At 43.6% G+C, this 72,089-nt stretch overlaps 2 protein-coding genes and 3 pseudogenes across 3 annotated transcripts in view; 1 reads left to right on the top strand and 4 right to left on the bottom strand.

Annotated features, from left to right (window-relative positions):
• Positions 1 to 10,718: 10,718 nt before the first annotated feature.
• Positions 10,719 to 12,856, bottom strand: LOC100283745 (uncharacterized). Its single transcript, NM_001371962.1, has 4 exons — positions 12,523 to 12,856; positions 12,356 to 12,418; positions 11,753 to 12,269; positions 10,719 to 11,432 (listed from the first exon to the last, which is right to left on the bottom strand). The coding sequence occupies exons 1-4, from the start codon at positions 12,732 to 12,734 to the stop codon at positions 11,043 to 11,045; spliced, it is 1,182 nt and encodes a 393-aa protein (NP_001358891.1). The 5' UTR covers positions 12,735 to 12,856; the 3' UTR covers positions 10,719 to 11,042.
• Positions 12,857 to 22,519: 9,663 nt separating this feature from the next.
• On the top strand, positions 22,520 to 33,559 carry LOC103645225 (osmotin-like protein; annotated as a pseudogene).
• A 694-nt stretch (positions 33,560 to 34,253) lies between these two features.
• On the bottom strand, positions 34,254 to 36,502 carry LOC103645226 (uncharacterized). Its single transcript, XM_020543316.1, has 8 exons — positions 36,158 to 36,502; positions 35,935 to 36,057; positions 35,771 to 35,859; positions 35,610 to 35,684; positions 35,110 to 35,171; positions 34,937 to 35,024; positions 34,679 to 34,872; positions 34,254 to 34,475 (listed from the first exon to the last, which is right to left on the bottom strand). Exons 1-8 carry the CDS (start codon positions 36,500 to 36,502, stop codon positions 34,459 to 34,461), a joined length of 993 nt encoding a protein of 330 aa, XP_020398905.1. The 3' UTR covers positions 34,254 to 34,458.
• Positions 36,503 to 37,823: 1,321 nt separating this feature from the next.
• Positions 37,824 to 38,164, bottom strand: LOC103643183 (uncharacterized; annotated as a pseudogene).
• A 31,360-nt stretch (positions 38,165 to 69,524) lies between these two features.
• LOC118476110 (photosystem I assembly protein Ycf3-like) overlaps positions 69,525 to 72,089 on the bottom strand; it is a 9,196-nt pseudogene continuing 6,631 nt past the window's right edge. The window contains exons 1-3 of the transcript XR_004855468.1: positions 71,865 to 72,089; positions 70,904 to 71,131; positions 69,525 to 70,171 (exon numbers count right to left, since the gene is read on the bottom strand). The exon at positions 71,865 to 72,089 is cut by the window's right edge and continues 6,631 nt beyond it. The product of XR_004855468.1 is annotated as a photosystem I assembly protein Ycf3-like (transcript). The remainder of the gene's footprint in view (positions 70,172 to 70,903; positions 71,132 to 71,864) is intronic.

The following is a 72,089-nucleotide window of genomic DNA, read 5'->3' on the forward strand; positions in this document are numbered from 1 at the left end:
CATATCCTAAGCAAAATCAATCAAATGCTCCGCAAGGATCTGGGAGATCAGCTCAGCCCAAAGGAAATGCTGTGGGGAAAAATACAAAGAAGACGGGGCGTGTATATTACACCCAAGTGGCCACTACACCGGAAGGAGAGCCGGTGATGATGGGTACGTTTCTCGTGGCCAGTCACCCTGCAATTATTCTTTTTGATTCTGGTGCTTCACATACATTCATTAGCAAGAAATTTGTGGAGCAACATCACATTGCATGCCATGAATCAAAAGAGGGATTTAAAATTCATTCACCTGGGGGACACATTTTTACTAGAGAAGTGGCCTATGAAGTGCCAGTAACAATGGCCGGACGGAACTTTCCTGCTAACATGATTGTTCTGAAAGGCCAGGATATAGATGTAATTTTGGGTATGAATTGGTTAACCCAACACAAGGCAATTCTCAACACTGAACTCAGAACCGTCAGGTTGAGCTATAATCAAGAAGAGATTCTTTTGTCTCTCCCCGTAACCAATCCAGCCAAAGCTTCTGGTAGAATATATGAAGCCATTGTGCCGGAGATCAAGAACATTCCGGTAGTATGTGAGTTTCCAGATGTATTTCCGGAAGATTTGCCTGGACTGCCCCCTGAAAGAGATGTAGAATTCGTAATTGAGCTAAAGCCCGGTATGACCCCCATCTCCCGAAGATCATACTGTATGCCCCCTAATGAGTTGGCCGAATTGAAGATTCAATTACAAGATCTACTGAATAAGGGATTCATCCGGCCAAGCTCGTCTTCATGGGGTTGCCCCGCCATTTTTGTTAAGAAGAAGGATCAAACCTTGCGAATGTGCGTCGATTATCGACCCCTGAATGAGGTCACCATCAAGAATAAGTACCCTCTTCCAAGGATCGACATCTTATTTGATCAACTGACTGGGGCGAGGGTATTTTCTAAAATTGATCTCAGGTCGGGCTATCACCAAATCCGTATTCGGCCCGAGGATATACCGAAGACCGCGTTTACTACGCGATACGGATTGTTTGAATACCTGGTAATGTCTTTCGGGCTCACAAATGCTCCTGCCCACTTCACCTATTTGATGAACTCGGTGTTCATGCCCGAGTTAGACAAGTTTGTGGTGGTCTTCATCGACGATATCTTGATATATTCTAAAAATGAAGTGGACCATGCTCAGCATCTACGGATTGTATTGACGCGCCTGAGGGAACATCAGCTGTATGCCAAGTTCAGCAAGTGCGCGTTCTGGCTGGAGGAAATTCAATTTTTGGGGCACGTGTTATCAGCTAAAGGAATTGCGGTAGATCCTAGCAAAGTCAAAGATATTCTGGAGTGGAAACCCCCAACCACTGTTCACCAAGTCCGGAGTTTTCTTGGACTAGCTGGATATTATCGCAGATTCATACCAGATTTTTCTAAGCTTGTGAAGCCAATCACAAGTTTACTGAAGAATGACATTAAGTTCAATTGGTCTTCTAAGTGTAATGAAGCCTTTGAGCAATTGAAGACATTATTAACCGCTGCTCCGGTATTGGCTCAACCAGACATCACTAAGCCTTTTGATGTATATTGTGATGCATCTGGCAGTGGGCTCGGCTGTGTACTAATGCAAGAGGGCCGAGTAATTGCGTATGCTTCAAGGCAGTTGTGCCGACATGAGGAGCATTACCCAACTCATGATCTGGAGCTAGCTGCTGTAGTTCATGCCCTGAAGATTTGGCGTCACTATCTGCTAGGGAAATATCTGTCACATATATACAGATCATAAAAGTTTGAAGTACATTTTCACCCAGTCAGAATTAAATATGAGGCAAAGACGATGGCTTGAGCTTATCAAGGACTATGAACTGGAAATCCATTATCACCCAGGCAAAGCCAATGTGGTGGCAGATGCACTGAGCCGTAAGGCTTCCTGCCACTGTCTTATGGTGAAGACCTCTGACAACACTTTGTGTCAAGAAATGGAAAAGCTAAACCTGGGGATAATCCAACAAGGGACTCTAAATCAGCTAAAGCTTGAGTCAATCATTTTGCAAAGGATAATTGATGCTCAAAAGGATAATCTGGGTATGAAGCACATACGAGAGAAGATAAGGGCTGGAGTAGTCAAATGTTTCAAGGAAGACGATCAAGGTGTGCTATGGTTTAATAACCGCATAATAGTGCCAAAGAATGAAGAACTCCGCCAGCAAATCTTAGATGAAGCGCATCTTAGACGCTATTCTATTCATCCGGGAAGCACTAAGATGTATCATGATCTAAAGCAGCACTACTGGTGGACGAAAATGAAAATTGAAATTGCACGTTATGTGGCTAAGTGTGACACTTGTAGACGTGTCAAAGCCATACACATGAAAACTGCCGGTTCATTACAGTCGCTACCAATACCAACATGGAAATGGGAAGACATAAGTATGGACTTTATTGTGGGATTGCCCAGGACGGCCAAAGGGTATGACTCTATTTGGGTTATCATTGATCGACTTACCAAGATCGCCCACTTCCTCCCTGTCAAGGTAAAATACCCCGTCATTACCTATGCGGAGTTGTACATCGCCCGTATTCTCAGTTTGCATGGTGTTCCAAAGACTATAGTGTCGGATCGTGGACCACAATTTGTATCCAAATTCAGGGAAGAACTTCATAAATTCCTGGGTACTAAGTTACTCCACAGTTCGTCCTATCATCCTCAAACCAGTGGACAGACTGAGAGAGTGAACCAAATACTTGAAGATATGCTGCGGGCATGTGTTCTGGACTTCTCACAGAAATGGGATGAATGTTTGCCTTTGGCGGAGTTTTCATATAATAATAGCTATCAAGAAAGTATCAAGATGGCACCCTTTGAAGCTTTATATGGACGTCGATGTCGTACTCCGCTAAATTGGTCTGAACCTGGTGAAAGGTGTTTCTTTAGGCCTGATATGGTGAAAGAGGCCGAGGATAAGGTTCAGAAAATTATCCATAATATGAAGAAAGCACAAGCTCGTCAGAAGAGTTATGCAGACACACGGCGAATGCCCTTATATTTCCTGGAAGGAGACTATGTTTACCTGAAAGTGTCACCAATGAAGGGTGTATCGCGTTTCGGGGTTAAAGGGAAGCTTGCACCCAGGTACATTGGTCCATTCTTGGTGCTTGAGCAATGTGGACCAGTGGCATACCGACTCCAACTACCCGAAACCTTGTCTGCTGTGCATAATGTGTTCCATGTGTCACAATTGAAGAAGTGTCTTCGGATTCCCGACCGAACTATTGAAGTAACTGATGTTGTCCTTGAGCCGGACTTGACATATTCTGAGCATCCTATTCGAGTCTTGGATCAAAAGGACAGGGTTACCCGGAGAAAAACTCTCAAGTTTTATAAGATACAGTGGAACCAGCATTCTGAAGATGAGGCTACTTGGGAAACTCAAGACTTCTTGAATAAGAATTTCCCAGGCTTTCTAGCCTCATGTAATTTGTAAAGTGTATATAGTTATTGCAATAAAGAAATGAACCCCCACATCACCCCTGCCTTGTACCAGAAATAAGGAAATAAAAGTATTCCGCGTTTCCTTTTCCATTACTTACCCTAGGACTTTTAATCTCGGGACGAGATTCTTTTATGGGGGGGAGGATGTAACACTCCTGGTGTTAATGTAACTAAAACTTGAGCATGACATCATAGCATTGGCATTGCATATGTTTGACACACCTAGAGTGCATTCACTAGGCAAAAATTTCAAACAAGTTGTATTGTTTTAAGTGTTTTTGCAAATAGAACCCTGGATAGGAAACTTAACCCTAAATAGGGAGTAAAGGGGTAAAACTTAACCCAAATTGAGAAAACCTAAAGGCTTTAGGGAAATAGTTGTAAAATATCCCCAAAAACAAAGTTGAATCTCATTTATACCCCTGGGATACTAAAAACCCTAATTGGAACCCTGGAAAACCCCAAAACCAAACCCTAGGGGCTTATGTGCAAAATTAGTCCACTTTTGGGCTAAAGTGCAAAAACCAAGTCAAATAAGTATTTTAAGTCATTTGGTTCACAAATATGTGGACTTGAAAGCCAAACCCTAAGTTTTGGACTTAAATGCAAAATGGACCTCATTTGAGTTCTATACTAAGTCTGAAATTCAGTGTTGAAGGCTCAACTTTGGGGCTTTGTAACTTTCAAAGCATAGGGTTTTTGCCCTAGGTCACCACATCAAAATTGTAACCTGATTATAGAAGAACAACTTTGCTTAAGGTGGTAAGCTCACTTGTTAAGAAAAATTCAGAGATAATTGAGCCTGAAGTTGGACTGTCAGACTGCTTGAGGTTTGAAATTCAGAATAACAATGTTATGAGATGAACTTTGAGCTCGATTTTGAATGGGATCCAGTGACTTTTTGTGAGAGCACATTGTAGCAAAGTTATAGAGGGATTATAGTTCTACAACTTTACTACAGAAAGTTGGCTTAGGTTTCACATGAAAATTTGAGAAAACTGGACTCCAACTTGGTCAGTCAGTCGAGCTTTTTACGGAATCCAGTGCACTGTTCACCGTCTTCAGAAAATATCGCGCGGTGGATAATGATTTGGACCTCGTCGGCGATAAGGACGCCACGGCGGTCGGGATGGACTGGAGGCTACGGTAAATATCCTTGGTCACATGGCAGTAACTCTCTGTGGTGGCGGACTCCGGTTAAACGGCGGTCGCCGTGCCATCACCGGGTTCTGCCGCGCGGCGAGCTCACCTGCACCGTCTAAAATCCGCGATCCTCATCCGTCGCCGGCCAGCCGCCTATAAATTGAGTGCGGGCACTGCGTCGTCACCGCATTCCGCAACATCCGCAGCTAAGCACTTGACTCGAGCTCACCAGAAATACCCGCGCAGCCCCAATTCCCTCTCTTCTTCGTTCTTGCTCCGCCGTGAAGAACTTCTTCGTAGCCAGCGTTCCTCTGGTCAGTAACTCTCAAATTGCTCCCTGTTTTAGTTAATCCTTGATCTCCTATTGCCCTTAGATGTGGCAATTTAGAGTTTGGCCGAAGCTCCTTACCGGAACGCACCTATGCGCTGTCAAACACCGCCGTAACCCCCCCCCCCACCGTCGACCCGTTCTTCGGGTCTTGTTCTACCCAAATCAAAGAATGTCCGTAGACTCTAGTGCACCCATGAACCTTTCCCCAGCCTTAATTCGGTCGTCCTCGCCGTCGTTTGCTCGGAATGCGTTCAACCTCTTAACCATCCGCTCGGTCACCGTGGACCGATTGAGTCGTAGTCCCAACAATAAAATTGATTTGGGGGAAATGATCCGTAGGAGTTCAATTGTGTTTCTGTCGCTCGAGAGCTCCAGCCGTCGCGTCATCCGGCCGGTCTAGCTCGCCGGAGCTCAGCTCCCAGCGCGGTTCGCCGCTGTGGACTGAGACTGAGAAAGGTTAGAAGCACGGGGATGTTTCTGCAAACTGTCAGTGAAACGTTAAACAGTCGCCTGGGGTTCTTAACGGATAACCGAAACTGCAAGGGCCTCTGTGCAAGTCTACCAACGCGGGCGCGGGCGCGCGCACTTCTGCTGCTAGTGGGCCGTCCTGGGCTGAAATCAGTCCAATACTATTCATCTGTTTTCCTTTTTCTTTTATTTCCAGAGCCAAAACAATTATAAAAAATGTAGAAAAATGGTAAAATTATGAAACCAATTTTCCTAGGCTTGTTATTTTCCCTAGAATTTAATAAAAATAATTTTGTGATTTTTATTGGAAATAAGAAATTTTAGGGTATTTAAAGTGGTTAAAAGTAATAGTTATGGATTTTTAGAAAATAATTGGTAAGTCCAAAAATGCCCAAACTTTTTATGGGAACTTAAAGAAATATTTAGAAGCCTTGGGTAGGGTTTGAGTTGATTTGGATCATGTTTGATAACTAGAACCCAAAACCACCCCCCCTGCCCTATGAACTCCTTTACCGACTCCGGAAACCCTAAGTTCTCGGAGTTCCGTGAAGGAAAGTTGTATTCAAGACATAGATAATAAGTTTATATTATCTTTGCATCCTCATGAGCATCCCATGGCATCCATTCTTATACATATGTATGGTTATGATTAGAACGTGAAGAAGAAATAGAAGTCACCGAAGAAAGGACACCACCACCCTCGGATTCTCAAGCAGGCAACTGCTTCTACTTCGATATTTGTGGATCCGAACCCGACTCACCTGTGAACGAAGGCAAGCCCCGGTGCATTTGCCACCTCCCTTGATGTTTTTAAAATCTTTCTCACTTGCTTGCTGCATTAGGTGATAGGAGTTGATTGATTAAACAATTCCTGCATTACCTTCCTTGATCTTGATTACCCTCCTAGAAACCCTGTTTTTACAAAAAAGTTTTACTATTCTTAGTATTGCTTTAGAAAAGCAAAAGGATTTGTTTTACAAAAGATGATTGGCAAAGTGGGAGGGATGTTTTCAAAAATAAAACTTGATGGTGAATCCATCACGGCCGTGATGGATTCAACATCGGAAAAGATGTACCTCTGCCAGGTACCAAGTTTTTTGGGTTAAAAGATTAAGCTGAGACCGGGCGGGTGACTTGCACGAGAAGAGAGTCTCGGTGTAGTGTCTCCGTCTGAGTCGATTAAGGACCTTGTCGATGTAGGCTTGATGATCGGGGACCCTTTAACTGGTCACATGCCTCGTCATGGGTAAGCCTTGCCTCAGGCAGACTAAGGCCAGAATAAGATAACACAAAATGGGCGTGGAGCGGTGGCGAGAGTAGCGTGTACCCTCCGTGGCAAGAGGCTGGACGGTGGTGTATCTGTGCTCTCGGTTTGCGTGAACCTGATCTGGTCTTAAGAACCCCGGTGGCGGGTTGACATATGCAAGGGTTAAGTGCTACATATGTCGTGTGATTGGAGATCCTCAGCTGAGTATAATCGATTCGGATCGCCGTACCTTCACGGTTATGAAGACTTGGTCACTGCCCTACACGTAGCATTCCACTAAAGATGATGGGTTTTTGTTAAGAAATTGGCTAGTACAGGACCAGTGATTGAACTAGGATAGAAAGAACTCTAGTTGCAGGTAATTGTACATAACCTGACAAATAAAATTAGATTTTTAAGGATCCACTTTAGTAAGCATTTCTGCAAAACAGAGTCTTTGATTATTGGAAAGCCTTACCTTGACTCCCATATAACCAGCATACCCTTGAGAGTCTTTTCTTTAGTCGGGTAAGACTTGCTGAGTAATTCCATACTCAGGGTTTATCCCTTCGTTGTTTTTAGGTGAGGAAGTAGCAGATTTCTGCTGCTTCTGTGCCAAGGTGGTTCCCAAGGAAGAAAAACAAGACTGAAGTGCGGGAGGACTTGGTCCTCCATATAGAACTTTTACTTAAAACTTATCGGGAGGAGTTTTTGCCTCCCTTGGTTTGTATAATGTTACTACTCAGCACTCGCCTTTTTAGTTCTGGTCTGTAATAAAACAACTTGAGCTTGCTTTTAAATAAATGTAAGTTATGTAATCGCTTCCGCAATTCTTTATCTCTGATGTTCTATAATGTCTGCAAGACGGGTGAATCGTTCCTGGTAAGGTAAGGAAAGATACCGAACTTGTCAAGTAGTTCAGGGGCACCTACAGGGTTGTCTGAAGTCCGTTGGACAAGGACAACTGTAGGTGGGCCTAATTACTTGGGAGGTTCCGTCACACGAACGATCGAAGAACGACCGAACGATCCTTGTGCTAGTGTGCTTGTGTGGAACATGGAGTGGGTGTGGGGGGGAGAGAGTTGCCATGAAATGGCTTGGGGTGGGATGAGAGGAGGCCCTTGCCCCTCTATTTATAGCCATGGTGGGGGATTAGGGGGAGGGATGAGAGGATTAGTGGGAGGATGAGAGGATTAGTGGGAGATTAGCATGTATTTGTCTTGTATAAGTGAGATTAGCTTGTAGAGCTCACCGTATGACACTGGAGGCATACGTATACGTATGAGCATGAGAAAAGTTATGAAGAAAATATTTATAGGGACTTGAAAAATGATTTTGAAGGTATTTCTCAAGAGGAAAATACTTGGAGATATATTGGTGGAATATTTGGGCAATATTTCTGGAAAGAACTTGAAGGGGATTACTCGGGAAATATCTGGGCAGTGTTTCTTGAAAGAATTTGAGGGGGATCACTGGAGAAACATTTGTAGGATATTTGAGGAGGATTTTGGAGAGAATATAGACCACTATATTTTATTTGCTGATATCAACTCGCAAACAAACATTTTGAAATGAAATTTGAAATTCATTTTGAATTTAGAGCGAGTTTGAGAAAATTCCAAGATTTGAATTTTTGGGATGCTACAATCACCGAGCTCCCAACGCCACCAAGCCGTCTAGGTGATGCCAATCACCAAGAGTAACAAGCCGTAGACTTTCGCTTGACCAAGAGAAGCTTAATGCAAGTGGTGTGTGCTCTAGGTGGCTCTCGCTAGCGCTAATGAGGTCCAAATGCGAGATTAAGATTCTCTAATCACCTCACTAGGCTTTTGGTGCTTGCAATGCTCTACCAATGTGTAGGAATTAATGTGGGTAGCAAGACATTGAATATGGTCAGTGGAGGGGGTATAAATAGCCCTCACCCACCAACTAGCCGTTGCAAGCACTGTTATGCGCCTGGGTGCACCGGACAGTCCGGTGCGCCACCGGTGCGCCAACGGTCGACTCCAATGGCTAGTTCTGACAACTAGCCGTTGGGCAGATGGCACACCGGACAATGAACAGTGCACACCGGACGGTCCGGTGCGCTGTACGGTGCGCCACTAAAATTCATCTCGTGAACCTTGCGCTCTCGGGTTTCTGCGCGCAGGGAAACCCTTCCCTAGGCCATCTGGCCCCACCTGGCAGAGGGTGCACCGGACAGTCTGGTGCCCCAAGGTCAGAAACCCTATCTTCTATTTTCTGCTGATTTTCAAATCGGTTTTCGTTCTAGCTTGTGAGAATGTTCTAGAGTGTCACCTAGCACTATATGTGAGTGTGAATATGCACCAACACTACACTAGAACTCTCTTGGTCAAACTACTCATCGACAAGCCCTCTTTATAGTACGACTGAAACAAAATAAAAGACCTAACTAAATCACGAGTGTCCGCAACTCCTTGACACTCGGACTACGTAGACCTTCACTTTGTGTTTCATCGCTTTAGCCGTCGTTTCAAGTTCTTATCTTCGGGATTGTTTTCACCTGTGTAGTACATCTACCTGTAATGCGACCTAACTTAACATTTGTCTCTGCAAAACACACATTAGTCACATATAACATTACGTTGTCATTAATCACTAAAACCAACCAGGGGCCTAGATGCTTTCAATCCTGACTCATTGGGGGTAAGCGGGTATAGGTATGAGAAGCAATCATCCAAATCCGATTACCCATGGGTAATATTCACCCAGTAAAATTAGGTGTGTGGCCTAACAGGCAATAAGTACAACAACTAACACTACCTCTCCCAACCCCTTTAAGAACCCATCCACCTAAACCTAGGCGGCGATCCACCCGCCGCCCGATCTGTCACTTTGTTTTTGCTATTTTATATGTTTAAACAATGTTTTTTGTTATATGTTAGATTTATTGGTGATGTATTGTTGTTGGATGTCATGTGGATGTTAATGTCATATAAAATATAATGTGACAATGTTTTTCTTGGAGGATAGGGATTCATTGGGGACCCGATAAACGTACGAGTATGAGTATGGGTATGAGATGATTTTTATACCCATGATGGGTATGAGGATAGGGATGTGAAGGAATATAGCTTCACGGAGATATGTATAGGGTGTCCAAACCCGGTGGGGAATTCCCCGTTAGGGCTAGTTTGGGAGTCACAAAACCGGTGGGGATTGGAGGGGCTAAGATCCTCTCCTTATTCAATTTTGAATAAGAAGGGAATTTTATCCCCTCTAATCCCCTCCGGGTTTGGAACTCCCAAACTAGCCCTTAACGCCTCTAATATCACAAAGTACTTTGTAACCTTCCTGATGTGTGAGGTGACGGAAGGAGCATGGGATCTGGAGTAGTGGAGGGAAATGATGATAGAAACGAAACCAGCAAGGCCTAGGCAAAGTCTTGGCCACATCATCAGCAAATTAGTGACATGGCCCGCAGCATATTAAATTCTATAGAAACCAGATGACCTGGACGGTTGGGGGTGGCCTTAGTGAAGCTGAATTCTCACGTTGGAAGCCACGGATGGCGGAACCAGGATCTATTAAAACACTAGACCAACTTATGACAAAAGCATGTTAAGAACCGGAGAAAATATAGTCGTAAAATAATATCTTTATTCTTCTCCATCAATCACTTAAAGTCCAGAAAAAGCTACTATAAAAATTTAAAATACACACTAAATATTTAAAACATGTAAAATATAATATAAATCGAAAATTTGAATATAAATACTATTAGAACGAGATAGATTAATCGTTTTTTATTATCTTAAGAAGGACTAAAGTTTGGGCTACAACCTGGGCTATGGCCCATGGCCTGTCTCCGTTCTGATAGATTAAAGGCCGGCAGCTATATACTGTATCATTCATTCATATATGGATGTGCAGAATTATTTGCAGTGTGTGCGTGGAAGCAAGTGGACAGACACTGGACACTCGGAAGTCGGAAGTAAAGGCTTGTGCCTTGTTGGGACTTGGGAGGGTATTTCCTGCAGTTTCCTCTCACAGATTACTGTATCGAGGTAGCACAGATATATGGACGATCTTAATAAAACGCATAATTATACCTGCAAACTAATATTATTACACACCTCCTGTGATGAGGCATTGCGCATGCACATACCAAACGTCGTCAACACACTCCGACGATCCTAGCTACGTAGTTGTCTTGTGATCAAAGGCGTAACAACCATAGTGATGCATGCATATACGTACGTACGTACACGTAGGTAGCAGCATACATACATGCGTGAAAATCAACAAGGAAAACCTCAAAGAAATGACTAATAACTGGTAATTCTGCATGCTGCCTCAGATCTCCACGCACCAAAGGCAAGCATGGATGACGATTCATCCATCCATGGATCGGTCAGACGTTGTCAGTGGGGGTGGAGGACGGCAGCAGGAGAGGCTGCGTCGCGGCCGACGCCGCCTTATTGCCGGCGCTCCTGACGATGCCGCCGCCACCACCTCCGGCGGCGGCCGCGACAAGGAGCCCCTCGCGGTCGCCGCCGGAGACGGCGTCCCTGGCGACGCGCGCCCTCTCCTCGCTCTTGCCCCAGAGCACGAGGTAGAGGCCGGCGACGATGAGCACGGCGCCGATGATGCCCCCCAGGTAGAACTTCTCGCCCAGGGTGAGCGACGCCATGATGGCCACCACCAGCGTCTGCACCGGCTGGTACACCGCCACGAACACCGGGCCCCCACGGTCGATGCACCAGATCTGCACCGCGAACGCCACCCCGGACGCGATGAACCCCTGCAGGCATGCACAAGAACATCATCAGTCTAGCTTCCAAAAGGTTGTTGCTTCAGGGATCTGATGATCGATAAACAACTAATAATAATTAACCCAGCCACCAGCTTTTCAGTTCATAATAATACACTGAATGGAAAAAGGCCGGGCGTCATTTGCACACAGCTAGCTATAGCTATTAGCTTAGTGTTGTTGCGTGGTGCACCAGCACCACCACTTTTGCCGCGCGCGTCAGGAGGGCATGTGTGTCTCCCATTCTCTCTCTCTCTCTCTATATATATATTATTGTAATTAAGCTAATCAGTAGAGAGATATATACTGACGGCGTATAGGATGGTGAAGAGCTCGGATCCGGAGTGGAACTTCCAGGCCTCCGCGTCCCTCTCCATGAAGGCGGCGATGACGAGGAACTGGATGACACCGAAGAAGCAGGTGTAGGAGGTGACGGACAGCCGCGCCGGGTACTTCTTCAGCACGGGAGCCTGCAGCACCAGCCAGCCCGACCACGACAGGCAGTGCCCGATCAGGTACACGCACCCCAGCGTCCAGTTCTTGTCGCCGCCCACCGCCGCCAGCTCGAGGCCGCCGCCGCCGCCGCTGCCGCTGGGACCGAAGATGGTGGGGCCCTTGTAGAGCGTGATGACGGACGCACCCGCCACGCACGCCAGCGTGCCCGCCACCTTGGCCACGCCGTCGCGGCGGTCCAGCCGGACCTTCTCGATCCGCAGCGCCGCGGCCATGGCGAAGGTGATGGCCGGGACCGAGTTCTGGATGGCGGACGCGAACGTCGGCGACGTGTTGTCCAGGCCCAGAAGGTAGAACCCTTGGTTCGCCGTGATGCTGTGGGATGTGACAACTATATTAATATTGTAGACTAGGCTAGGATTTATCAGTCATGCATGGTCATGTGGTGCATGCATTCTTACCCGCAGAGCGCGAGAAGGAAGAACTGGACGACGAAGTTGAGGGTCAGCTGCGGCCTGTCCTTCCTGCAGCAGGCAGTTCATGCATTGCATACACATCATCATCATCAGCGAACACAACACAACACAACACAACGCATGCATGCATCATTCCAGCTAGCCTAGCATACTTCTCCAGAAAGTAGGCGAAGGGCACGAGCAGGCAGAGCGCGATGATGTTGCGGTAGACGGGGAAGACGAGCTTGCTGATGCCCATGTTGAGCGCCAGCCGCGACACCACGTGGAAGCCCGCGTAGCCGAACTGCAGCAGCAGCATCGCCACGTGCAGCTGCGCCTTCTCCGGCATGCCGCACACCCGACGCCCCTCCCCTGAATCTGCCATTGTTGCTTGCCTGGCAGGCCGGCCAGCGCGCGACGCCCGGTTGGCCGAGGCACCGAGCTAGCTAGCTAGACCGAGAAGCAGAAGAATCAGAGAGAGGAGAGGGAACTACTCGACCAAGAGCACGGAGAGTGGGGAGTCACTGAGCTCGGAGGGGTCGCTATATAAGGATTAAGGGCAGCCGGGCGGAGTGCCAGCCAGCACAGCGTGAGAGTGGAGTAGCGACCGAGCGAGAGCGAGTGATGTTGTACTGTGGGCTAGTACATTCTACTGCATACTGCATCTAGGCCCCACGGTTGGAGCGACAAAAGAGAGAGAAAAGAGAGGGACGTGGCACTCCAACTGTCACTGTTTTTCTCCGATCCATCAGGGTCCATGAGTTGGGTGAAAACTAGTTAATTTTACACATCACTTCACCTCTCTCTCTCTCTCTCTCTGTATATAATAACATGAATTAGTGAATACGATTGCAATCAAAGAAAACTAAATAGACATAAATCACTACCGAAAACAGCTTCTTTGTCGAGTGTCTGAAGCATTCGGCAAAGACTGAAAAACGCTCGTTGAAGGCTTTGCTGATTGTGACACTCGACACCCGAAGTCTCGGTGAACTGTACATCGGCAACGGCTTCTTTGCCGTATACTTTTTGTCGGGCACTCGGCAAAAAAAGTCGTCGTCACAGCGCCAGGTGACGGCGACAGAGACTGTGACGAGTGCCACGGTGACACTCATCAAAGGCTCACTCTTTGCCGAGTTTCTACTGTACTGATACTCGGCAAAGAAGCTCCCCATGAACCCCTTTGCTAGTCACTTTGCCGAGCGTATTAGGTGGCACTCGGCAAAGACTGCCTCTTTGTCGAGTGCCCGCCGGACTAGCACTCGGCAAAGGGATCTCCAGCAGGCCACCCGCTCCGCCATCATCCTCGCCTCCATCTCCTGTTGTTCCCTCCTCTCTTCTTCTAGCTGGACTTGTAATATTTCACCCCAATGTTATAATAACTCAAAGAGAAGGTGTATAACTCAAGGAATGACCAATTACAGAAGCACTAACCTAGAGCTTCCGTGATTCCGAGATCTGCCACTGTTTATAGCCCAACCAGCCCACATAGCTGTTGGAAAGAAGTGTGGAAAATTGCACTTTACTGCGTTGCACCGGACCTTGCACACTAGTGGTCCAGTGCGCCACCGAACTGTTGTCAAACTGTGCTGACAGGGAGCTGTTCTAATGGACAAGTCATGTCAGGGGCACTGGACTGGGCCGGCGTGCCGCCGAACCTCGGCCACGTCAGCAGAGCCATTATAGTTGGAGATGACTATTGAACTATCAGACGGCCCGGTGCGCTAGCACCTCTTTGTCTCAAAAACATCCCATCTATAAAACTGGTCCGATGATACATTGGACAGGACCGGTGCGCTAGCTGCTCAAAACTAGTTTCCAACCCTACTACACACTCGGTCTGGTGCACCACCGGATTGGTCCGGTGCGCCTCTACATATTGTAACTTTGGCAAACTTGGGCACTTCTTCTTTAATTGAGTTTAGTTGTACTTGAGGTTGTTCCTATTTCTTAAACTACCATATTTAGAGACTAGCCAATTAGTCTAAGTTATAAAACATGGTTGTTTTATTTCCTTCTACTCATATTCCTTCTCTAGCTCAAAGTGGCTCCAAATGAGTGATATTTTGAAACTGAGTTTTCGATCCTTTCTAGATGTACCAAATAGGTTCCTAGGGGTGTTTAGAACTTGTCCAAAGTGTTGAATTATTTCTAGTTTCTCTTTTCTAAGTTTACCCCTAGTAGGTTGGATTTGAGTTGTTTTCTGACTTAGAAGCATATTGGTTGATCTTATCAACCTGTGAATATAACTTGGCAAGCTAGTTAGTCCAAATGATTGTGATGGTCATCAAGCACCAAAACAAGTGTAGAAATGGATTAGGACCCCATTTCCCTTTCAATTCCCACCAAATATTTTAAAATCACATACAAAATATTGTCAAATGTTTGTTGTTTTGATGTACTAGTGTTTCGATAGAGACTTATTAAGTTAAACATCCATCTAGAGCTAAGGCTACATTTATTCTCAACTGTACAATGGATTATGCCTTGAATTGATAGTTTCATGCAAATTAGCTTGACCAAAAGCTCATAACTGATACTATACTGTAAAAGCATCCCCGTAGTTTGAAACATATAAGCCTTACTTCAAAGCCTTTCATGAGCATCTAAAGTTTACCTGTATGTCATAGACTGTGACTAGCAATCGATCTCATATAGATGTGTTCCTTTTAGGATGTTCTGTAGGACAACATCCCTACTTAATTAAGCCACTCATATCAATATTAAAATTTTAATCAATCCACCACATTGAAAAGGAGAGACTTGCACCTCTAATGATCTGGACTTTATTTTAATGGGTCTCTCCCACGATCATCCACTAATTTGTTTCACCATTCTACTTAACGGGACCTCCGATCACATATAATAGGTTATCACTATGGAGTGACCTCAAGTGGGTGTCATGCCTATTTTCCTTTGATGTACCTTCTATCATATTATGTGACAGACCCTTTGTAAACTAATCTGTCAAATTCTTTGACATATGGACATAGTACAACACAATCATTCTAAAAAAATCTCAGTTTTTGATATATTTAAACCGCCTTTTAACATGCCTTGTGAATTTCATGTTATCCTTAAAACTGTTCACTTTGATTATCACCTTTTGTTGAGTTACATATTGGCAGCCTAGCTATATCACCTGGGCCCGTGAAAGCCTGCCTAGCTAGCCGGGTTTGGAGGCCAACCACGTTGGGTTTGCCTTGATTTGAAATGGATTTGTTTCCAAATCAGTTTCTGACGTGGGAAACTTAGAAAAAAAACGAATTATATTTTAAGACAGAGGGAGTACTTTGACATGTGGTTCAGATCTCTTTTCAACGTTAACACTACACACAATACGTAGTCTAGCAGACATATACAGTCCCTAGATAGTGTTATCTATCGAAGTGTGGTATTTGGACGCTAGTATGTGCGAAGTGACATATTAGAATGTTGATTAATTATTGGCGATTGCGAGGTCGTTTCAATACTGTGGCGTCGCCTTTTGAAATGAAGGGGACAGCGGAGGCAGCAGCAAAGCCTCTCCAGTGGACTGGTATGTTTGATGGCATCTCCATGGATGGATCCATCGTTTGGCGCCACACTACTCCACTAGTACCGGCCGATCGGGACCGGATTAATTGATAGAAAGAAAGCGATCAGCTAGCTAATAGCGTGATGAAAAGCAATCGCCGAATAATTATTAATTAATTCCCGGCCGTGAAAAGTATTAACCAGCCAGACCATCATTTAATTTCTAGATTTGGAGTCAAAGAAATCGATATCGTTGAGAATTTTGTATATTTACATTATTAGTTCAGCCAGACCATCATTATTACTACCAGAATGTCAGAATGTGCATATATACTTTGTAGTGCAGATAAGGTCTACCTGATATATATATATATATATATATATATATATATATATATATATATATATATATATATATATATATATATATATATATATATATATATATATATATATATATATATATATATATATATATATATATATATATATATATATAAAACCTAGTTGCAGGAATGTACCTAGTTAGCAGCTAAATATATACCATAATTCGTACACATATTCTAATATTAATAGATATGGATTGCATGCATATGGTTTTATATATCTCTCCTGTTTGAATATATATATATACTATAATTATCAGTGATTTGCACTGCAAGTCTGCAATGATCAAGCTAGAGGGATATGCTTGATGTGCTAGCTGTTGTAATCCATGAACATGTGCGTGGAACAACTCACCTTTAATTAATTTCCGAGTGCCTGATGATTCGTCGTTACAAATAATAGAGATCTGATGGTGTCATCTCTCATGCATGCAACCCCAAAATAATTAATTCCAACTTCTAGTAGTATACCCGAAAGGAAACGATATATAGAAGCCACTGAATTTGATTAATTCCCTTTATATACATGCTGAAAACTAATTAATATAAACAAGGCGAAGGGGGGGGGGGGGGGGGGAACAAACAAAAGAACTGAAGCAAAAATAAATTACTAAAGGGCAGCTAGCGAACCAACAACATGTGCTTCTCATCTCATCTCTCTCTACAACATGGACCTGAAAAGCAGGTGAAAAGAAATCAAAAGAAAAGAATATATAATGCAAAAGCGTGGAGAAGAAAAAAAAGTTGCAGATCAAAGAGGGAGGCCGGCGCCGCGCCGGATCGGAAGAAAAGGCACGGACCACATAGCACAGCATGCATCAGCCCGAGAGCGATCCATGCCAAAGCTAGCTAGTGATCGAGCAGCAGGCTGGCCTTTCCAGAAAACATCGCCGAACAATGCAGTGTCCTTTGTTTATATGCCCGCTATACGACCGATCGATCGAGTTGGAGCACTAGCTGCAAGCAAGCTAATGCATGAGTCATCTCATCTGCAAGTCTCACATGGAATCATGATACAGAGCAGATAGCTTTAGTTTGCACCCACGGCCGCCGTGTATTCCATCGATGCTGCCTGCATGCATGAGACTTGAGATGTATCAGGAATATATGGCTAGCTAGCTTTTCCCTGCTGCTTTCCAGGGACATGCATGCTGCTCGCCGCAGCCGCGACATACCATCCTTCCCTCTCCTCTTTTTCAAGTGTTTTTCCTTCTTCCCATGGAGTGTGAAAGCCAGGCTCCAAGCTAGCTGCAAGGCGCACTCACACGAGTGGCCCGGCCATCAAGTGTAAATTCATCTCCGTCTATATTTCCTTTTTTTAGTCATGAGACTCCAATGGAATCTTCCTCATGCTGTTCTGTCCCAGTTTTGTTGTTGTTTGGTTACAAAGTAATTAGAACGGAGTGACTCTAATTAGAGGATATTCTCCTCAGATCTGGAACCATCTCAGTCCAAAAAATCAACCGGACAGCCTGCTCGCACAGTCACGCGACTCAGGTACCTCTCTTCTCACGCGACTCAGTGACTCTTCAACCAAACAAAGGATGGAATCGCTCTGTTCCAGTTCACTCTGCAACCAAACAAAAAACAGAGCCGCTCCGTTCCAGCTTACCAAACACAGAACAGAGCGGCTTCGTTACTAGAATCAGGGATGGAACAGCTCCGTTCTACTTGGCTCCTCAACCAAACACTACTTTAATTCTCAGGAGGTACACTAGAAATGAATGAAGTTAGATTGAAACAGAAGAATTACAGTGTAGACTAATAACCATTCACCTGCTTAATTTCACCTACTTGGCTCCTTAATTATTATTTTTTTGTAAAATGTTGCGCCTATACACTTATCACTACGAAATAAATCAACATCTAAACTATGCTCTTATATCATTATTATGAAAGATTGTTGTAATCTAAAACAACTCCTTAATTCTGCACCTAATAATAAATTATCCATCTTTTAATTTGCATGCAACTATGATGAATCAAAGGGCACTAATAACTCCTAAATTTGCATTCAAATTACCCGACAAAGGTGGGCATATATCATATTATCAACTACTGTTTGCAAAAATTGACATAACACCGACATGTGTTGGCAAAACAGATGTTTGTGACAATGACCATGTTGACGTTAATTGCCAAACCAAATGAAGTAGCTAGATGCTTTCAACATGGACACACATGCACCATGGTAGTTAGCTGACATGGACAGTCGGAGATGACCCTGCTTAGTCATATATGTGTATACACTTGCATATACGCACCCTGAAAACTATAGCTAACCGAACCGAATCTTATTGGAGTGCACTGTGCATACTGCTTGGCTACTATAGGCTAGATATGTATATATGTCTACTAGACTATATATATGGGCCTACGTATAGTTCTGCAAGCTTAACGACGACAACACGGAGCCAAGCCTGACGACCCTCGATCGGAAGCTTAGCCACATCGATCCATCTTTTCCCATCTACGTACATCGCGAGCAAGTTTCTTAATTAATTTGCACCGATGGATGGACGGTCTCCGATCCATTTCAGCATGTTCTTCCATATATATAGATCGTCCCACTACTGTATAAACTGTACGTACGTAGCAGATGGTTGTCGTAATGGTTATGGCACATGAGGCATGCGGCTATATGAAACAGAAGTGTTGGCGCCGATCCGGGCGCCAAACACTAGAAAGGACCGTCTGGCGGTCCTCTCTGTGCAGGCGCGGACGGTTCGTGACTTAGCGCAGGAGCGACTCCTCCTCTGCGTACGTCCGGACGGTCCGCGCCTGGGGCTCCGATGGTCCGCGATGGCGCAGAGAGTCTTCTTCTTCTTCGCAGCAGACCTAGATCTCGCCTCCCGAGAGGGACCTTGTTGGGGAGGAGAGAATGTAGGGTGTGTCTTGACGTCGGTAGGCCACCCAAGACGCCTCTAGTCGACGTAGAGCTGAAGAAAGGTGAAGATTTGATGTAGAAAGAGGCTAAACTAGAACTATACTCCTAATGCATAAGGTAAAAACGAGAAATAGACTTGATTTGATCGATTGTGTGGGGGTTCAATCGGTCGTAGCCCTTCATCTATATAAAGGAGAAGGTCTGGATCAGCTACAAGTCATTTCCCGAGCTAATCTCGTGGTTCTAGATAACAAATCACGCGAGAAACTCGGAACCCTAACCGATTCTGCGCACGTGCGGAGCGTCTGCGCTACCATCGCGGACCGTCAGGACTGCAGACTGTCCGGCCTCTGAGCCGGACCATCCGCGCGGTCATTTCCTGCACTCAACAAGCAGCACAGATTAATGAACTGTATTACTAAAATAGCGACATGTGTCAAATTAATAAAATAGGTGTTGGGTTCTGTATATACCAACGTCATCATGGGCACTCAAATTGGAGCGGAGAGAAGACGACGGTGGCGGCGCTCAGGATCGATGATGCCCGCCGCTCCTCCTCCCACCCTCTCGTCGGTCTCCTCGCGCTCTCGTCTTTCTTCCCCACACACCGACCCGTGACCCTATGGCTAGCTAGCTAGTGCGCCATCGAGGAAAAAGGCGAATCGGCTTCACCTAGCATTCCCTGTGCCCTCCCTTGACCAAAGAAAACCCTAAATCCGTCCCCTCCCTCAATCCCTTTCCTCTGCTCAGCAAGATCGTGGGCCACTACTGGGGAAAACCACACAAGTTCTTTGCAAGTGTGGTCAAGTCCTACCGTGCTCCGATTGTCTTATTAAAGATACAACCAAGGGGTGCTGGCAGGCGTGGTGGTGTGGGAGTTCATGGATATGGGTGTAGGACGGCGAGAGATAATGTTTGGCGAAGGGTCGTTGAAGACTCCACAAGCGCTCAGAAGAAAGAAACTGAACATCCTGAAGATGGAGATCAGAAGGATGAAGATGAGTCACATCAACATGATCCTTGGGAGCAACAAAAGAAGAGCCCGGAGCCAAAAGGAGATAGTGGATGGAGAGCTCCCAGTCAAGAAGTGGCCGATGATGATCGTCCCGAGGTTGCTATTAAAAAAGAGCTATCTCGAATCCCTACTGTTGATAGGCTCTCTTATGACTTCTATCATCTAAAGAATCACCTGACTAAGGACTGTCACCATTGATTTCCATGCGAATAATGTGGATTTGATGACCATGTTGTTTTTATTGTAAAAAATGTCTACCATGGAACTTTGGTCCTAAGTTATGCACTGCTCAAGTTGAAGATCAGATATTTTTATTTATTGAAGAAGTCATAGATAACAGGATGATTAGAGAAAGATCCAACATTGTTGTAATTTCTATGGTGCAAGGATAAGTTGGGGAAAAGCAAATAGAACAAGAATTTGGGAATCTTCTTGGTAGAAATTTGTGGAGATGGTCAGCTAGATCTATTGGTGATAATAAGTTCCTAATGAGATTCCTAGACCTAAGATGATTAATGACCTTGGGTACTTTAGACCCTTGGGGATGATGATTAAAGAGCTGATGAAGGTCTGAGCATATTATCTAAAAGATAGGGTGATTGTTAATAAATTTGGTGACAAAACTAATTTTGGACTGATATTGGTAGGGTGGGGAACCTTTGAATATTAGCTACCTAGAATTGTTTGATATATGTGATGAAAAAGAAATCTTAGTTAAAGATGCCAATGAAAAGAATTAGCAGTTGCAGTTCAGTAGATGGCTAGATGTCGAGAACAAAATCAATTCGGATAACCTTTGCAGGGATCTCAATTATTTTGATTTTCATGACCTCCCTGATAATGTGATGTGGAAATGGGGTGAACATAAGTGTTTTCAATTAAATCTTTGTATAATAAGATGTCTAGTATCACTCAGGGACCTAACAAGAAACACATTTGGAAATGCAAAATTCCTCCATAAATTATTTTTTGTGTGGCTCCTAGAGAATAAAACTTTGTTGACTAAACATAATATGATTAGGAGGAAATGGATTGGGGATCCTTCGTGTTGTTTTTATTCTCACATTGAAACCACCAATCATCTTTTTTTCACTTGTTCCATTGCTATAGTGATTTGGAGGAATGTGGCCAAGTGCCTTAATACTCATTATATTCCTAGCAAAGTGGAGTTATCTTTTCTATGGTTACGGAAACACCTTAAGTGTGATAATGTTGTTCATATTGTGTTGGTGTCAGCAATCTGTTGGGCTATCTAGAAAGCTAGAAATAAAATGTGTTCTGAGCAAGTGCTAGTTAATTCACCTAATAAGATTATCTGCCATGCTTGTGCTTTGATTTCATCTTGGGTAGGGTTGAAGAAAAAAATAACTTCAAGACCTCCGTCAAGAGGGCGCCAAGTTGCTATTCTGAGCTGCAAATGCAACATGAAAAAATTAGGTCTTGGGTTCGAGTGATGATGTGGAAGAGGTGTCGTAGATCATTTGAATCCGAAATGACAAAGTCAGTGACTTGATGACTCGTTTCTATTATGCGTCATTTGTTTGTTGCTGTTTGTGTGACTATATCATTTCCTTTCCATTAGCTCCATGCCGCGCCTTAAGACGGGTTAAAACAATTTGGTGTGTCTGTAGATTATCTCGACAGAGCTTCTGTGTGAGTTGCCTTAGGCACTCCACTTCTACTTGGTTACCTTAAATGGTATATCTGGATCTACTGTATTTCTTTTATGCTAATAATATAAATGGGTTATCCTCACTTACAAAAATACCAACGTCATCATGAATCGAACCGGCTAGTTCGATTGAGCAATATATAATATATCTTTACTATTATAAAGCACCAATTTCGATGGTCGTCCTGTGTCATTCTTTTGCAAAAAGGTCCTTATACTTATTTATAATCTAGCCTGCAATCCTACATATGTCATGACCTCTGATGCTAAACCCTAAGCCCCCTATGAGTGAAACGTAGTTGGTACAGTACCCACGTGTAGCGCCGCAATCCGAAGAATCAAAGCAACCAACCCCCAGAATCTTCAACGCCATCGCCACTCCGCCATGCTCATCCTGCACCTCCTCTCGCCACTTCCCCTACCCTTGCCGCCACCACTCCGCCACAACAGAGTGCCATGGTGGTGCCCAACGCAAATCTGTGCCACACTATGGCTCCTGCCTCCGCTTCACCTAGGCTCTCCGCGGCCAGTGGCGATGGCGTGAGGCAATTTGTCAGGACGCTGGGCTCAAAGAGAGCATGATGGTTATTATCCACCCCTGGATAAGTCTCTACTTATTTGAAGTTTCTTCAGAGATGGGCCTTGGCGTAGACCTCCTCTTGGGATGTGACAATGGCGCGGTGATGTGATGGACATGGACTATCGCCACCACGACGAGTACGAGGGTGCCGACGAGGAGGAGGATGAGTAAGTGGGGCCAGTAGCATGGATGGTGATGTGGATGGGGACAACGTGTTGGTGGCTAGTGAGGGCGAATATAGCTTCAGCGACAATCTCGATGGCGACACCTAGAAGATCTAGGTAGGGAGGCTAGTGCGATTCATCGGGGAGAAGGTTTGGGGCGCCTGGAACTAATCCGCGGTGGCCCACATATGAGTCATCGCTCGTCGGTTCTTGTAGATTAGAAGAGGGAGGGAGGGAAGGTGGAGACCACCAACAAGGAGGCAGAGGTCTCATATGGTTAGAAGCACTCGGTACCAGTAGTAGCTGTTTTAGTCAGGGAGCACCTCTGCGCCATGCCCTTTTCCTCTTCTTGCTTGTTTTTGTTCAATGATGATGGATTTATTGCACTCTGATGATGAACATGTGAGCATTTGAGGGTGTAGGTGCAAAAAACTGGGACTTCTTTTCTCCATCCCTCCATCCTCCTCTATGCTATATTTTACTCCTTCGCTTTGATTCAGTTCAATTCAACAATGAACTTATTGCAACACTATAGCTTATGTTGAATTTAGTTTTGATCCATGGTTTGGGATTTGAATCGATCGGGGTGATCTGGTCTGAGATATGCTGTTGCAGGTTTGTGTTCTGAGACATTCATGTAGCTTTGATCTTCATATGGCTTTAAACTTCATAATTTCTTCACTAGTTATATGACTTTTCATTTTTGAGATACTACATGTCTTTTAAACGACATAACTTATTTTCATCTCTTGTCCCAGTTATCGGTCTACACAACTATTTTTTTTGCATTTTCTTCTATTACTAAACTTAAATTTCACACTCAACCTTATGTTGACTAGCTTGAGATATTATGATTTATTTCTCGTATTAGGTATTCTTCTGAGTATAATAAGGTCTAATTTTAATTTTTTCCATTAGGAACTTCCTAAGAGGCTTCTTCTTATGTACAGACCTGAAGAATCAGAAGACATTCCTAAGCCTGCTCCTGTTGAAGAGGAAAAGGCACCGGTTGAAGAGCATGTTCTGGTACCACCTGTTACTGAAGTTGTTTCACCTCCCAAGACCAAGGTGGCTGATACTGGTGACTTACTAGTGGGTAAACTTAAAATAATATTATGGTCTAAACTTTATGTGCTTGTTTCTACAATCTGAAATTTAATTTGTTCGTAGGGCTTAGATGATCCAAATCCTATTGTATCGGCTATAGAGGAAAGAAATGCTCTTGCCTTGGCTATTGTTCCAATATGTAGTATGTTACCACTGAATTCCTAGCACATGTGAAGTGCCTGTCAAAAATCTTTCATTATGCAGTCAGTTCCTTTTTCATCTTCATTAGAAAGGGCATCAACAACTGGTAACACCGCACTTCAAGATAAGGGGTTTGATCCTACAAGATGGGAACTCACCCTTGTTACCGCACTGAGCAACACGACTTCATCCGAATATGTCGGTTGATTGGTTTATTTCTTTAACCTTCATTTCATTTTTTCTGATATATTTATGTTTCCATTGCATGGTCAAATGTTGTGGCATTTGAATATGTCAAATTTGCATATTCACACATCTCTCAAGTCATTAGAACTATTTAGTTTGATGTTCTAGTTGTACTATTAATAAATCCATACATTTTAGTCAAAACTTTGTCACAACATTTCTGTAGCCATATGTTCTGGAGACAACTTATGACATATGCCATGTTGTTCCATGGATCAAGGTCATGTCGCTTGATGTACTTAGTATTGTTATGGCCCATAGATCATATGCATCCTTGCATATCTTATCTTACATATGACCATCATAAAGCATTTATAGTCTTATTTTCCTTTTCCCCTTATAGCTTGCATATCTTATCTTCATTCAAATGATTTGGCAGAGTCATTCGTCAAATACGATTCTTTGCCATCACAATGCACGAGATTGTACTAATAGGAGTATATATACTTGTACAAAGAGAAGTCAATATTTTTTATTGGGGAACTCTATTAGTACCAATTTTTTAAACTAGGATTGTAGCTTCCATATCTTATCTTCGTTCAGAATTATAGCTTGCATATCTTATCTTCATTCAGAATTAAAGATATTGTTCTTTAGCCTCGATTCATTAAATCAAGAGTGAAGGAAACCTTTAGGATCAGTTAGTAACACTAATTGGAACTAAAGGGTAGGACGTGCACGTTTAATCTATGTTGGTGTTACCAATCAATATTAAAGGTATATTTTTTATTTCTATTTATCTTTATTTTTAATTCAATTTATTTTTTCATTTCATTTATACTTCTATGTTACTGACATACGTCTATACATATAAGTATATACATAAACAAAATATATGAAAGTATATACACACTTTACATATATTTTGAAAGCTTATATATGAAATTATACCTAATCTTATAAGTATATACATAACCCTAAAAGGTGACTAACAATGGTATTTTCATATCACCGTCCATTTCGATAGTGGATTGATCCAACAAATTAGTGAATTTCTCATACATTTTTGATTAATTTATCTCCTACCTAGCCTTGCATAGCTTCTTCAGCATGTTCTTTTTCTTAGCAAGGGACTTAGTGCTACTTGATGCTGGCCCCTTACCCTTGTGTTGTGCTCTTGCTCTATCGCTACCAATACGGCATGTGGTTCGACACTATCTAGCTATGTGGAGCTATAATTACCCTCCACGTTGAGGTAGGATCATTTGCTCTCATTACCGGAGTCAGAGTCATCGTAGCATGTGTACCACTTGGGTTGATGATGAAGATCTCACCACATGTGCTCCATCTTGAAGTCTTTTTCATTGAACCTATTGTAGAAGCTCTCTTTTGCTACTTAGAGCAGCATAACATCATATGCTTCGCTCGTCCGAGCCACAAACAAGTGGTTGTAGATGTCATTGAAGAGGGTGACCTTTTGCTTGCCCGTGGGCCATCGATCCTTGAACTGCTTAGCGGTACAGTGGTGAGAAGGTTCGATGGTGGAGTTGTATGTGACTACTTGAAAGTCGCCTATAGGGGGGTGAATAGGCGAAACCTGAAATTTATAAACTTAAACACACACTAAGGTCAAGGGTTAGCGTTAGAATTAAATTCAAGTCCAAAAGAATATCTCTCTTGCTAGGAGTTGCTCGAGGATTGCGGATGACGTATGGAGCCAACTCAAATTCACACTAGCTAGAAAACGTTAGAGAGGGGAAAACAAATCAAACAAGAATCAAGGCGAGTGAACACGATGATTTGATTTCCCGAGGTTCGGTTCCAAAGAACCTAGTCCCCGTTGAGAAGGTCACAAAGACCGGGTCTATTTCAACCCTTTCCCTCTCTCAAATGGTCACTTAGACCGAGTGAGCCTTTTCCTTAATCTCACGTGTCACTTAGACCCCGCAAGGACCACCACACACTTAGGTGTCTCTTGCTTTGATTACAAGTATCTTGAGAGTAAGAAGGGAAAAGAAAAAAGCCAATCCAAGCGACAAGAGCAACAAAAGAACACAAAACACCCTCTCTCAAGTCCCTAATGGAATTGAGTTGATTTGGAGGCTTAGAGAGGATTTGATCTATTGAATGTGTCTTGGAGTGTTGAACCTTGCTCTTGCAATGAATTAGAACTCAGAAATGATTGGATTGAAGTGAATGAGGTGGTTGGGGGGTATTTATAGCCTCCCAACCACTTCTAGCCGTTGGCTGAATTCTGTTGGCGATGGGCGCATCGGAAAGTCCGGTGCGCCACTGGACAGTCATTGTGCACTGTCCGGTGTGCGCCACATTAGCGCAACCGTTATGGTTCGGAGCAGTTGACCGTTGGAGACACTTGTCTTCTAGCCACACCGGACAGTCCGGTGTCCTCTGACTTCTGCGCTTCTGACTCTGCGTGACATTGTTCATCATTGTTCCTTCTGACGAAACGACCGTTGGTGCGCAGGGAGCCGTTGCTCCGGTGGCACACCGGATAGTCCGGTGGCACACCGGACAATCCGGCGAATTATAGCGGAGCGCGCCTCTATTTTCCCGAGAGTGGCTAGTTCAACTCTGTATGGCCCTGGTGCACACCGGACACTGTCCGGTGCGCCATTTTTTAGCACACTCTAGGTCTTGCTCCATTTTTAATTGTGTCCCTAACTTGATTTCTTTCTTGGTTTGTGTTGAACCTTATGCACCTGTAATACATGAATTCTAGACAAACTAGTTAGTCCACGTGTTTGCATTGGTCATTAACCACCAAAATAAATTATAGGAAATGGTTAACCCTATTTCCCTTTCACTACTATTTGGTCCCAAAAGGCCAACACTTGTTTGTCATTGTCCCAATAGGGTTAATGGAGTGCATTAACCACACATGCACCTATAAATTTATGAATTCACAATCTGTTATCGACTTAAAAAAGGTGTTAAACTCACCAAGGTATATGTGTACTTACAAGCCTTTCATCTTCCATCTAAGTCTAGTACTGTCATCGTTGGAACTATGATGCACTAGAGTATGCAGACTAGTTAGAGGTTGTATCGTTGTGGCTGCTTAGTGGCACTACTGTGGCGAGGGGAGGGTGAAATGGAGCATGAACACCATATGTGGGAGGACTACCACAGGTGAAGGGAACACAGGAGGAGCACTATATGATCCATAAGGAGGAGGGCCATATGGTTCGAGTACGAAGGAGGATACTTATAAGTGAAAAGTTGTGGCTTCATCCACGGTAGGAGGCAGAGCATCGGTCGTTGGAGGATCGATAGTAGAAGGATGAACATTGACACTTGGTCGGTATGGATATGGAGGAGGAACATATGGATAAGGAAAGGGGATGAGCAAAAACATTATCTCATTTACGATGGATGGAGAAATATTGATGAATAATACTTACTCCACACTGGCAGGTGTCTTGGGATGTTGCGGAGATTGCTAGTTGAGCAAGTTCATGGACATATCAAAGTTGTGACTCCACCTGCGATCTATATTGAAATGGAGATTGAGAAGCTACTAAATTAAAGCGGGGAGTGAAAAGCTACAAATGGAGAAGAGGACTTGTGAATTGGAGATAAATGCGTGTGAATGAACCCAAGCACCCCTCTATTTATAGTGTGGAATTGTGTGTGTTTTTGAACATTTTCAAATTCAAACAAATAAAATTGCTGAACAATCAGATGGCGCCATATCAGCAACCGCCAGCCCTACCGTCCATTTTTGGTCGATAATGGTGTTTGTACTAATGAGCCAGTTGGTAAGATCTGGCCCCACCGAAGCTATTATCGCCCGCCACGACTAGTCGATAGCACAACTGATCGACCAAGTCTACCGCCCGCCGTTACCACCGTTTTGGTTGGTATCGACTGTCGCCCGCGCCATTCCAGCGGTCGGTACTTACCGCCATTAAAACTCGTCTTACTATCTTTGAGATGAATTATTGAATTAGGAGGAGATGGGATACGTCTACCCTAGAGCCGCCCGCCCCCTGACGAATCGAAGGGAAACCACTCGAGTGGACCACTCGTCTGGCCCAAGACTGACCCACCATAAGTGACCGACCACATTAACTTTACGCCTAGCGAACCCCTCAGACTCATGGTCTGTGAGCTCCTCAAGCTGCAACACACTTATGACCTACGAAACCCTTGGACTACGACACATTTATGGCCCGTGCGCCCCTTGGCTTGTGGCACACTCATGACCTATCAGGGCTAAGCCTGAGTGCGCAGGCCGCCTGCAGGGCACAACGAGACAAGCCACGTCGAAACCCATACTAGATAGGCCAGGGATCAGCGTAGCTCGAATAAGGGCGCCCGGGCCCCATGCTGCATGCGTCTTCCGCTATGAAGAATACAAGACGACTCGGTGACCCCAAGGCTCATGGACGCACGTGGCTTCACCGGGGTAGAACGCTTAGTTTTAGCTTCACCCGATGACTCCTTCTCGAGGAAGCCAGGAGGTCGGCCACCAAACAAAATAGAGACGCACAGACGACTGACGGACGGACCGACGAAAGGAGGAGGGGGACATCGACGAAGACCCGGAGACCAGAGGTCCATCGCCAAGCCAAGACTTAGTTAGGACTCTAGCTCTGTAGCCCTTAGCTCCACCTCCTCCATATAAGAGACTTGTGAGCCTCTCCTCCCTCTCTCTCCCCCGCTTGTAACCCTACTATGAGCATTGATCAACAAAGGTGATGGTAGCGCAAGTCGCCGAAGACTCGATGTAGAAACATTCTGCTTGAAGTAGTATAAATCTTGCGCCCTCCACGCACACCGTCCAGAGCTTAGAACGCGCACACAAATTTACTTGTCTGAGCTAGGTTCGGAACACCGACAAGACTCCACCTGGGATCTATATCTCGAAACAGAGGTTGGAAAGCTACTAAATCAAAACAAAGAGTGAAAAGCTACAATTGCAAGAGAGGGCTTGTGAATTGGAGATAAATGTGTGTGAATGAATCTAAGGACCCTCTCTATTTATAGTGTGTATTTATTATTATTTTTTGAAAATTTTCAAATTCAAACAAATGAAACAGTGTTGATCAATCAGACGACGTCGTATCAGCAACCGCCGACCCTATCGACTATGTCCAGTCGATAACGACATCTCTCCTAATGACATCTTGCCCCACCTTAGCCATTGTCGTCCGCCACGATCGGTCGACAACCCAACCGACGGGTCGGATTTATCGCCCGCCATTACCATCGTTTGGGTTGGTATCGAATATCGACCACACCACACCAGCGATTGGTACCAGACACCATTAAAACTCGTCTTACAAGCTTAGCATTGAGACGAATTATTGAATTAGGGTCTGTTTGGAACCCTTAGAGCTAATAGTTAGTCAGCCAATAAATTGTTAGCTAGAATGAGCCAACTGACTATTAGCTGAGAGCTATTTGGAACCTCCAGCAAATAGGTTGGTTGAACTACTAGTTTCCTATAGTGCCCCTGCGTTGAGTATAGACCGAGGCCTACGTTAAAAGGATATGGAGCAATGTTGTATTTTGCCAAAGTTTAGCTCGTTTTAGCTACTCCAACCTAACTAATGAATTAGTAATTGTTAGTTGGAGCTCCATATCTAACAATTAGATGAGGGTTTAGCTAGGGTGTTTGAATCTTTACAGCTAATTTTATCAGCTAACAATTATGTCTATAGGTTCTAAACAGACCCTTAATAACTTGATACGGAAATAATGGACTATTGTACTAGATGCATGTTCCATTGTTGGTCATGTAAAGCAAATGGTGAGGGAGACAGAAAGCCATGACGATCAGAGGCTGTATGCAAGATACATGGCGAACAGGGGTCTCCCTGTGCAGCATGCCAATATGCCATTCATCCAGAAGAGTCCAAGTGAGAGAGATCAACGAGGCAGAGGCGGCATCGATCCCCTCCAACTCCGACAGCTTGGATCCATATGCTTGCAGTATTGACCGGCGACACACTGCACTGGACGCCAACAGCAACAGATCCCGGCAGACAGCTGAGCGGGCAATACACGTACTTGCTATTGCTAGCTATTGTCAAGCTGGAGCACGACAGCAAGCATCAGCGCAAGGCATGCGGACCGACGGCCGACGAACTGCGTGCTGTCGTCTGCGTCCCGACAAACGGAACAGGGTTAAGTGATGAACTGCTGGATCCGTAGCCGGCAGCAGGCAACGCACGCACAAAAGCAAGAGAAAGCATACAGGGGACATTGCAGATGTTCCACGCATGCGCGCGCGCCCACACGCAGGTACGCTCAACGACAGTTCCTGTATGGCGATTTGGTAGCTAAGATGATTATCCATGCCTACGATCCAAGCTGCTCCCTTCGTCCAGCAAAGAATACAAGCATCAACAGTTCAAATTTATAGTAAATAATACTCATATTTATATCCGTTGATCAGTTCATTATCACAGTGTATTTTATAATTAATCTAATTGATATTTATTTTATATGTATTTTATTTGTCAAATGCCCAAAATCAGGGGATGGAATAGTTGGTCTCGCCCGCTCCGCACAGTACCGGAGTACCGGAGAATAGAAGATCAGCACCGGTTGATAATCGGATACAGTACATAGATTTCCAATTGGTAATGGGCAACCGGAACTAAAGGCGTTAACCCTTGGTCTCGGTTGTATGGTGATCTGGTACTAAAGAATGTCACTCTTTAGTATTGGTTCTAGGCTTAAACTGAATTATAGATGAACTTTAGTACTAAATCTAGGCTTGAACCGGTATTAAAGTAGGGCATTTAGTATTGGTTCTTGGCTAGAATAGGTTCTAAAAGTCCAAAGTCATTTTATTCTATATATCTACAAATGAATATATACATGTGTACATTAACTAATATATATATATATATATATATATATATATATATATATATATATATATATATATATATATACACACACACACACACACATGTGTATATTGATAAACTAACACATATATGTACATATGTACATTAACTAATGTGTACATTAATATATACAAATGAATAGCAATAGTAATATGTGTACACATTAAAATGAATATGAATTACAAATGTACAAGCAAGTACTTTGGAGCCTCCAAACTACTAAATATATCCTTTTTCTATATTCTCAATATGCATCGACTTCATCTTCTAATGGGGCCTAGAGGAGATTTTGTCTATGAACTCTTCGTCTGTAAATATAATCTCATTACTAGGTGTATGCCCGTGCGTTGCTACGGAGTCAACATGTACTTGTAAGATGCAATGAGATGTAGAAGCACTATGATAAAATACATTGATGTGCAAAACAATTATTGTTATTCTATACTTTTGTTAGTTACATACCTAAAAATATAGTACAATGACTGTGTGTTGCAATTACACACAAATTCGATAAAATGTTAATGTACAACGACTGCAAAAAAAAAAACGAATAGCATACATTATTATAGATCTCAAATTTTCACATCCTAGTTTTATATCATACTCCCATCTTATTATTATTTTTAGGCGAGAAACAAACATGTTAAGAAAACTTGGTCCAAAACCTCTATAAAAGCCCCTCCAGCCATCTTCATCAAACAACAATCTGGTAATTTTCATGACTGAAGGCCTACCCTTACCATAGTTGTCCATAACCTGAAATCACATGAAAATAATAAAACACCCTGTGATGCAATTCTCACAATTACCATGCATGATAATAGTTCCTTCTATGACCGTAGTTAGCTACTTAGTTGTACTAACTTTAAGTTCGGGTACATAGCCTATGTAACAAAGGTGATATGATAAACAGCCAACTCAAAGGTAACCTGCATACCTAAGGTATAACATGATCATCACAATATTGACCACCACAATATTGTAGACATCATTCGCTTGCACATGCCATAACTAAAATGTTGCAGTGCCAGCCTTGAAATGTCATTTGAAATTGAATAATAGGTGTGGTTGTGAAACTGAGGCACCTAACATAGAGGAACAATAAGCTTGAGACCAAACCTGTGTCACCCAGGTTAAGTGCTAAAACATGATTTCACAAGCTACCTAGCATAGTGGACATGTTGTCCTTCTCCATCGTATATTGAGGAGCTTTGGGCCCAGTTGAAATCATGTATATTAAAGCTACCGATATTTCACATGTCAGAAAGTATATCCTAGGCATGTCAACTTCTAAATTTCAGGAAGAACTACCTAAGAAAACCCCTGTGATCTTCTAACACTCACAATGATTCATCGTCCTAGTCCAAAAATCTTGTCAAATAAATAAGCTAGTAGCAAAAATATGGGACGCTAGATTCCTTATACCAGAAATAAGGTGCTAGCAAAAAGAAAACATGACGATTGACGAATACCACAGAAACTGTTTCTGCAAATATACATAATCACACCTTCAGAAGAACAATTAAATTTACCTGAAGCCGAGTCTTGATGGTATCTATCGGAGTGGTGATAATCGACCAGCAAGCACCAGCAGTTGTTCTTCCTCCCGCTGCTCTCCCACAAGTCCTTCCCGGCGTCGGCCCACCCCTGGTCTGGCAGCATCTGGGCATGCACGGGCCGCGCGGGAGCCGGCGCAGCTCCACTGCGCCACGGGCGATTGCGGCGGGCGGCTCCAGTGTGGCGGGCTCGGCGGCGTGGTGCCCGCAACGCTGGCATGGGTGAACATCCACCACGGAAACGACCAGACCTCGTACGACGTGAGCGTGGTGGACGACTTCAACGTGGGCCTGTCCGTGACCCCGCACGAGGGCCGCGTCAACTGCCCCGTCCTCGCCTGCCGCAAGAACCTCACCGAGACCTGCCCCGGCGAGCTGCAGTTGCGCTCCCCGGCCGGCAGCATCCTTGCGTGCAAGAGCAGCTGCGAGGCCTTCCGCATCGACGAGCTATGATGCCGCAACATGTACAACAGCCCGCGCACCTATCGCGCCTCCAAGTACTTGGAGTTCTTCAAGCGTGAGTGCCCGCAGGCCTTCACCTACGCGCACGACAGCCCCTCGCTCACCCACGAAGCAATAGCGAGAGCAAGCGATGAGGGGTCAGCTGTGGCTCGCACAGAGGGGGAGACCGAGGGGGAACTGGGGGCGACGCACGAGGGCGGGGTAGGGGCCATAGGATGGACGGTCCAGCAGAAGGTAGAACAAGGGGAGGCAGACTACCCTCTTGCAGCCTTAATATAGTAGTATAGATAGTCAACTAAAAAATAATTATATAACAACTTTCATAATACAGTATGTGCATTTAATAATTGATCTACTTCTTTCTTTCACAAATTATCTAGGGTAAGTGAGCAGTCCATTTTTACTGGGTGCTCATGAGCAATCTGTTTTTCTTCTCTCTATGTTTCCATAAATAATTCTAACGTGGCATCCCTTACTATCTATCTATGTCATCTTATTATACTCGCTCTTGGGGACCTCAATCGTGCGCATTTTAAGCTCGGTAGGCTCTTGTCGCACTGAGCCATATTGCAATCGTTGCAATCGATTAGAGAATGGTTCCACGAGTCCTCCGCTCCACGTAAAATTAAGCATGAGTGCTCTGTGTCGACATGATCCTGCGTTTGAGTTGAGAACGTCGTCCCCCGTTGGCAGAGGGTGACGTGCTAGTCTCTATGAAAAAACACAAATACTGGATGGGAATTTGACCTGGCATACTTTAAATCCGACCAGTCTGGCTCGTAGGCTTTTGTATCTGGCGCTCGTCCACCCATGCCTCATCACGGGCCTCGTTTTCGATCAGCATGTGATACGCTTATTGAGCCCGGGAAAAAATCCCAAGTGCCAAGCCCAAAAAAACATCTTGTATAATTCTCGTGAGAGTTTAAAACAGGACATATATAGTACGTCGGAACTGCTTGTGCAATCGCTTTGGTAAGAACACTCTTTCTCTCCGGTTGACAAAGCTTGCTCCATCCATCCCTAAACCCTTTTCCAGACTCTATCTCAACATCCATCGGAGAACACTAAAACATTTTTAATCTCTTCAGGACTACTGGCAGCACTTCCCAGAATAGGTAGAGGACATGTCCATATTTATCTGTTGCTTTGAAAAAACCGAAGGCTACCATTCCTAAAGAAAGAGTACGTAGAGTAGGTGACTGTCTGACTAACCATCGGTGCCCAATTCGATTGGATGAGGAGCAAACACTTCCAGTTCCAGTTTGCATTGCCAGCACAAGAAATGCATTGCCAGCACAAGAAATGAGTGCTGGAATAGCAGCACATGGAACATGCTGAATGACATTTGAACTTTGAAGCATTTCTATAACTTTCAAGGAAGATGTCATTCGTACTGGTTCAATGTGGACAAAATTTGAGGTACCCAGGACCTTCATATACATTATATTAAGCGAAACTTAGCATCTTTCATCAGCATACCACTGGATAAACCATGTAAATGTTTACGACTAAAAAAAGGTTTCCACTTCGATGAGAGGCTGGTTTCAGTTCCATTACAAATGGTGAAAATCTGTTGTTGAAAAAAATAAAAGCATCAGGAATCAGGATCGACAATGATCAATGAACCCTTTGACATATCATTTCCCTTGTGAGAAGAAAATCGCATGTACAAAGCTCTTCAGATTATCTTCAGGCCTTGCTTAATTTTGTTGACATGTAATTTTGTTTGAAAATATTTTGTACACTTCATTTGTGTCCTGTGAGGTTACCCACCTAAAGCTGGAGCATGAACAGGTGCCTCCTCGTAATAACCTCCGTCCTGTTGGTATTCAGGCTGGTTATTGTAGCCGCCTCTCCTGCCACGACCCCTGAAACTGCGACCTCTTCCACAGGCATATCCATTGCCCATATATGCAGGGGCGTGATCGTCTTCCCAACCAACATCAGCAAACTCATTGAACCCATTTCTTGAAACGTAACATGTGAGGAATAATTGAACATGTGACAAATTGATGGTTTACTCTGCAGCACTCAGCCTCACTACATCCACCTCTGCCCCTGCCCTGCCCACAGCCTCGACCACTACGACCCCTTCCACGGCCACCAGGTGAGTGTGCATCTACAATCAATTAAATAAATTATGATGCCATACAGAATTATTAGAACGTTAACAATAAATAACACAAGTGAATCTCGCACAATACCTTCATCATTATCATATTTAACCAAAGGCTTCACTTCATCAGGAGGCAAAGGAGATTGATATCTGCCCAAACAATTAATTCAACTGTTGATAAGCCAGCATGAATCCTGAACTACTCCCTCCATCTCGAAATATAGACATATCAAGATTCAAACAAGACAGATTTCTTAGATTTTGACCAACAATTACTCAAATGATACACATGCATGTATAAAAGTTGTATCAATAGAACAACATTTCACATGTAATTTAATGCAAATTGATTTTGAAGCAATTGATGATATACTGTAAGCGCCATTAATGATCAAAGAACATTTCTAAAGATTTCTCAAATCTTACTATATACCTTATAAAAGAAACAGAGGGAGTACTGATTTCTTATTAGATTACTTGACGCAGCGAGATGTGAGTTCATGGCATAGGAAACCATAGAATTTGGTTAAGACAAACTGGCAAAGAAAGTCATTAAATGCAATTGACAAAAGAGTGCAGTATGAATACCCGATAGATGATGTGTCCACTTCCTTCTTTGAAAGAGTTATAGTGATCATAGAGACAAGTCTTGTTGTCTCAAGCCTGCAGAGAGATATAATCTTGAACTCCAAAATTACGGGTTCATCTGAAGTTATAGTTCTATCCTAGAATAGAAACAAGTCACTTACAGAAGTAGGCCTTCCTCCAATGGCTCCCACATATCAGTAATATCAGTAGATCCAGTGGTGGTATTCTGATGGAGGCCAACAATCCTCCTCTTCACAGTAATAACAGTAACAATTAGAATCAAGTGATAAGTAATATTAGCAAGCACCAGAGCCATCAGGAGTACCTTGATCAATTCCACAACCATGACAGTCTTATTGATAGCCCTCCCCATGGCCTTGAATACAACCTCATCAGAACCTTTGTCCTTAAAGTAAGAAATATTATGGTGCAACAGGCAGCAAAGTTCCTTGAATAGTTTCTCCCCGGGGCATTTGCCAACCTACAGATCTCCTGCGGCGCGGCCCCGCCGCCTGGCGCCCCGCGAGGGCTCACGCTGCAGCAGGCACCACCCACCTTAGCCGCGCGTCCGGGCCCTCCACCGTCCGCTGCCCGTCTTGCCTTCCCTGGTAGCCCGCCCGCACCGCCGTTCGTGCGGGCGCCGACGCTTTTAACTTCCACCTCGCTGCCCTTTGGCGGACAGCCTGGGGTAATGTCCCAGCCGCCGCCACCGTTCGGAGGGCCTCCAAGTGCGTCGTCTCAGTCGCCGCTGCCGTTCGGTGTCCCCCCTGGGGTGGTGTCCCAGGCCCCTTCCCCGTTTGGAGGCCCTCCTGCGATTGCGTTTGGTGTCCCAGGCTCCGTTGCACACCGCCACCGCCGGCCGGCCAGCCGCCGGAGCACCGAAAGACCCCCATTCTTTCCTGTAAAAAACCCGCCGCCTTTAGAGCAACTCCAACAACTTATATAAAAATTCTAGCTAAATCTAAAGTTTAGAGAGCACTTTTTAAAATAGATAGCTTTCTACGTAGCATGGTTACCAACAGACTATTTAAATCAAACGATGACTCGACTTTTGTGTATGTTTGAATTTTTCTGCATTGCACGCTCCGCTCTCACACTCGGCTTTTGGGTCCTGTTTGAAGCTGTCTCTGATAATACAAATGCATTTGTGTTTCGAAAACTCATTCAACTCAGCATGAATAATGTAATCTCATTTCAAAAGATCTGACAAATCAAGCCTAAGTAATGAACTATATTATAGCCACCCATCAATAAGACTTATTGGCCACAAGAAGTTTCAGAACCAAGATTTCAGTCTATCATTTGACAGCTAGGAACAAGATTATATGTACTATTTTTGTGAACAGATAGCTACTTAATCCATCTACAATCAAGGACATAAACCTACACCTGCCACTGAACAACATATACCCAACTATCCAACAAGCGGGAAGCAGATCTAAAAGTACTTAGTCATGAAAGGGACTGTATCTTCATAGCAAATAACATTGGATTTATTATCCTAGCACATAGGATACAACTACGAAAATTACGTGTAGACAACAACACCTTCTACTGAATAGCTACATGTGCTATCTTAAAAGTTGCATTAATCACCTATTTCGACAGTGCAGAGTGGCTTTTACACAGCAAATGCATATGTTTAACCAAAAATTAGCAATGGTATGTGTTTTCCACTACTACAACCCTGAATTTGCATGGACAAAAACCTATCAGACTTAAACAGCTACACACAATGCAAGCCATGGGGAGGAGAGCGTATGATCGACAGATGGCAAGTCTCAAGGGCTAGGCAAATATGGCTAGCGATGGGGAGGAGATGACGAGCCGGATACAAAGGCGAGTTTGAAGGCGAGACTGTTGCAAGCTAATATCTGGAGGTTTTCCATTTCTTTACTGAGCACAGGCTGTTTAGCCAGTCTGTTGGTGGTTCTCTTAGCTTGCTAACCGGCCGTCCTCTTCACCCCTAGCTTTGCTAGCTAGCTAGGAACGAAAGAAATTAAAGGATATCTGATTACTGATTGGTGGTCCGGGACTTCGGGTACGGTGTTCTTGAGTCGTGAAGCGACACTACAGTGGCTAGGGTCGTGCCGCCCCTGCCGTCTCTAGGGTTGGGTGCAGGATGGTCATCAGGGATCGGAAGTGAGGAGGCATCAGCTCTCGCGGTCGTGGAGCCTAAATGTACCGCAACAACGACTCGGCATTGTCCTGCTTCTACCTCTTCCTCCTTTGGTTCTTCTTCTTGAAGTAGACACCAGTACACCACCAGTTTGCCAGGTAGCTAGCAGCCCAGTTGCGACTGGGGATCGGTGGCGGGCTACCGTTCGCGAGTTGTAATCTTGGAGGAGAGGGGAGGGGAGCAGGAGTAGGAGATGCAGCTGGATCTGAACGTGGCCGAGGTGCCGCCGCCGGTGGAGATGGAGGCGAGCGACTCGGGGTCGTCGGTGCTGAACGCGTCGGAAGCGGTGTCGGCGAGCGGCGTCGGCGGGCGACGCGCCCGCACCGGCGGAGTGGTCCAGCTCAACGCCGGCCGTGCTGGAGTTCAGCATCCTCATCTGGAGCGACAGTGACGCGACCAGCGCGAACGAGGACGAGGATGCCACGTCGTCGCCAGCCAAGAAGAGCCACGACGGCCCGCGCTCCCGTAGCTCACAGTACTGCGGCGTCACCTTCTACCGCCGCAACGACTCGACACTCTCCTGCTCGATGGTGACCTGCTTGCTTGGTGGTGACCTCGGCGGAGGGAGGTGACGGATCCCGGATGAGGATGGCGGCGATGCGCACGGGGCGGAAGGCTGGAAAAGATGGAGTTAGGTTCGGGTTTTGGGACGAGGACGGTTGTTCTTGGCGGATCAGATGGCGGAGGCACGGGACACAACGACGGACGGTGCTGATTTGATTGGTATAGATGGACGGTCGAGATTCGCTGAAGGCAGAACCAGATGGAGGCAGGCTACCCTTACAGCCTTAATATAGTAGTATAGATTAATTCCATGTCTCCAAAAAATAACCACATAGTGCTATTTTTTCAAGCTGAAATCGCGATAAGAAAACTGAACAAGATCATAAGATGATATGATGTTGTAAACCATACCAGCAAGGTTAGCGCTCGATGATGGCCTGCATTTGGCTAACCACCCACAAGAAGTTCTGTTTACCCAACTCTGGTGTTGAGCCAAATCCATCACCTAGCAGCCCAGCGATCTTCACAGTATTAAAGTGTCGTTTCCTAGATTAAATCCAAACTTTTTCATCATCCAATCTTGAGCCACAAAATTGCACACCACAAAATGCTATGATTGCAAATTAAAACTACTAAAACTGACCTCCCCATTTTTTAAGATCCAAAATCCAAGCAGAGTAGGCTTCATTTTGTTTCGAGGGTTACAAGCAACTCATGCTGCTATAACCTTCAAGCAGATAGGGAAGAAAAAACATAGCAATATCAACAATATAGAAGTCCATATAGTAGAAAAGATAGCCATAGCTAGTGCCCATTTGCACTATGTTCACAATAACTAAGATAGCAGATTTTATTCACATAGATCCTATTTAAAATGACCAGATAAGAACACATGGTAAATAGATGAAAGGAAAATAATAAAATATTACAGAAGGCAGTTGCCCATTCAAGACAGGGCTATCAGGACATCACGAGTTCAGTGTATCTTACAGGTACTAATCAGAACAATTGAGATACAAATCTTTCCAACAATTGCTGGTCCAATAATATTATTTACATTGTTCACAGCCTAGAAAAGGATAATATGACTTATTAGTCCAATATGAAAAGAGAAAATAACCCATAAAAACAGAATGATTGTAACCACTAAAACATGTTAGCTGTGGATTCAAAATCTAAGCCAAAAACTACACTTAGTTAACTGAAGTTTAGAGCATATACTTCAAATAGGTTCTCAAAATAAATTTTATTGCACATAAAAGGTGGAGGATACAAATGTTAGTTTATATTATATAAAGTTAACCATAACCATTGTATGCATGAATGACTATGGTGAATGCGAGTGCATGGCAAATAAAGCTAGTATAATACCCTCAGACTGAAATATAAACATTGGTTGGTTAACTAACCTTAAGAACACCCTTGCCAAAATAATAAGATCCACCATTCCGCAATTCCAAGGCCTCATATATCTCTGAGACGTCAATTGTTCAAAGATAAAAATGTCAAAAATTTGTGCATATGTGCCAAACATACAGAATTTGACGCAACTACAAAAGGTGACCTATTCAAAAAGCAAAGGTGTTTGGACCACAAACAGAGATTTCGCAAAAAAACCATCCCAAACCAAATAGCATATATTGACTTGTCAAAATTATTAAACATGTCATGGTATCACATTTAATCTTTTTGTTAAACATCACCAAAGAGCATATTGTAATATGAATTACAGCTGCGCCAACTAAATCACCGTGGGGCATGGGGGCTCACCGGATGTCGACTCTGCCGCGGCCAAAGTACCGATACACAAACTGGGGGATGCATGATGGTTGACGGTGCTGACGCACGCCAACAGTCAGTAGAAGAGATCGAGCCTGCTGTGGTTGAGGTCCATGGCGAACAAGCTGGCGGGCCTTCTGCGGGAGCTGGTGTAGTCCTCCATCGTGATCACCAAGCTATGGAGTTGTACAACCTCCCAGCGTTCTTATAACCTGCACGCACAGCCCGCGCCCAAAAAATCAGAGTTGGTGAAACAAACAACCTCGATTTGGCTGGGTGAGGCACACAACCAACCTCCGCAAGGCACGCGACCTTGCCTCGGCAGGGTGAGGCATCGATGAAGTTCAAGGTGAGGCATGATCTGGCTCGGGAGGTCGCGGCGGGGGTCTCCGGTGGGGGCTAGGTCGAGCGCGTGTGGTTGCTGAGCAGGTTCCATCACCAGTTTGTGGTCCCACTGGGCCACCTCGAGCACCTCGTCTTCGTTGCGCTGTTGGAGGAGGTCGAAAGCGAGTATGGCTTCCGTCACCTGGCCGTCCCCACCATCCCCTGCCCCGCCGACATTGAACCCCAGCAACCTTGGGATCTATGACACGATCAATAACACCCCCGACACGCATGGGGTCCATCAACCGGTCAATCAAGGGGCATGGAGGAGGAGGGAGTTTAGGGTTAGGGTTCATGGGGGCGCTTACGAGTTACCAGAACTCGGAGAGGACCTTGACATGCCACTTATCGCGGCGCATCATGGGATGTACCTGACTGGCGACACGGTCGAGGGTCACCCGAGTGGCGGCCGCGACGGTCTTGGTCATGAGCGCACAGACCTCCCACACCTTGCGCAGGTCATAAACCTCGATCACCCCCGCCGCCGAATCGCCGATACATGACAACGCGACGTGGATTCGAAGGGGTTGGAGCCTAGGGCGGATAGGCGAGCGGGCGGGAAGCTCGGCTCCTGTGGGTGGGGATTGCAGAATATGTTAGGAACGACGGGGGAAGGCGGGGCGGCAGAGGGAGGACCTCGATAAGGGGCCAGTGGGGGTGCGGGAGGCGGCGCGACAGAGGGAGAACCGAGAGCGAGAGGGAGGGTTCCTCGCACGGAGCCGAAGGCCGGGGGGCGGCGTGGGTGGACACGAAGTCACGAAACGGACGGTGCAGATTCACAGAGGCTAACGGACGATCGAGATCTATGGAAGGCAGAACGCAGGGAGGCAGGCTACCCTTGCAGCCTTAATAAGTAGTATAGATTTATAAACCATATAAGTTGTTCTTAAATTGCTTGGGTTTTTTCAAAGGGAGTAGTTCTTCCTCATCTTTATCAACTCTGATTTGCCAAAAGCATTAATAAAATTGTAATTATATTAAATTTAAAGCTGAGACACTTTATTATTCAGAAACTAACATTCATACTGAAGACATTATTGATGTACCTCTTATATCTTTTGGTACTGACTTGGTACCTATGAAGATGTGAATAAAGTCACAAACGTAGTATTCACATAGATTGTTCCTCTTTTCCTATGTCAAACACTAAAATCAGAAAAAGAATATGAATTATCATTGGCAGATAAATTGCAGGATGTGCAAGCTTTATACATACATGAAAGTTGGATCTAAGTTTAAGAGTTTCCTGCAAGCCGGGATGCTTTTTTGCGTAGCCACCTCCATGCCCTGTATAACAAAAATGATAAGTCCTTAGTGCATGTATGATTCAATCATTTAGATATTCGTAGTGTTAATTTCGAATGGTAAGAATTACTCATTAAGTAGGTCAACTATTTCTTGTAACTCTTTGAGTGGCTTCCCCATGGAGTCAAAGATATGTATAGTGCCTTGATCCATTGAGATCACCAAAATATCCTATAGAAGTTGTATAAGGGTTATAAACATGGAGAGCAAATTAGACTATATATTTAGTTAGAAAAGTACAACTACGAAAAGATAGTGGACACTAACTTAAAATTGTAAGAAGTATGTAATGCATAATGTTGCTTCTGAAAAACTTGAGCAATCCTTTTAGGATGTTCGCATAGAAATTGTGAATTGTTTTTTGGTTAACAACCATTGGGTCAATGAAGTCGATATTGAAAATCTCTTCTTTACGATATCTTTGGATCTCCATCCTTCTCGAAATAAAGTAGGTGTAAAAGAATGCCAGGTAGCATTGAATATATATTATTCAATCGTGTACAAGAGAGATAGTAAATACTTACGTAACCCAACAACCAAGGAGAGAGATTTCTAGCACATTCCTCTAGTATATCTTGCAAGTATATCCACATCAAGGCCATTATAGAAGTAACAATCTTCTATAAGCACACCAAGACAGGTCCTATCAACGACTGACTCCTTCATTTGCCCAAGATAGGACCAATTATTATAGGTTAGATGCACCTGCAACAAACTAAGTTTTCCAATCTTTGGCTCATCTTTCTTGGCTTCATTTGGCTACAGTCTTGGGCACTTATATGACTTAGATACATGTATCTTGAATCCATCCATGTAATCTAAGTTATAGATCTTGGCTCTTTTGTTCTTCTAAACCTTTTGCTCCCTTTTCTAATACTTGGCATTAATTGATGCCTAGAATTCTAGATCCTAAATCTAATCTTTCCAATTGTTTTAATAGGTTCTTAAGTGTTGCCATGGCCTTTTAGAACTTATCTAAATGTTGAAATGACCTATAGTCCATTTCTTACTCAATGTGACCTTTTTTCTCTAAGTCTGAGTTGAAACTCTACATTTGGTCTTCTAAATTTAATCTATTAATTCTGTAACCAAACACTTAGCAACCTAGTTAGTCCAATAGGTTGTGATGGTCATCAAACACCAAAACCATTATAGAAATGTCTTAATGCCCATTTCCCTTTCACTATCCTCCTTAACCATCATCACATGATTCAAGTTCTTTTTAATGTTGTCCTCAACTATATTAAGCATCCAACTCAACCAAGGTCTTCTCCATGCTATTCATGTGAAATTTCAAATTAAACGACTCATAGCTTGGTGGGAGACACTAGACGTTTACATCCATAGCCAGCTCATCAAGAACAGCAAAACCAAGCGCATCAAGGCTCTCAACATAACTCATCATCTTGATTACATAAGGACTAAATAGACTTCCTTTAGTTATCCTAATTAAAATAAGAATTTGGGGATCTCATATCTCTTATCCCTTGCTTGGTTCATGAACATTCCATGGAGTCCCATGATCACAGTGTGGGCATTCACATACTCATATTGCTTTGAAGCTCAAAGAGCATGGCGGCAAGCATGAGGCCACTAACATCCAAGGAGTCATTCATTTGCTTCTCATAAGCACTCTGGTCAGTATCACTTGCATTCTCTATTGGCTCATCACGATAGGGTGTCTCAAGAATATACTTCTTTTTCTCTTACTTGAAAACTGAAAGTCGCCTAGACGGGGGGTGAATAGGCAAATCTGAAATTTATAAACTTTAAGCACAACTACAAGCCGGGGTTAGCGTTAGAAATAAAGTCGAGTCCAAAAGAGAGGGCAAAAACAAATCACAAGCAAATGAAGCGGATGACACTGTGATTTGTTTTACCAAGGTTCGGTTCTTGCAAACCTACTCCCCATTGAGGTGGTCACAAAGACCGGGTCTCTTTCAACCATTTCCCTCTCTCAAACGGTCACCTAGACCGAGTGAGCTTTTCTCCTCAATCAAATGGGTCACTTAGACCCCACAAGGACCACCACACAATTGGTGTCTCTTGCTTTGATTACAAGTTGCTTGAGAACAAGAATGGGGAAGAAGAAAAGTGATCCAAGGGACAAGAACTCAAATGAACACGAAAATCTCTCTCTCACTAGTCACTAAGTGTTTGGAGTGATTTTGGACTTGGGAGAGGATTTGATCTCTTGTTTGTGTCTTGGAGTGAAGTCTAGAGCTCTTGTATTGTATGCAAATGGTTGAAAACTTGGATGCCTTGAATGGTGATGGTTAGGGTATTTATAGCCCCAACCACCAAACCAACCGTTGGGGTTGGGCTGCTGTCGATGGGCGCACCGGACTGTCCGGTGCACCACCGGACACTGTCCGGTGCACCAGCCACGTCACCCAACCGTTAGGGTTCTGACGGTTTTGACCGTTGGAGCTCTGACATCTTGGTGCACCGGACAGTCTGGTGCCGCACCGGACAGGCACTGTTCATTGTTCGGTGCACCTCTGGCGCCTGCTTTGACTTCTGGCGCGAACTGTAGCTCTGTTAGGGCACTATGCAGTCGACCGTTGCGCTGATAGTCGTTGCTCCGCTTGGTGCACCGGACAGTCCAGTGGCACACCGGACAGTCCGGTGAATTATAGCGGAGTGCGCCTAGAGAAACCCGAAGGTGAAGAGTTGGGTGTCGATTCACCCTGGTGCACCGGACACTGTCCGGTGGCACACCGGACAGTTCGGTGCGCCAGACCAGGGTCCTCTTAGGTTTCTTTTGCTCCTTTCTTTTGAACCCTAACTCGGATCTTTTTATTGGTTTGTGTTGAACCTTTGGCACCTGTAGAACTTATATTCTAGAGCAAACTAGTTAGTCCAAATATTTGTGTTGGGCAATTCAACCACCAAAATTATTTAGGAAAAGGTTTGGCCCTATTTCCCTTTCAATCTCCCCCTTTTTGGTGATTGATGCCAACACAAACCAAATCAAATATATAAGTGCAGAATTGAACTAGTTTGCATAAGGTAAGTGCAAACGTTGCTTGGAATTAAACCAATTTATATTTTCATAAGATATGCATGGATTGCTTTCTTTCTTTTAACATTTTGGACCACATTTGCACCACTTGTTTTGTTTTTGCAAATTCTTTTGCAAATTCTTTTCAAAGTCTTTTTGCAAATAGTCAAAGGTATATGAATAAGATTTCGAGAAGCATTTTCAAGATTTGAAATTTTATACCCTTGTTTCAAATGCTTTTTCCTTTGACTAAACAAAACTCCCCCTTAATGAAATTCTCATCTTAGTGTTCAAGAGGGTTTTACTAATTTGAAGGAAGATCAAAATATTTTAGATACCAATTTTTGAAAAACTCATCCTTAAAATATAGATACCAATTCAGATAGAATTTCTTAGAGGAATACCAATTGAAAACATTAAAAACTTTATCTCGATTTTTTTTTGAAATTGGCGTGGTGGTGCGGTCCTTTTGCTTTGGGCTATTACTCTCTCCCCCTTTGGCATTAATCGCCAAAAACAGAATCTTTAGAGCCCTTTTTACTTTCTCCCAAATGGTACAAGTAAATATGAGTGAAGATTATACCAAAGTGGAGAGCGGTTCGGAGTGACGGCGAAGAGTAAATAATACCGAAAGAGTGGAGTGGAAGCCTTGTCTGCGCCGAGTAATCCATTTCCCTTTCAATCTAGGACTTAGCATAAGAATTTTCTTGAGAACACATTAGTCATAGCACATGAAAGAGATATGATCAAAGGTACATAAATAAGCTATGTGTGCAAAGTATCAATAAAAGTTCCGAGAATCAAAAATGTTTAGCTCATTCCTAAGTTTGGTAAAGGTTTTCTCATCTAATGGTTTGGTAAAGATATTGGCTAATTGTTCTTTGGTGCTAACATAAGCAATCTCGATATCCTCCCTTTGTTGGTGATTCCTCAAAAAGTGATATCGAATGGCTATGTGCTTAGTGCGGCTGTGTTCAACGGGATTATCCGCCATGTGGATTGCACTCTCATTATCACATAGGAGAGGGACTTTGGTTAATTTGTAGCCATAGTCCCTAAGGGTTTGCCTCATCCAAAGCAATTGCGTGCAACAATGGCATGCGGCAATATACTCGGCCTCGGCGGTAGAAAGAGCTACTAAATTTTGTTTTTTTAAGCCCAAGACACCAGGGATCTTCCCAAGAACTGACAAGTCCCTGATGTGCTCTTTCTATCATTTTTACACCCTGCCCAATCAGCATCTAAATAACCTATTAAATCAAAGGTGGATCCCTTGGGGTACCAAAGACCAAACTTAGGTGTACGAACTAAATATCTCAAGATTCTTTTCATGGCCCTAAGGTGAACTTCCTTAGGATCGGCTTGAAATCTTGCACACATGCATATGGAAAGCATAATATCCGGTCGAGATGCACATAAATAGAGTAAAGATCCTATCATCGAATGGTATACCTTTTTATCTACGGATTTACCTCCCGTGTCGAGGTCGAGATGCCCATTGGTTCCCATGGGTGTCTTGATGGGCTTGGCATCCTTCATTCCAAACTTGGTGAGTATGTCTTGAATATACTTGGTTTGACTGATGAAGGTGCCTTCTTGGAGTTGCTTCACTTGAAATCCTAAGAAATACTTCAACTCCCCCATCATTGACATCTCGAATTTTTGAATCATAATCCTACTAAACTCTTCACAAGTAGATTTGTTAGTAGACCCAAATATGATATCATCAACATAAATTTGGCATACAAACAAGTCATTTGCAATAGTTTTAGTAAAGAGAGTAGGATCGGTTTTGCTGACTTTGAAGCCATTAGTGATAAGGAAATCTCTTAGGCATTCATACCATGCTCTTGGGGCTTGCTTGAGCCCATAAAGCGCCTTAGAGAGTTTGTAAACATGGTTAGGGTACTCACTATCTTCAAAGCCGAGAGGTTGCTCAACATAGACCTCTTCCTTGATTGGTCCATTGAGGAAAGCACTTTTCACGTCCATTTGGTAAAGCTTAAAGCCATGGTAAGTAGCATAGGTAAATAATATGCGAATTGACTCAAGCCTAGCTACGGGTGCATAGGTTTCACCAAAATCCAAACCTTCGACTTGTGAATATCCCTTGGCCACAAGTCGGGCTTTGTTCCTTGTCACCACACCATGCTCATCTTGCTTGTTGCGGAAGACCCACTTGGTTCCTACAACATTTTGATTAGGACGTGGAACAAGATGCCATACCTCATTCCTCATGAAGTTGTTGAGTTCCTCTTGCATTGCCAACACCCAATCCGAATCTCTTAGTGCATCTTCCACCCTGTATGGCTCAATAGAAGACACAAAAGAGTAATGTTCACAAAAATGAGCGACACAAGATTGAGTTGTTACCCCCTTATGAATATCGCCGAGGATGGAGTTCATGGGTGATCTCATTGTATCGCTTGGTGGAATCTTGGGTGTGGCGGCCTTTGACCCTGATCATCTTCCTTGTCTTGAGCATTGGCATCTCCCCCTTGATCATTGTCCTCCTCTTGAGGTGGCTCATCCTCTTGATCTTCATTTTCATCATCTTGAGCTTGATCCTCATCTTGCGTTGGTGGAGATGCTTGCATGGAAGATGATGGTTGATCTTGTGCTTGTGTGGGCTCTTCGGATTCCTTAGGACACACATCCCTAATGGACATGTTCCTTAGCGCGACGCATGGAGCCTCTTCATCATCTAGCTCATCAAGATCAACTTGCTCTACTTGAGAGCCATTAGTCTCATCAAACACAATGTCATAAGAGACTTCAACTAGTCCAGTGGACTTGTTAAAGACTCTATATGCCCTTGTATTTGAGTCATAACCAAGTAAAAAGCCTTCTACAGCCTTAGGAGCAAATTTAGATTTTCTTCCTCTTTTAACAAGAATAAAACATTTGCTACAAAAGACTCTAAAGTATGAAACATTGGGCTTTTTACCGGTTAGGAGTTCATAGGATGTTTTCTTGAGGATTCAGTGAAGGTAGAGACGGATGATGGCGTAGCAAGCGGTGTTGATTGCTTCCACCCAAAACCGGTCCGAAGTCTTGTACTCATCAAGCATGGTCCTCGCCATGTCAAGTAGAGTTCTATTCTTCCTCTCCACTACACCATTTTGTTGAGGTGTGTAGGGAGAAGAGAACTCATGCTTGATGCCCTCGTCCTCAAGAAAGCCCTCAATTTTAGAGTTCTTGAACTCCGACCCGTTATCGCTTCTTATCTTCTTGATCCTTAATCTGAACTCGTTTTGAGCTCGTCTTAAGAATCCCTTTAAGGTCTCTAGGGTTTGAGATTTTTCCTGCAAAAAGAATACCCAAGTGAAGCGAGAATAGTCATCCACAATTACAAGACAATACTTACTCCTGCCGATGCTTATGTAAGCTATCGGGCCGAATAGATCCATGTGGAGTAGCTCAAGCGGCTTGTCGGTCGTCATGATGTTTTTGTGTGGATGATGGGCACCAACTTGCTTCCCTGCTTGACATGCGCTACAAACCCTGTCTTTCTCAAAATGAACATTTGTTAGTCCCAAAATGTGTTCTCCCTTTAGAAGTTTGTGAAGATTCTTCATCCCAACATGGGCTAGTCGGCGATGCTAGAGCCAACCCATATTAGTCTTAGCAATTAAGCAAGTATCGAGTTCAGCTCTGTTAAAATCAACTAAGTATAGCTGACCCTCTAATACTCCCTTAAATGCTATTGAATCATCAGTTCTTCTAAAGATAGTAACATCTATATCCGTAAAAATACAGTTGTAACCGATTTTGCATAATTGAGAAACTGAAAGCAAGTTATAATCTAAAGAATCTACAAGAAAAACATTGGAAATAGAATGGTCATGTGATATAGCAATTTTTCCAAGTCCTTTGACCAAACCTTGATTTTCATCCCCGAATGTGATAGCTCTTTGGGGATCATTGTTTTTCTCATAGGAGGAGAACATCCTTTTCTCCCCAGTCATGTGGTTTGTGTACCCGCTATCAATGATCCAACTTGAGCCCCCGGATGCATAAACCTACAAAACAAGTTTAGGCCTTGTTCTTAGGTACCCAAATGGTCTTGGGTCCTTTGACATTAGAAACAAGCACCTTGGGTACCCAAACACAAGTCTTTGAACCCTTGTGTTTGCCCCCAACATATTTGGCAACTACTTTGCCTGATTTGTTAGTAAGCACATAAGAAGCATCAAAAGTCTTAAATGAAACATTAGGTTCATTTGATGCAATAGGAGATTTCTTTTTAGACAATTTAACATGGGTAGAATGCCTAGAACTAGATGTCTCATTCTTATACATAAAAGCATGATGAGAACCAGAATGAGACTTCCTAGAATGAATTCTCCTAATTTTATGCTCAGGATAACCAGCAGGATATAAAATGTAACCCTCATTATCCTGTGCCATGGGAGCTTTGCCCTTAACAAAATTGGATAATCTCTTAGGGGCATTAAGCTTGACATTGTCTCCCTGTTGGAAGCCAATGCCATCCTTAATGCCAGGGCGTCTCCCATTATAAAGCATGCTACGAGCAAATTTAAAATTTTCATTTTCTAGTTCATGCTCGGCAATTTTAGCAGCTAGTTTAGCTATATGATCATTTTGTTGTTTAATCATAGTAATGTGATCATGGATAGCATCAACATTAATGTCTCTACATCTAGTACAAATAGTAACATGATCAACACTAGATGTAGAGGGTTTGCAAGCATTTAATTCATCAATCTTAGCATGTAATATTGCATTTTCATTTCTAAGATTGGAAATAGAAACATTGCAAACATATAAATCTTTGGCCTTAGAAATTAATTTGTCATTTTCAATTTTAAGGCTAGAAAGTGATTCATTTAATTTATCAATCTTAGCAATTAAACTAGCATTATCATTTTTAAGATTGGCAAAAGAATCATCACAAACATTTAATTTCTCAACCTTAGCAATTAATTTGGTATTTTCAATTCTAAGGTTGGAGATAGTGTCATGGTAAATGCTAAGCTCACTAGTTAATTTTTCACATTTCTCTAACTCCTGAGCATAAGCATTTTTCACCTTAACATGCTTTTTGTTTTCCTTAATAAGGAATTCCTCTTGGCTATCCAAGAGTTCATCCTTCTCATGAACAGCACCTATCAATTCATTTAATTTTTCTTTTTGTTGCATGTTTAGATTGGCAAAAAGAGCAAGCAAATTATCTTCATCATCACTAGAGCTATCCTCATCACTAGATGTTGCATATTTAGTGGAGGCTCTAGATTTTACCATCTTCTTTTAGTCGTCCTTTGCCATGAGGCACTTGTGGCCGACCTTGGGGAAGAGGAGGCCTTTGGTGACGGCGATGTTGGCAGCATCCTCGTCGGAGGATGAGCCTATGGAGCTCTCATCGGAGTCACATTCCCGACACATGTGGGCATCGCCGCCCTTCTTCTTGTAATACTTCTTTTCCTTCCTTCTTCCCTTCTTGTCATCGCCCGTGTCACTATCACTTGATAATGGACATTTAGCAATAAAATGACCGGGCTTACCACATTTGTAGCAAACTTTCTTAGAGCGGGGCTTGTAATCCTTCCCCCTCCTTTGCTTGAGGATTTGGTGGAAACTCTTGATGATGAGCGCCATTTCCTCGTTGTCGAGCTTGGAGGCGTCGATGGGGAGCCTACTTGACGTAGACTCTTCTTTCTTCTCCTCCGTCGCTTTGAATGCGACGGGTTGCACCTCGGGTGTGGTGGTGGCGCCTCGCTCAATGATTTGTTTGGAGCCTTTGACCATCAACTCAAAGCTCACAAACTTTCCTATAACCTTTTCGGGAGACATTAGCTTGTATCTAGGATCACCACGAATTAATTGAACTTGTGTAGGATTAAGAAAAACGAGTGATCTTAAAATAACCTTGACCATTTCATGGTCATCCCATTTTGTGCTCCCGAGGTTGCGCACTTGGTTCACCAAGGTCTTGAGCCGGTTGTACATGGCTTGTGGCTCCTCTCCTTGGTTGAGAACGAATCGACCGAGCTCCCCCTCATTCGTCTCCCGCTTGGTGATCTTGGTCACCTCATCCCCTTCGTGCGCGGTCTTAAGCACGTCCCAGATTTCTTTGGCACTCTTCAACCCTTGCAGCTTATTATACTCCTCTTGACTTAGAGAGGCGAGGAGTATAGTAGTGGCTTGGGAGTTGAAGTGCTGGATTTGGGCAACTTTATTCGAATCATATCCTTCATCCCCTATGGATGGTACCTGCGCTCCAAACTCAATAATGTCCCAAATGCTAGAGCGGAGTGAGGTTAGGTGATGCCTCATTTTATCACTCCACATACAATAATCTTCATCGTCAAAAACCGGTGGTTTGCCTAATGGGACGGAAAGTAATGGAGTACGTTTAAAAATGTGAGGGTAGCGTAAGAGGATCTTACTAAACTTCTTGCGCTCATGGCGCTTAGAAGTGATGGACGGCGCGTCGGAGCCGGAGGTGGATGGCGACGAAGAGTCGGTCTCGTAGTAGACCACTTTCTTCATCTTTTTCTTCTTGTCGCGACTCCGATGCGACTTGACACGGGGAGGTGATTCCTCCCTTCCTTTGGCGTCGGACTCCTTCGATGGAGCTTTCCCGTGGCTTGTGTCCGTTTCCATCTCCCTCTTGGCAGATGCTCCCGACATCACTTCGAGTGGTTAGACTCTAATGAAGTATCGGGTTCTGATACCAATTGAAAGTCGCCTAGAGGGGGGTGAATAGGCAAATCTGAAATTTATAAACTTTAAGCACAACTACAAGCCGGGGTTAGCATTAGAAATAAAGTTGAGTCCAAAAGAGAGGGCGAAAACAAATCACAAGCAAATGAAGCGGATGACACGGTGATTTGTTTTACCGAGGTTTGGTTCTTGCAAACCTACTCCCCGTTGAGGTGGTCACAAAGACCGGGTCTCTTTCAACCATTTCCCTCTCTCAAACGGTCACCTAGACCGAGTGAGCTTTTCTCCCCAATCAAATGTGTCACTTAGACCCCACAAGGACCACCACACAATTGGTGTCTCTTGCTTTGATTACAAGTTGCTTCAGAACAAGAATGGGGAAGAAGAAAAGCGATCCAAGCGACAAGAACTCAAATGAACACGAAAATCTCTCTCTCACTAGTAACTAAGTGTTTGGAGTGATTTTGGACTTGGGAGAGGATTTGATCTCTTGTTTGTGTCTTGGAGTGAAGTCTAGGGCTCTTGTATTGAATGCAAATGGCTGAAAACTTGGATGCCTTGAATGGTGGTGGTTGGGGTATTTATAGTCCCAACCACCAAACCAACCGTTGGGGTTGGGCTGCTGTCGATGGGCGCACCGGACACTGTCCGGTGCGCCAGCCACTTCACCCAACCGTTAGGGTTCTGACGGTTTTGACCGTTGGAGCTCTGACATCTTGGTGCATCAGACAGTCCGGTGCCGCACCGGACAGGCACTGTTCACTGTCCGGTGCGCCTCTAGCGCCTGCTCTGACTTCTGCCGCGAACTGTAGCTTTGTTAGGGCACTGTGCGGTCGACCCTTGCACTGATAGCCGTTGCTCCGCTTGGTGCACTGGACAGGCTAGTGGCGCACCGGACAGTCCGGTGAATTATAGCGGAGTGCGCCTGGAGAAACCCGAAGGTGAAGAGTTGGAGGTCGATTCACCCTGGTGCACCGGACACTGTCCGGTGCGCCAGACCAGGGTCCTCTTCGGTTTCTTTTGCTCCTTTCTTTTGAACCCTAACTCGGATCTTTTTATTGGTTTGTGTTGAAACTTTGGCACCTGTAGAACTTATATTCTAGAGCAAACTAGTTAGTCCAAATGTTTGTGTTGGGCAATTCAACCACCAAAATTATTTAGGAAAAGGTTTGACCCTATTTCCCTTTCAAAAACAACTCTCAATTTATGGTACCAATCAATAAGCTTGTTCTAGTGAGTTTTCTTTATTAAGAATCAATCATAAATTAAAACAAGTAAGAGTGTTAGGTGCCATCGCTACAACAAACAAAAATAAAGTTCTGCATTATGTTTAATTCAAATTTTCATTAAACAATTTAATAAAAGATTCTCCCACTGTATGTTTTACAATCATCTTCTCTCTAGTGATATAGTGGATAAGATCCATTGTCGAAGAGGAAATCTCCGGCCGGGTGGTGGAATGCACCCGCCCTAAATCCTTAGATTAGGAGGGGCCTAAGCGTTTTGCTTGTTAGTTGGAAAATGGAGAGAACACAAGAACACACAAGGATTTAGAGTGGTTCGGGTCGCCGGAGCGTAACACCCTACTCCAATGTGTGATATATTGAGCTTGTATGAACTTGTGAGCCTGAGCTGGGTCTAAGTGTGCCTAAGTGAGTCTACTTTGTAACGTCGTGTGCCCTCCCTTTTATATCTCAAAGGGGGGCACGTACAAGGGTGTTGAGTCCCGACATGTGGGCCTAGGGGCAAAACAGAGGGAATACTTGGAGCAACTAACGTAGGGTGCCAGGGCAATCTCCTTACGCCCCGATATCCGCAGCGTGTGTAGTATCGGTATGCAGTGGAAGCTTCACTGGCTACGTAAGAGTGATGATGATCGTGGCGCATGCAATAGTATGGTCACGCTGCTTGCCCCGAGATTAAGACCTGGGTACTCTTTGCCTTGGAATCCCGGGATCCTACCGTGAGTAGCCCGGACCCCTCCTGAGGGGTCTGGGACCTGTTCCAAGGGTCTGGTTCGTACCTGTGGAGGTCTCGAACCTCGCCCGGAGGTCCGGGCTGTGCATCCAAGAGTCCGGCACTTTCTCGTGGGGGTCCGGACCCACTGTCGTCGCCTTGGAGTATGTCGTCTCTTTTGGTCACGTGGCGGCCCTGGAGCCGCCCACGTGGTGGGGTTATGTGTTGTTCGCCACGCGACTAAAGATAGCCGCATGGACACAGCACCTTCATACTGTAGTAACGGGTACCCTATTTCCAGGGTACTGACATCCATGTTCACTAAGTTTTAATGAGCTTTAGAATCAAAGCAAGATACTTAATGATATATGTAAGAACCATTTGCTAATCACATCCTATATGACTTTTGTTTGTTGGGTGACATCTAATGATCCAGCTCCTAATATCACACCAAAGACCCAAATCAGATTTGATGGCCTTGTTAAGCAAATCAATAATATGCATGCAGATGTCTAACATCCACTCTAATATATTAAAATAATCGATGCACTCTACTTTGACAGATCTATCAAGTGATGATTAGAATCTTCATAGACACACCACTCTTGATTTTTCTAAGAGAAGTTATATTATCATATTTATTACATGGACAAATAGTATGATAGGAAAATAAAATACCACAAATAATTGTATTAAATGTGACATAATATGCCCCTTTATCATGGTGATTTGCATCACCAAGTCTCGTTTGTGGCTGTTATATTTGGGTCATAACATTGACAACATTCTCTACAAAACAAAGTTAGGTAAAGAATCAGATACCATCGTGTGGTGTGTCCAAACAATCTATACATTGTATGCAAAGAATAGTCATGTGCTCCTCAAGTTATCATATCTATCTCATTCAATCAAGATAACATGCGAGTAGAGCATCATATATCGGTAACACTAGATGTGCAACGCATCGGAAGAAGAGCACGTCGATACAGTGGAAATAGTTATATGTACTCACGTACCAGCAGCAGCAACATGTTCACTTGTGCTCGTTAAGTTCATTATTGATGAACATGTCAGTAATAGAAACGGTGCCTCCACGGTATCCATACGTGCGGGAATGAAATGTCGTAAAGTCAGTGTGCCAGTACTACCCCACAACGAGAGAAAGGGCAGAGGCATCTTAAGTGCCCTTAATAACCCTAGGAAGAGAAGTGGTGCCTAAGATAATCCTCTCAAGAACGTTTACATAGACCATTGTTAATTGGCATTTACTCTAAAGGTCTTTTTATGTTTTTATTGATCATGATTGTCTCTTGCGCATATACTTGACACCAGGGGCGGATCCACAATGTGGGCAAAGTGGGCCATGGCCCCACCTCAATTTTTGGAACTCTTTATACCTACATTTTGAATATACTATAAAATAAAAAATATAAGGTATATGAGACCAAATTAGATAAACACCGAGTGTACCACATCATACCATCGACTAACCCACAAGATCTAGTCCATTATCCTATGCCACGACCTATGTCGACTAAAACAAAGAATGACAAATGCATCAACCGCACGTCTCTAGCATCCAACCCCCGCTTAGCGCTTGTCCTAGCGTTGTGTCCGCTGCCCAATCGGCGTCCAACAGTCAGTTCATCACCGTTGGCCTACCGCCCAGCCGCCCACCCAATCATCATCGCCAGACACCGTCTCTAGCTTGCGGCCCGCCTGCCATTGCCGCCAGCCTATCGTCTAGCCGATAGCCCGTCATGGCTAGCCCGTCTCCACTCGGCCACGACCTCGCACTAGAGTGCAAGCTGCCACAACCACAAGATTGACGGTTTAATGGTGTTTTCGATGTTTTTTCTATATAGTTTTGTTCTTTTACTTACATTGATGCTTACCTAATACTTTTTTTCTTCTAATTGTAGATTGAATTTTCTATCGATGATTTGGCGTCGCTAAAAGGATTTTCGATATCCATATTATTTTATAATAGTCATGATATTATAACTTAATTTTCATGCTATTACCAAGAAATTACTTATAGTTTATTTTTTTTGTGATTTATCCATTGCGGATTGGCCTCACCTAGACTTTCGTCCTGCGTCCGCCACTGCTTGACACTATGATCATAGAGTTGATGTTGCATTGGTCGAGTGGACGACGTACGAGTGGTCGTAAAAGCCAAAGCCAGGTGGCCAAGGTGGAATATTCACAACATCATGTAGAGGTGAGCGCGATCTATGCATATATGTCATAGCGGGACATACATGCATATGTGGATATAAATAGATCTATTTATTCGTTGAAGTCAACTTTAAGTCAAAGTATCGGGTAGGACAAAAAAAACTTCAATGCACGGCCATAGAACTTGTTTGATTTTAACTGGATTTGAAAATGGGGGCAAAGCCAGAGATAAACTCCAACGGACTGAAACAATAATTGCGCAAAACAAAGTAAAAATATATCAACTTGTTCTCTTTTGGAACGGAGGGTGTAGGTTTTGCAGGTAGAAATGATGCCGAGAAGTGTTGTTCGTTGTGGAATGGAAGTATACAAGTGGCATGGACTAGCCGATGTGTGCATAAGCTGTTGAATCTTTTATGGGCTTGGCCCATTTATTGAATAAACTCTATGGTGTGTAATGGTGGAGAATACCAATAGTACCACATTGGAAGTCCAAGGGTCTTTTGCCTTGACTTATATGGTGGGATTTATTCCACTTAACTTGAGAAGTCAAGAAATGGACAAGGGCGTGCCACGCGCGCGCGCGCGCCGCCGCCGCCGGGCGTGGCGTGGCGTGACCGCGTACGTCAGCCGAGTGACCCTGTCTCTTCGTCAGCCAGCCGAGTGACCCTTCTCCTTCAGCTGCCGACTTATGGCGTGACTCGGCAAGAGCTGGCCGGCTCATGGCATAACTCGGCTAGAGCTGGCGTGACTCGGCGACCTTTCCCCTTCAGCTTCCCTCTGCGAGAGGTTAAATAGAGGAGCATCCCTGTCATTCGGTACACGCGAACACACCACTTTCAGAATCACAGTCCAGCCGCCGAGTGAGGGTATTTCCATCTCGTGACTCTGCGCGCACAGAGAAGCGAGAGGGCAGGTGCCTCCGAAGCCGGTGCCGTTCGAGACCTTGCACGGGGGATCGGTAATTAGGTTTTTGGGGAGCGTCTACGCGACTGCCCAAAACATCTGCGACATGACAAAGGAAGTTGGACAAGGATCTGGATCAGAGCGCATGGGAGGGTATGATCAGTTTAATTCATTACTGTTTTGCGTTCTACAGATTATATATGTTTTATATATGCATTTGTACTGTTTCATGTATAGCAAAGAGTTTATCTCATCTGTTCTGTTACCTTATAATGTGTTATATCTGTTTGTTTTAATTTTACAATCATGATGTTTATGTTTCTATTTGTTTATTTTCAATTGTTCAGTCAGTTTATATGTTTATCGTATTTATATGATCTATATGATTCATATGCTTTGTGTTCTCATGATCCATATTGTTATGGATATGATTGAGATTACGATTTCTATGGTTAATTATCTTTTATATGTCATCATCATAATATTAATTTATGTAATTAAAATGATACGAAAAATGCCTATAATTCTAACAATCCAAAAACCTAAGGTTAGGCATTTTTCTGTCAGAGGTTTTGCTGCTGTGCTAAAGCCTGATCCTTTTGATGGTAAAAACTTCTTGATATGGAAAGCTAAGATGGAATTGTGGCTAACTGCAATGTCTTGTTTTCATGCCGCTGAGGGCAAGCCTGTCAACTTACCTCCTGAGGATGAGGCTAAGTTTAAGGCTGAAGACAACCTCTTTCGAGGAGCAGTAATTAGCGCACTGGATACTAAATTCTAGAAAAGCTATATCATCCTTCCCACGAGGAAAGAGCTGTGGGATGCTCTTGTCGGAAAGTTTGGAGTAACTGACGCTGGTACCGAGCTGTACCTTATGGAGCAGCTGTATGACTACAAGATGGTTGAGAACCGATCTGTAGTGGAACAGGCTCATGAGTTTCAGGCACTAGCTAAGGAACTCGAACTTTTTCCTTGTCCTTTGCCTGACAAGTTTGTGGCTGGCGGTATAATCGCCAAGTTGCCACCTTCTTGGAAGGACTTTGCTACCTCTCTCAAACACAAGAGACAAGAGTTCAATGTGGAGGAGCTCATTGGTACTCTTGATGTTGAGGAAAGAGCTAGATCAAAGGACAATGGAAAAGGTGTGGAGACCTCTACTGCTAATGTGGTGCAGAAGAGAAACTTCCGCAAGTTTAACAAGAAGAAAAACCAAAACAAACCAGAGAACGCAAATAAATCTGTTCATACAGCACAGTTTAAAAAGAAGAACAACAATAACAAGGGAAAGGGAGGTTGCTTTGTCTGTGGCAGTGATCAACATTGGGCTAGAGAGTGCCCTGATCGCAAGTTCACACAGGACAAGAAATCAGCTAATGTTGTTACCACTGAAACTGGAGATGGAACATCTGGGTATGGTAATTCTTTACCATTTGTTCTCTCAGTTTGTAATTCACCTGAGTGGTGGATGGACAGTGGTGCAAATATTCATGTGTGTGCTGATGCCTCTATGTTCTCCTCCTACCAGGTCGGGAGGTCTGGCGCCTTGTTAATGGGAAATGGGTCGCGTGCTCATGTTCTTGGTGTTGGTACGGTCATTCTGAAGTTTACTTCGGGAAAGACGGTGCCATTGAAGAGCGTGCAGCATGTGCCCTCTATCAAGAAGAATCTCGTTAGCGCGTCTATGCTATGTCGAGATGGATACAAAGTTGTTCTTGAGTCTAATAAATGTGTTGTGTCTAAACATGGTATTTTTGTTGGTAAAGGATATGACTGCGGAGGTTTGTTCCGCTTATCACTGCATGATGTGTGTAATAAACTGGTGAATTCTGTTCATTTTTCTGATGAGTCAAATTTATGGCATTCACGTTTTTGTCATGCAAGCTTTGGCTGTCTTATGCGGTTAGCAAATATAAATTTAATTCCTAAATTTAACTTGGTCAAAAAGTCTAAGTGCCATGTGTGTGTTGAATCAAAACAACCCCGCAAGCCTCACAAGGCTGCTGAGGCGAGGAGTTTGGCACCTCTAGAACTTGTTCATTCTGATCTGTGCGAGATGAATGGAATTTTGACCAAAGGTGGTAAAAGATACTTTCTCACTTTTATAGATGACTCCACTAGATTTTGTTATGTGTATCTCTTAAAAACAAAAGATGAAGCGTTCAATTATTTTAAGGCCTATAAAGCTAAAGTTGAGAACCAACTTGAGAGGAAAATAAAACGTTTAAGGTCCGACCGAGGTGGAGAATATTTCTCTAATGTGTTCGATGAGTTCTGCGTGGAACATGGTATTATTCATGAGAGGACACCGCCATTCTCACCACAATCCAATGGAATTGCTGAAAGGAAAAACCGCACTCTAACAGATTTGGTGAATGCCATGTTGAGTACAGCGGGGTTGTCCAAGGTATGGTGGGGTGAGGCGATTTTGACAGCATGTCATGTCCTGAATAGAGTTCCAACAAAGAACAAAGAGATCACTCCATTTGAGGAATGGGAAAAGAGAAGAGTAAATCTCTCATATTTGCGCACTTGGGGTTGCTTGGCTAAAGTGAATGTGTCAATCAACAAAAAGCGTAAACTTGGGCCTAAAACTGTTGACTGTATATTCCTTGGGTACTCTTTTCACAGCACTGGGTATAGGTTCTTGATTATAAAATCGGATGTGCCTGATATGTATGTTGATACTATCATGGAATCAAGAGACGCAACATTTTTTGAGAATGAGTTTCCCATGAAGAATACACCTAGCGATACAAGTCATGAGACTATAATTCCCCATGAGCACGAACTGTCGATTCCTATAGATCATGCTGAGGATTCTCACGTGCACATCCCTGAGGAGGATGACACTATAGTCACTCGAAAGAGCAAGAGACAGAGGGTTGCAAAATCCTTTGGTAATGACTTTATAGTGTACCTTGTGGAAGACACACCAACTACCATTAGTGAGGCATATTCCTCTCCTGATGCTGACTTATGGAAGGAAGCAGTAAGGAGTGAGTTGGAATCTATTATGTCTAATGGAACTTGGGAGGTCGTTGACCGTCCTTATGGTTGTCAACCTATAGGTTGCAAATGGATCTTCAAGAAAAAGCTTAGGCCTGATGGTACAATTGAGAGGTACAAGGCAAGGCTTGTGGCCAAAGGATATACCCAAAAGGAGGGTGAAGATTTCTTTGATACCTACTCACCAGTGGCTCGATTGACTACAATTCGCACATTAATAGCCGTGGCAGCCTCTTATGGTCTTATCATTCATCAGATGGATGTTAAGACAGCTTTCCTAAATGGAGAGTTGGATGAGGAGATCTATATGGATCAGCCAGAAGGGTTTATTGCGGATGGTCAAGAGAACAAGGTGTGCAGGTTGATAAAATCATTGTATGGCCTAAAACAAGCACCTAAGCAATGGCATGAAAAGTTTGATAATACTCTTACAGCAGCTGGCTTTGTTGTAAATGAATCTGACACGTGTGTATACTATCGGTATGGTGGGGGTGAGTCTGTTATGCTGTGCCTTTATGTTGATGACATCTTGATCTTTGGATCAAATCTCAATGTGATTGAGGAAGTTAAAAGTCTTCTATCGAGCAATTTTGAGATGAAAGATTTGGGAGAGGCTGATGTCATTCTAAACATCAAGCTTGTTAGAGAAGCTGATGGTGGGGTAACTTTGTTACAATCCCATTATGTGGAAAAGGTATTGAGTCACTTTGGTTTTAGTGACTGTGATCCTGCTCCAACACCTTATGATCCTAGTGTGCTATTGAGAAAGAATCGGAGAATAGCAAGGGATCAATTGACATACTCCCAGATCATTGGCTCGCTCATGTACCTTGCAAGTGCGACAAGGCCAGACATCTCTTATGCTGTGAGTAAGCTAAGTCGGTTTGTGTCGAAACCAGGAGATGATCACTGGCGTGCTCTTGAGAGAGTGTTGCGGTATTTGAAAGGTACTATGACATACGGTATTCATTATACCGGAAACCCAAAAGTGCTGGAAGGCTATTGTGATGCCAACTGGATTTCTGATGCTGATGAGCTTTATGCCACAAGCGGATATGTGTTTCTGTTTGGAGGTGGCGCTGTTTCCTGGAAGTCTTGCAAGCAGACTATCTTAACGAAGTCTACAATGGAAGCAGAACTCGCAGCATTAGACACTGCTGGGGCTGAGGCCGAATGGCTTCGTGATTTCCTATTGGACTTACCGGTGGTTGAAAAACCGATACCGGCTATTTCCATGAACTGTGACAACCAAACGGTGATTACAAAGGTTAACAGTTCTAGGAATAACATGAAGTCTACAAGGCATGTTAAGAGGAGATTGAAATCTGTCAGAAAGTTGAAAAACTCTGGAGTTATAACTGTGGATTATGTCCACACATCAAATAATCTGGCAGATCAATTCACTAAGGGTCTATCACGCAATGTGATAGAAAGTGCATCGAGGGAAATGGGTATGAGACCCATGTGAGATCTACTCTAGTGGTAACCTGCTCTATGTGATCGGAGATCCCGTGAAGTAGAGTGGAGAAACAAGCTAGGAGTAGATTGTGAGGAAAGATCCCTTCTTTAACTCATTTCTGATGCACATCTTTCCTATCTGTAAGGCAGGATGGTTTTTGCCTTAATGTATTCCAAGAGTCTTATAAAGGTGAGATGTTGTCCTACAGAACATCTTCTGAGGAATACACCTATATGAGTCAGACTGCTAGTCACAGTCTATGGGACTTGGGTAATCCCTAAATACTCATGAAAGGCACTGAAGTGTGACTTATATGCTTCTAAACAGCGGGAATACCCTTTTGCAGCCTAGTATCAGCAAAGGATTTGAGTGAATCTTATTTCGCACAAAACTGTCAATTCAAGGCATAGTCCATTGTTCAGTTGTGAATGAGTGAAACTCTTATTCTAGTTGGATGTTCAACTTAACAGTCTCCATCGAAACACTGGTATATCAAAGGATTGTGATTCTGATACTTCATCATTTCAAACCCTAGAGTTTGGTGGGGATTGTTGAATCTTTTATGGGCTTGGCCCATTTATTGAATAAACTCTATGGTGTGTAATGGTGGAGAATACCAATAGTACCACATTGGAAGTCCAAGGGTCTTTTGCCTTGACTTATATGGTGGGATTTATTCCACTTAACTTGAGAAGTCAAGAAATGGACAAGGGCGTGCCACACGCGCGCGCGCGCGCCGCCGCCGCCGCCGGCCGGGCCGGGCCGGGCGTGGCGTGGCGAGGCGAGGCAGGCAGGCAGGCAGGCGAGCGGGCGTGGTGTGGTGTGGTTGTGTTAATTTTTAGCACTCACTAACCGCGTACGTCAGCCGAGTGACCCTGTCTCTTCGTCTGCCGAGTGACCCTGTCTCTTCGTCAGCCAGCCGAGTGACCCTTCTCCTTCAGCTGCCGACTTATGGCGTGACTCGGCAAGAGCTGGCCGACTCATGGCATAACTCGGCTAGAGCTGGCCGACTCTTGGCGTGACTCGGCGACCTTTCCCCTTCAGCTTCCCTCTGCGAGAGGTTAAATAGAGGAGCATCCCTGTCATTCGGTACACGCGAACACACCACTTTCAGAATCACAGTCCAGCCGCCGAGTGAGGGTATTTCCATCTCGTGACTCTGCGCGCACAGAGAAGCGAGAGGGCAGGTGCCTCCGAAGCCGGTGCCGTTCGAGACCTTGCACGGGGGATCGGCAATTAGGTTTTTGGGGAGCGTCTACGCGACTGCCCAAAACATCTGCGACATGACAAAGGAAGTTGGACAAGGATCTGGATCAGAGCGCATGGGAGGGTATGATCAGTTTAATTCATTACTGTTTTGCGTTCTACAGATTATATATGTTTTATATATGCATTTGTACTGTTTCATGTATAGCAAAGAGTTTATCTCATCTGTTCTGTTACCTTATAATGTGTTATATCTGTTTGTTTTAATTTTACAATCATGCTGTTTATGTTTCTATTTGTTTATTTTCAATTGTTCAGTCAGTTTATATGTTTATCGTATTTATATGATCTATATGATTCATATGCTTTGTGTTCTCATGATCCATATTATTATGGATATGATTGAGATTACGATTTCTATGGTTAATTATCTTTTATATGTCATCGTCATAATATTAATTTATGTAATTAAAATGATACGAAAAATGCCTATAATTCTAACATAAGCGGTGGGCGAGCCCGTGGGAGCTAGCTTAGCTAGCTACGTGTACACGTACTACTAGTAGGTAGGGTAGCCTAATGTTACGCTTGAACTGATAATTAGGAGTGAGACAAGGAAATGAGCAAGGGATATTCTGGAGCAGGGTGCACGTACTTAGCTTCTTTTTCAGAAGGTTGCCGGCAATGGTGCGTTGCACTGTCGCCGTCCAATCCATGTGCGCGCGTGTACGCGTGCATGCTTGCACGCTGCACCCCACCCCGGGGAGCTCAACAGGTACGTATGTCGTATGTGGTTTTACGGGGCGAACGTATCATAGGTTTGCACATCAACTAACAAAGGTTAAAAAAGTATTCTGAAAAAAAATCATATATATTCTTTCCATCATACTCTAATTATATATAAAATTTTAAGTTCAAATTCGTTATATTTTACCTATAATAAAAAAAAGAATAATGTTTTAGTCGATTTTCTAATTTAAACTTGTTAAAAGTTTTATCTTTTTATTACTCTTTATGTAATGCGAATTTTACTTGAAATTTTGCATATAATTAGAGTAGGGGTAGAAAGAATATATATATATATATATATAGGGAAGAGGTAATGGAAGCCCTGGGCTTCCCCTACTAATGGAAGCCCCAGCCAGGGCGCGGTCGACTCAGCACCCGCATGCTTGCGTCAGCCATGCAGTCAACAGCCAAGATTCTAGGACGATAAGCGTAACGCAATATACGAATGCATATATATATGGATAAAAATGCGTAAAACATGCATAAAGGAATCTTTTGAAGCCCGAATCACGTGGAACGAATATGACACTGTGGACAGCGTTTACGACTGCATAATGACATGTACTTGACAGCATAAATCATGCAGTATGTGGTTCTGGTTCTAGCTCGGGCGGATTCCAGCGTAAACCGTGGGCTAAAATAGCGTAAATGAGTATGAAATTTAGCGTAAATCCCATATCTGTTTTGTAACAGCAAATGGGGCCTAAAATTAAGCAGCCGATCGTGAGCGGGGTCATGGCTCGGGCCGATTCCAGTGTAAAACGTGAGCTAAAATAACGTAAATGAGTACGAAATTTAGCGTAAATCCTATATCTGTTTTGTAACAGCAAACAGAGCCAAAAATTACGGCGTGAAAATCGCGTGCAGCCGATCGTGCGCGGGTTCTGGCTCGAATGATTTCAGCGTAAAACGTGAGCTAAAACAGCGTATATGAGTACAAAATTTAGTATAAAACACGCGCACAATCTCATTTCGCAAAGAGATTGCTGTAAAACACATCAAAAAGTGTCATAAATTTGGCGTAAAACGCAGTAAGACTGTTTTTAATGGAAGCATAAAATACAACAAGAAGTGTCGTAAAATTTAGTTTGAAAATGCATAAATCATGATGGTCTCATAGGGCACTTGTTTTGTTCACAGTACATCAAAATATAAAGCACAACGATATTTTGCCAATATTGTTGCAATCATACACGATTTATTTGACATGACAAAAAAACAAGGAGCTAGCCCTGTCTTCGGTACTTCAGACATTTGGAACCATTAGCCTTTAGCTAGGTCGTGGTCCGAAATTGAAGAATCGCTGCTCGGCTCTTATCAAAACAGGTCTGTGTAAGCCTGCATAAATCATAAAGACACGTCAGAATAAGCCTAAGTAAATCCATGAACCTATATACCAGTTTAATCAACAGGGAAAATGGAGGAGTAATTAAGTGACAACAATTAGCTAGTTTATGTCACTTATAAAACAATGCAGCTGGAGAAGTCTAGTGGACAATAAGAAGTTGTGAACCTATATAAACCCTATAGGCCGTAGCAAGTGCTAATATCATAAATTAACCCATGAGATACTATATTTTTCGAAGGAAGTGAGGACATTTCTTTCTTTAATAACCTTAATTTACAAAAATACAATGGACAAACTGCCAGCAAGTGAGGACATTTCTTTTTTAATAAACTCTGTTATGCATACTTCCAATATTGCAGGACTTGAGAATCAAAGCCCTATTATGCACATATGCTGAATACAAAATTTATTCTTTTTCTTGAATCCCTAACACATAGTTGTAATACTTAAGTTGTCTCTACTAGAAATTGTATAACTAAAGAATAACAAATCTTACCGTTCAAAATACTGGTGAGGTTCCCGAACAGCGCCGGGTGGAGCACGCCGGAGAGCAGCTCTAAGCCGAGCAGCTTCACTTGTTGATGCTGCTTCAATTTCAGCTATTTCTGATCTTTCTCCATTAATACCACCTGCAAAAAGTATAATTATATGCAAATATGGAAGATAATATGATTGATTACTCTAATTCACCATTTTTTCGCCAGCATACTGAGATCAATCTTGTTCAGCTATTCACGAGTCGAGTCACTACTTTCCTTAGTAAAGCTGAACAGAAAATGGTATAATGATTAAAAGCATTCACCTAATAGACTAGCACAACTAAATACTACCTGGAAATTATGGTTTTATGATAATACAATGATGCTAAATGCTGGTGGAGGTGAGTGTAGCATATGTATGCACTATTACAAAAGAAGGTTTAAATTTAATAACTTGAAATCATATAATAGTACTTCAAATTACAAATCTACATGCAATTATCATATTTTCCAACTAATTTCCAGAACTATATTGGTAGCAAAAATTTAGTCACAGGTCTAGCCACGCATTCACAAACCTACTTTAAGCAGTCAGAACAAGCCCTGCATTATAGCAATCCACACAAAAGCTACTAAGCTAGCAAACTACCAAACTAGTACTATTTTTTTAAAAAAACATCAAGCACAAGTTTGAACCAACGAATCTCACAAGTGGAAAGGAAACCGAATTACCGATGCACACAGGAAGTAAATCTACACGCATAGTCACGCAGGATGTGGCTAGATTTGCAACATCCAGATCACGGAGACGAAATTGAGATCTCAAGCCTACGGCTAACCTTCCTGGATTCCCAACCAACCAAACACCACAGATCCGCACGAGATTTCCAAAAAAAAGCTCGTGGAGTACCGGGGGACACAGATCTAGGCCGCTGCCCGCTCACCTGCATGTTGCATTTGACGAGGTCGAGCGACGTGACAGCCATGTGGGTGAGGCCGCAGCTGGCGATTCCTCCGGCGGTGCAGGCGGCATAGAAGGCCGGCGAGTACATCTCGATCTTCTCGTTGGGCGCCTGGATCGAGAACGGCACGACGGCTCCTGCTCCAGCCGCGGCAGGCGCTGGGGCGGAGGCATGGAGGCGCGCGGCGGCGCCTGTGGCGGCAAAGGAACGCGCCGAGGAGGTCCCTTTAGCTGGCCGAGGGGCGCCGAGGAGGCAGTAGCTGGGTGGATCTGGGGCAGAGCGGTGGTTTGAGGTGCTTCAGATCGGGGAATGGGGCTCGGCAGCCGCCGCCGCTGAAACCCTAGTCCTCTCGGGCAAAAACAGTCGTCGCGGTCGGTTTTATATGATAGTACAGGAAGCGGTGTACAATATGCGCATACCAAAAAGTGTGTAAACCGTAACACGATTGAGCATAACACGTAGTTATAATTGACGTAAGTAGGTGGTACAGTGAGCCAAAAAGCCTGCGCACCTGGTCGGTTGCTGGTTGGGGCTTCCAATAGTTAGAGAGAGCCCAGGGCTCTAAATACTATATATATATATAGTATTTAGAGCCCTGAGCTCTATTTAACTACAGGAAGCCCTGATCAGGTGCGCAGACCGCACCGGACCCTTTTTGGTTTATTGTACCTAACTGTGCTTACGCTAAATTATAATACGAGTTATGCTGATGTGTGTATCAGTTTATGCAAATATAGTCTGCGCATATTACGTGCATCAGGCCCACGATCCGGCCCACGCGTTCACAATTATTCAGTCCCACGCCGACACTATAAAAACACCCCCACGCCGCCAGGGATTAGGTTTTAGCGGCGGCGGTTCCCTCGGGCGTGCGAGCGGCGGTGATCCTGGGGGCCAGCAGCGGTGTCGCCTAGAGGCAGGCGACCGACGGTGGCGCTCCACCAGGAACGAGCGATGGTGGCGCTCCACAGGGAGCTCGCCCGCCTCGCCGCCAGGTCCGTCGCGCGCCTGCCTGCTGGGGCTGGGCTCGGCGGGAGCGGAACCGCCGAGGAGGCCGAGATGGCCGTCGCGGCCGCCAGCGCCGCCGCCTCCGCCGCCGTGTTCTCGACCGTCGCGTCCGTGTCTGCCGCCGCGTCGTCGTGCTCGAACAAGAAGGCCCTGACGGCCTTCATGGCTGCTGCCTTCGCCAAGAAGCCGGAGACGACGACGAGAAAGATTATTGCTAACTGCCCAAAGTGAGAAGCAAAAATGTTCTGATAAAGACGTTCCTCAGTAATATCATCATGACTTTCGAAATCATGTGCGGTAGCAATACCAAACCAAATACGACGAGTAGTGGGGTCCTGAGCTAAGCCTTGGCTAAACCTGGGAAATCTTAATTCCATAATGCCTTTCAAATCCTCCTAGCCACTATCCTACTGCAATAATTCTCGCTAAGAAGAATGCCCATGTTGTGGCAATTCCACCCAGAAGGTAATGGGTTACTCCTACAGCACGTCCTTGTATAATGCTCAAGGCTCTAGGCTGAGTAGCAGGAGCAACTTTTAATTTGTTATGAGCCCAAACGATAGATTCAATGAGTCCTTGCCAATAACCACGGCCGCTGAATAAAAACATTAAACTGAAAGCCCAGACAAAATGAGCGCCTAAGAAAAAAAGACCATATGCAGATAATGAAGAACCATAAGACTGAATTACTTGGGATGCCTGTGCCCACAAGAAATCTCGAAGCCAACCATTAATCGTAATGGAACTCTGCGCAAAGTTTCCCCCTGTGATATGAGTTACTATCCCTTGATCACTTATAGTACCCCAAACATCCGACTGCATTTTCCAACTGAAATGGAAAATGACTACCGAAATAGAATTGTACATCCAGAATAGACCTAAGAAAACATGATCCCAGGTGGATACTTGACATGTTCCCCCTCGCCCAGGTCCGTCGCAAGGGAAGCGAAAGCCAAGATTTGCTTTATCAGGTATCAGACGGGAACTGCGAGCAAATAAAACACCTTTCAAAAGTATTAATACAGTCACATGGATGGTAAATGCGTGAATGTGATGGACTAAAAAATCTGCGGTTCCTAATGGAATAGGTAACAAAGCTACTTTGCCGCCTATAGCTACTAACTCGCCGCCTCCCCACGTTAAGCTGGTACTTGTTGTTGCACCAGGAGCTGTTACGCCAGGCGCGCCAGCATGGATATTTTGTATCCATTGAGCAAAGATGGGTTGTAATTGTATGGCGGTATCCGAAAACATATCTTGGGGACGGCCTAAAGCACTCATGGTATCATTATGAATGTACAAGCCAAAACTGTGAAAACCCAGAAATATACATACCCAGTTAAGGTGGGATATGATTGCATCGCGGTGTCTAAGGACGCGATCTAATAGATCGTTGTATCGAGTAGTTGGATCATAGTCTCTTACCATAAAAATGGCTGCATGTGCAGCAGCACCAACTATTAGAAATCCGCCAATCCACATGTGGTGTGTGAACAAGGAAAGTTGTGTACCGTAGTCAGTAGCTAGGTATGGATAGGGGGGCATAGAGTACATATGATGAGCTACAACAATAGTTGTAGAGCCTAGCATAGCTAGGTTAAGAGATAATTGAGCATGCCATGACGTTGTTAGGATTTCATAGAGACCTTTATGGCCTTGTCCTGTAAATGGGCCCTTATGAGCCTCCAAAATATCTTTAAGTCCATGACCAATACCCCAATTGGTCCTATACATATGACCAGCGATCAGGAAAAGAATAGCAATAGCTAAATGATGGTGTGCAATATCGCTCAACCATAGACCACCGGTTATTGGATCTAGTCCTCCGCGAAAACTAAGAAATTCCGCATATTTGGACCAATTCAAGGTGAAAAAAGGGGTTGCTCCTTCGGCAAAACTAGGATAAAGTTGAGCCAAAAGGTCGCGATTCAAGATAAATTCATGAGGAAGTGGTATCTCTTTAGGATCAACCCCAGCGTCGAGAAATTGGTTAATCGGTAAAGATACATGGATTTGGTGTCCCGCCCAAGAAAGAGACCCAAGTCCTAATAATCCCGCTAAGTGGTGATTCAACATGGATTCTACATCTTGGAACCAGGCCAATTTGGGAGCGGCTTTGTGATAATGGAACCAACCGGCAAAAAGCATTAACGATGCAAAAATCAATGCACCAATTGCGGTACAATAGAGTTGTAATTCACTAGTTATTCCGGATGCTCGCCAAATCTGAAAAAAACCAGAGGTTATTTGGATTCCTCGGAAACCCCCGCCTACATCACCATTCAAAATTTCTTGTCCTACTATTGGCCAAACTACCTGAGCACTGGGTCCAATGTGAGTAGGATCGCTTAGCCATGCTTCATAATTGGAAAAACGGGCACCGTGGAAGTACATGCCACTCAACCAAAGAAAGATAATGGAGAGTTGGCCGAAATGAGCACTAAAGACTTTTCGGGAGATCTCCTCCAAATCACCGGTATGACTATCGAAATCGTGAGCATCAGCATGTAGGTTCCAGATCCAAGTGGTAGTATCGGGGCCCTTAGCTATTGTTCTTGAGAAATGCCCGGGTCTGGCCCATTCCTCAAAAGATGTTTTTATAGGATCCCTATCCACAGCAATTTTAACTTCTGGTTCCGACGAACGAATAATCATTAAGTCCTCCTCTTTCCGGACAAGACATACAAAGAGACCCGCCAACTGTCTTTTTATTGAATCTTTTAAAGATAGATATTATGATTAGTCCTTTTCTTTACTATCTACCGTCCTTCTATTTTTTTTTAGTTATTCACTGGAGCAATTATATATTGAAGTCAATCCGAGGCAAGTGTTCGGATCTATTATGACATAAGGATTAGGTGCCTAACGGACATTGGTTATTCTGGAAAATTATTTCCCGACATAACAAAAAAATCTTTTTTTACGTTTTAATTTAAGAAGCTGGTGTATTTTTTTTCTGAGGGTATAAGCCCCTATCTACATCTACTTTCCTTGAGTGAGCATAATATAGATTTTTTGATTCGATTCAAAATTCCAAGATAACTCATTAGAATTATTAATAAGACCGTCCTGATATATTAGGTAGGAATATTTAGATTGCCGATTTTTATGTACTTTATTACTTCTGTTCCAGAGCCTATCCCTATTGTTTATCCTTATGAAATATGATATAAAATTGAAGGTAGAAGAAAGGGATATAATGAAATTCTTGATTTGATTTTCAACCAAACCACCCTTTTTATGAAAATGGAGAGTGGTCTTATTCAAATTCAAAGCGCTTCGTAATCTTTAACCAGTTCTGTGCTTCAATATAATTTCCTGGAGTAAGCGCTATAGCTTGTTTCCAATACTCAGCAGCTTGATCAAACCAAGCTTCCGCAATTTCCGAATCGCCCTGTAGAATGGCCTGTTCTCCTCGGTTGGAATAGGCAGTTCCTTTCCCTAGAACCGTACTTGAGAGTTTCCTACCTCATACGGCTCAGAAATTGCTATCTTAATTTCCCCTATCTTAACTGAATTCGATTTCTCAAAAATCAATCCAATTTCTTCTTGGGTTAAGCAGAAGAAGTTAATTACCTAAGTTTCAAACCCTAATTTTGATCAATAATCAGTTTGATCTTTTCTCCCACCTTCAGAAGAATGAAGCATAGATAGACCTATATCCTTCGTTCGAATTTTCTGAAAGGTAACTATCTCGGTTTCGTTTCTTTCATATATGAAATTTCTATAGAATCCTGGAAAAAGACCTTTTTCCATAAGAAAGAAAAAAGAACTTACTATCTTTGGGATCTGATACTACACCGCTGCTTAATCCCTTAGTGGATCGGCTTTATTACATAAGCGGATTCCTAAATTTTGTCCCATATCGTGGTATAATGAAGCAGTTTTTTTTAGTTGTATCGACCCAGTCGCTCACTAATTGATCTTTACGGTGTTTTCTCTATCAATTTCAGCTTTATCCATAGAATAGTAGTATAGGCTCTACTTTCTTCCTATTTTGATTCTCGTGAAGTGTCCTTCCTTCCTACAGCTGATAGGGTAAAATCGTTGTTTTGACGATCCCTATGTAGAAAGCCCTCTTTTCTAGTATTCACTAGAAAATTTCCTCCTTTCTTTTTTTTTCTTCTTTCTATAGTGGAGATAGTCGCACGTAATGACAGATCACGGCCATATTATTAAAAGCTTGCGGTAAGAAGGGGTTTCGTTCTAGCGCCCGGAAATAATATTCCAAAGCCTTTGTATGCTCTCCATTGCTTGTGTGTATAAGGCCTATGTTATATAGTATATAACTTCGATCATAGGGATCAATTTCTAGTCGCGTAGCTTCATAATAATTCTGCAAAGCTTACGCATAATTTCCTTCGGATTGAGCCAACATCCGTTACGGTCGTTCATTCTATTCAAAAAATCTCCGTTCCAAAACCGTACATGAGGTTTTCATCTCATACGGCTTCTCCCTTCTATACATAGTACTAAGCGAAAAATCTATAGAATAAAAATCGAATTAGTCCTATCTCATTATGGACCGAAGGGGGCTGGTATTTTTCCAAGAAATCTCTAGCCAACCTTCCCCCAAGAGGTTTTTCTTAACACCAATGAATTATATTAATGCTAGAGGAAAACGATAGCTCCAAGAATTTCTTTGTTCTCAACGCCTCCTATTTAGAGGAATTAGCCACTTCAACGACCTTTGATGGTTATAAGGGTATCCAAAGTACAAACCTGATGGTTGTTTGTTATCCCAACCATTCTTCCCAACCCTGATACCAATCAGGAAAGGGCTAATTTCTAACAAAGTTTTTCTCTTGTTGATTCCTATTTCGTGGTGTAGTGCTTTTCTCCCCTATGCTGCCTATTGGTACTAGTAGAGTCGGATTGCCCTGTAATACAGAACCTATCCTGTAGGTGTAACCTTTCGCTCAATACTCAAATCTACAATTGAAGCATCTGAGGCCACATCAATCGAGGATACACGACAGAAGGAATTGTTAGTTCACCTCACCTTCCCCAAGCGCGGGTTTCCTTTACTAATTTTGTTCTCTCTATGCGAACCCTCTCTCTTTCTCGTAAGAATGAGATATAGGTAGGGCTAAAAAAAAGAGTCAAATCGCACCATCTCTATAATAAGTAAATGCCCTTTTTTCCCCGGAGGTTGTCGGAATTATTTGCAATAAAATATTGGCTACAATCGAGGAGGTCTTATCAATGAAATTTCCATTTATACGGGATCTAGGCATAATTCCCAACCCATTCTATATAGAATTCTTTTCATTCTATCACAAAATAACATAAAAACAAAACATTCGATTCTTATAAATCGATCCATATGCTCTAAATG

Source organism: Zea mays, chromosome 1 (assembly GCF_902167145.1).
Source record: "Zea mays cultivar B73 chromosome 1, Zm-B73-REFERENCE-NAM-5.0, whole genome shotgun sequence".
In the NCBI taxonomy this organism is placed as follows: Eukaryota; Viridiplantae; Streptophyta; class Magnoliopsida; order Poales; family Poaceae; genus Zea; species Zea mays.

Excerpts from the sequence above, each read along its gene's own strand:
- LOC100283745 (NM_001371962.1), bottom strand. The coding sequence starts at position 12,734 with ATGGCAGATTCAGGGGAGGGGCGTCGGGTGTGCGGCATGCCGGAGAAG. Across the intron at positions 12,419-12,522 it reads TTCGCCTACTTTCTGGAGAA|GAAGGACAGGCCGCAGCTGA; the intron begins GTATGCTAGGCT and ends TGCCTGCTGCAG. Across the intron at positions 12,270-12,355 it reads TTCCTTCTCGCGCTCTGCGG|CATCACGGCGAACCAAGGGT; the intron begins GTAAGAATGCAT and ends CACATCCCACAG.
- LOC103645226 (XM_020543316.1), bottom strand. The coding sequence starts at position 36,502 with ATGGGGGTCTTTCGGTGCTCCGGCGGCTGGCCGGCCGGCGGTGGCGGT. Across the intron at positions 36,058-36,157 it reads ACGCGCGGCTAAGGTGGGTG|GAACTTTGCTGCCTGTTGCA; the intron begins GTGCCTGCTGCA and ends AAACTATTCAAG. Across the intron at positions 35,860-35,934 it reads TGGTTGTGGAATTGATCAAG|AGGAGGATTGTTGGCCTCCA; the intron begins GTACTCCTGATG and ends ATTACTGTGAAG.